Source organism: Lithobates pipiens, unplaced genomic scaffold (assembly GCF_037356315.1).
Source record: "Lithobates pipiens isolate NorthernLeopardFrog02 unplaced genomic scaffold, aLitPip1_a1.2 Scaffold_18, whole genome shotgun sequence".
NCBI classification, from domain to species: Eukaryota; Metazoa; Chordata; class Amphibia; order Anura; family Ranidae; genus Lithobates; species Lithobates pipiens.
In genome coordinates, this window is record NW_027507758.1 from 40,795,452 (window position 1) to 40,848,443 (window position 52,992).

Sequence of the window (52,992 nt, forward strand, 5' to 3'; positions counted from 1 at the left end):
GTGAATACGGTAAAAACTGACAGACAGCGGGAGAAGCTGTTAGTAGGCCAGCAAGGTCAGCCTGTTATGGTGAATACGGTAAAAACTGACAGACAGCGGGAGCTGTTATTATGCCAGCAAGGTCAGCCTGTTATGGTGAATACGGTAAAAACAGACAGACAGCGGGAGGAGCTGTTATTAGGCCAGCAAGGTCAGCCTGTTATGGTGAATACGGTAAAAACTGACAGACAGCGGGAGCTGTTATTAGGCCAACAAGGTCAGCCTGTTATGGTGAATACGGTAAAAACTGACAGACAGCGGGAGGAGCTGTTATTATGCCAACAAAGTCAGCCTGTTATGGTGAATACAGTAAAAACTGACAGTGGGAGGAGCTGTTATTAGGCCATCAAGGTCAGCCTGTTATGGTGAACACGGTAAAAAGTGCCGGACAGCGGGAGGAGCTGTTATTATGGCAGCAAGGTCAGCCTGTTATGGTGAATACGGTAAAAACTGACAGACAGCGGGAGGAGCTGTTATTATGCCAACAAGGTCAGCCTGTTATGGTGAATACGGTAAAAACTGACAGACAGCAGGAGGAGCTGTTATTAGGCCAGCAAGGTCAGCCTGTTGAATACGGTAAAAACTGACAGACAGCGGGAGGAGCTGTTAGTAGGCCAGCAAGGTCAGCCTGTTATGGTGAATACGGTAAAAACTGACAGACAGCGGGAGCTGTTATTATGCCAGCAAGGTTAGCCTGTTATGGTGAATACGGTAAAAACTGACAGACAGCGGGAGGAGCTGTTATTAGGCCAGCAAGCTCAGCCTGTTATGGTGAATACGGTAAAAACTGACAGACAGCGGGAGGAGCTGTTATTAGGCCAGCAAGGTCAGCCTGTTATGGTGAATATGGTAAAAACCGACAGACAGCGGGAGGAGCTGTTATTAGGCCAACAAGGTCAGCCTGTTATGGTGAATACGGTAAAAACTGACAGACAGCGGGAGGAGCTGTTATTAGGCCAGCAAGGTCAGCCTGTTATGGTGAATACGGTAAAAACTGACAGACAGCGGGAGGAGCTGTTATTAGGCCAGTAAGGTCAGCCTGTTATGGTGATTACGGTAAAAACTGACAGACAGCGAGATGAGCTGTGATTAGGCCAGCAAGGTCAGGCTGGTATGGTGAATACCGTAAAAACAGACAGACAGGGGGAGGAGCTGTTATTAGGCCAACAATGTCAGCCTGTTATGGTGAATACGGTAAAAACAGACAGACAGCGGGAGGAGCTGATATTACGCCAACAAGGTCAGCCTGTTATGGTGAATACGGTAAAAACTGACAGACAGCGGGAGCTGTTATTTTTCCAACAAGGTCAGCCTGTTATGGTGAATACGGTAAAAACTGACAGACAGCGGGAGCTGTTATCATGCCAACAAGGTCAGCCTGTTATGATGAATACGGTAAAAACTGACAGACAGCGGGGGGAGCTGTTACTAGGCCAGGAAGATCGGCCTGTCATGGTGAATACGGTTAAAAAACTGACAGACTGCGGGGGGAGCTGTTATTATGCCAGCAAGGTCGGCCTGTTATGGTGAATACGGCAAAAACTGACAGACAGCGGGAGGAGCTGTTATTATGCCAACAAGGTCAGCCTGTTATGGTGAATACGGTAAAAACTGACAGACAGCGGGAGGAGCTGTTATTAGGCCAGCAAGGTCAGCCTGGTGAATACGGTAAAAACTGACAGACAGCGGGAGGAGCTGTTAGTAGGCCAGCAAGGTCAGCCTGTTATGGTGAATACGGTAAAAACTGACAGACAGCGGGAGCTGTTATTATGCCAGCAAGGTCAGCCTGTTATGGTGAATACGGTAAAAACAGACAGACAGCGGGAGGAGCTGTTATTAGGCCAGCAAGGTCAGCCTGTTATGGTGAATACGGTAAAATCTAACAGACAGCGGGAGGAGCTGTTATTAGGCCAGCAAGGTCAGCCTGTTATGGTGAATATGGTAAAAACCGACAGACAGCGGGAGCTGTAATTAGGCCAACAAGGTCAGCCTGTTATGGTGAATACGGTAAAAACTGACAGACAGCGGGAGGAGCTATTATGCCAACAAGGTCAGCCTGTTATGGTGAATACAGTAAAAACTGACAGTGGGAGGAGCTGTTATTAGGCCATCAAGGTCAGCCTGTTATGGTGAATACGGTAAAAACTGACAGACAGCGGGAGGAGCTGTTATTAGGCCAGCAAGGTCAGCCTGTTATGGTGAATACGGTAAAAACTGACAGACAGCGGGAGGAGCTGTTATTAGGCCAGCAAGGTCAGCCTGTTATGGTGAATACGGTAAAAACTGACAGACAGCGGGAGGAGCTGTTATTAGGCCAGCAAGGTCAGCCTGTCATGGTGAATACGGTAAAAACTGACAGACGGCGGGAGGAGCTGTTATTATGGCAACAAGGTCAGCCTGTTATGGTGAATACGGTAAAAAGTGCCGGACAGCGGGAAGAGCTGTTATTATGCCAGCAAGGTCAGCCTGTTATGGTGAACACGGTAAAAAGTGCCGGACAGCGGGAGGAGCTGTTATTATGGCAGCAAGGTCAGCCTGTTATGGTGAATACGGTAAAAACTGACAGACAGCGGGAGGAGCTGTTATTATGCCAACAAGGTCAGCCTGTTATGGTGAATACGGTAAAAACTGACAGACAGCAGGAGGAGCTGTTATTAGGCCAGCAAGGTCAGCCTGTTGAATACGGTAAAAACTGACAGACAGCGGGAGGAGCTGTTAGTAGGCCAGCAAGGTCAGCCTGTTATGGTGAATACGGTAAAAACTGACAGACAGCGGGAGCTGTTATTATGCCAGCAAGGTTAGCCTGTTATGGTGAATACGGTAAAAACTGACAGACAGCGGGAGGAGCTATTATTAGGCCAGCAAGCTCAGCCTGTTATGGTGAATACGGTAAAAACTGACAGACAGCGGGAGGAGCTGTTATTAGGCCAGCAAGGTCAGCCTGTTATGGAGAATATGGTAAAAACCGACAAACAGCGGGAGGAGCTGTTATTAGGCCAACAAGGTCAGCCTGTTATGGTGAATACGGTAAAAACTGACAGACAGCGGGAGCTGTTATTATTCCAACAAGGTCAGCCTGTTATGGTGAATACGGTAAAAACTGACACACAGCGGGAGGAGCTGTTATTAGGCCAGCAAGGTCGGCCTGTCATGGTGAATACAGTAAAAACTGACAGACAGCCGGGGGAGCTGTTATTATGCCAGCAAGGTCAGCCTGTCATGGTGAATACGGTAAAAACTGACAGACAGCAGGAGGAGCTGTTATTAGGCCAGCAAGGTCAGCCTGGTGAATACGGTAAAAACTGACAGACAGCGGGAGGAGCTGTTAGTAGGCCAGCCTGTTATGGTGAATACGGTAAAAACTGACAGACGGCGGGAGGAGCTGTTATTATGGCAGCAAGGTCAGCCTGTTATGGTGAATACGGTAAAAACTGACAGACAGCGGGGGGAGCTGTTATTATGCCAGCAAGGTCAGCCTGTCATGGTGAATACGGTAAAAACTGACAGACAGCGGGAGGAGCTGTTATTAGGCCAGCAAGGTCAGCCTGGTGAATACGGTAAAAACTGACAGACAGCGGGAGGAGCTGTTAGTAGGCCAGCCTGTTATGGTGAATACGGTAAAAAATTGACAGACGGCGGGAGGAGCTGTTATTATGGCAGCAAGGTCAGCCTGTTATGGTGAATACGGTAAAAACTGACAGACAGCGGGAGGAGCTGTTATTATGCCAACAAGGTCAGCCTGTTATGGTGAATACGGTAAAAACTGACAGACAGCGGGAGGAGCTGTTATTAGGCCAGCAAGGTCAGCCTGTTATGGTGAATACGGTAAAAAATGACAGACAGCGGGAGGAGCTGTTATTAGGCCAACAAGGTCAGCCTGTTATGGTGAATACGGTAAAAACTGACAGACAGCGGGAGCTGTTATTATTCCAACAAGGTCAGCCTGTTATGGTGAATACGGTAAAAACTGACACACAGCGGGAGGAGCTGTTATTAGGCCAGCAAGGTCAGGTTGGTATGGTGAATACGGTAAAAACTGACAGACAGCGGGGGGAGCTGTTATTAGGCCAGCAAGGTCGGCCTGTCATGGTGAATATGGTAAAAACTGACAGACAGCGGGAGGAGCTGTTATTAGGCCAGCAAGGTCGGCCTGTCATGGTGAATACGGTAAAAACTGACAGACAGCGGGAGGAGCTGTTATTAGGCCAACAAGGTCAGCCTGTTATGGTGAATACGGTAAAAACTGACAGACAGCGGGAGCTGTTATTATTCCAACAAGGTCAGCCTGTTATGGTGAATACGGTAAAAACTGACACACAGCGGGAGGAGCTGTTATTAGGCCAGCAAGGTCAGGTTGGTATGGTGAATACGGTAAAAACTGACAGACAGCGGGGGGAGCTGTTATTAGGCCAGCAAGGTCGGCCTGTCATGGTGAATACGGTAAAAACTGACAGGCAGCGGGGGAGCTCTTATTAGGCCAGCAAGGTCGGCCTGTCATGGTGAATACGGTAAAAACTGACAGACAGCGGGGGGAGCTGTTATTAGGCCAGCAAGGTCAGCCTGTTATGGTGAATACGGTAAAAACTGACAGACAGCGAGAGCTGTTATTAGGCCAACAAGGTCATCCGGTTATGGTGAATACGGTAAAAACTGACAGACAGCGGGAGCTGGTATTATGCCAACAAGGTCAGCCTGTTATGGTGAATACGGTAAAAACTGACACACAGCGGGAGGAGCTGTTATTAGGCCAGCAAGGTCAGGTTGGTATGGTGAATACGGTAAAAACTGACAGACAGCGGGGGAGCTGTTATTAGGCCAGCAAGGTCGGCCTGTCATGGTGAATACGGTAAAAACTGAAAGACAGCGGGGGGAGCTGTTATTAGGCCAGCAAGGTCAGCCTGTTATGGTGAATACGGTAAAAACTGAAAGACAGCGGGAGGAGCTGATATTAGGCCAACAAGGTCAGCCTGTTATGGTGAATACGGTAAAAACTGACAGACAGCGGGAGGAGCTGTTATTAGGCCAGCAAGGTCAGCCTGTTATGGTGAATACGGTAAAAACTGACAGACAGCGGGAGGAGCTGTTATTAGGCCAGCAAGGTCAGCCTGTTATGGTGATTACGGTAAAAACTGACAGACAGCGAGATGAGCTGTGATTAGGCCAGCAAGGTCAGGCTGGTATGGTGAATACCGTAAAAACAGACAGACAGTGGGAGGAGCTGTTATTAGGCCAACAATGTCAGCCTGTTATGGTGACTACGGTAAAAACTGACAGACAGCGGGAGGAGCTGATATTACGCCAACAAGGTCAGCCTGTTATGGTGAATACGGTAAAAACTGGCAGTCAGCGGGAGCTGTTATTAGGCCAACAAGGTCAGCCTGTTATGGTGAATACGGTAAAAACTGACAGACAGCGGGAGCTGTTATCATGCCAACAAGGTCAGCCTGTTATGGTGAATACGGTAAAAACTGACAGACAGCGGGGGGAGCTGTTACTAGGCCAGGAAGGTCGGCCTGTCATGGTGAATACGGTAAAAACTGACAGACTGCGGGGGGAGCTGTTATTATGCCAGCAAGGTCGGCCTGTTATGGTGAATACGGCAAAAACTGACAGACAGCGGGAGGAGCTGTAATTATGCCAACAAGGTCAGCCTGTTATGGTGAATACGGTAAAAACTGACAGACAGCGGGAGGAGCTGTTATTAGGCCAGCAAGGTCAGCCTGGTGAATACGGTAAAAACTGACAGACAGCGGGAGGAGCTGTTAGTAGGCCAGCAAGGTCAGCCTGTTATGGTGAATACGGTAAAAACTGACAGACAGCGGGAGCTGTTATAATGCCAGCAAGGTCAGCCTGTTATGGTGAATACGGTAAAAACAGACAGACAGCGGGAGGAGCTGTTATTAGGCCAGCAAGGTCAGCCTGTTATGGTGAATACGGTAAAAACTGACAGACAGCGGGAGCTGTTATTAGGCCAACAAGGTCAGCCTGTTATGGTGAATACAGTAAAAACTGACAGACAGCGGGAGGAGCTGTTATTATGCCAACAAGGTCAGCCTGTTATGGTGAATACAGTAAAAACTGACAGTGGGAGGAGCTGTTATTAGGCCAGCAAGGTCAGCCTGTTATGGTGAATACGGTAAAAACTGACAGACAGCGGGAGGAGCTGTTATTAGGCCAGCAAGGTCAGCCTGTTATGGTGAATACGGTAAAAACTTACAGACAGCGGGAGGAGCTGTTATTAGGCCAGCAAGGTCAGCCTGTCATGGTGAATACGGTAAAAACTGACAGACGGCGGGAGGAGCTGTTATTATGGCAGCAAGGTCAGCCTGTTATGGTGAATACGGTAAAAAGTGCCGGACAGCGGGAAGAGCTGTTATTATGCCAGCAAGGTCAGCCTGTTATGGTGAACACGGTAAAAAGTGCCGGACAGCGGGAGGAGCTGTTATTATGGCAGCAAGGTCAGCCTGTTATGGTGAATACGGTAAAAACTGACAGACAGCGGGAGGAGCTGTTAGTAGGCCAGCAAGGTCAGCCTGTTATGGTGAATACGGTAAAAACTGACAGACAGCGGGAGGAGCTGTTATTATGCCAACAAGGTCAGCCTGTTATGGTGAATACGGTAAAAACTGACAGACAGCAGGAGGAGCTGTTGGCATCGGGGCAGTCCACATGGCTAGAACCATAGACTGTTCAATGCAAGGAGAACGTGTATTCCACTCAAATGGAAACAATCCTAAACACCCTCGATGGCCTATTGGTTCTCATAAATCCAAAATCTTTAGTCCATGGAAAATCTTATTCCTTCTCGTAATTATAAAGGTGCATAGCTCCCAACTGTCCCTGACTTTGAGGGACTGTCCCTCTGTCCTCCTCACGTGTCCCTCATTTTGGTCTGATCTGTATAGTTGTATATAAAATGCACTGTTTATCTTTCAAAAAGTGTTTCCCAGTGATAAAACTTTCATCCAATTTCTAAATTGCTGCATTTGTACATTTTAAAAGCCAATATAAAAGGAATAGTAGTGGTGAAAAAAAAAAGTACTTGTGGATTTAATTAACCTTTTTTTGGGTTAATTCTCCTTTAGGCTCGATTCACATCTATGCATGTTGCTTTTGAGCGTTTCTGCAGTGCCTTCTGCGGTGCTTGCCACTTTTTTGGACACATTTTTACCATGATTTGCATTTTTTTTACACTGTATGTAGCTGGTTGCTAAGGAGGGGGCCAGGAAGCTGGCCGCCGCATCCCTAACAGCCAATGAGTCATCAGCTGTCAGCGGCTTCCAGCGCTGAATGTAAAAAAAAATTGTGAAAAAAACAGTGTGAGCCGCCCCCCCCCCCCCCTCCCCCCATACCGGGCCCTTGTGGATTCGGACGGGACTCCCTCACACCAAATTTTGTTTCAAAATGGCGGGTGGGGTCCCCCCCAAAATCCATACCAGACCTTTATCCGAGCATGCAGCCCGGCAGGTCAGGAAAGGGAGGGGACGAGCGAGCGCCCCCCCCACCATACTAGGCTGCATGCCCTCAACATGAGGGGATGGGTGCTTTGGGGCAAGGAGGGGCCCACGTGGGGCTCTTGCTTCCATGTTGATGGGGACAAGGGCCTCTTCCCAACAAACCTTGCCAGTGGTTTTCGGGGTCTGCGAGCAGGGGGGGCATATCGGAATCTGTAAGCCCCCTTTAACAAGGAGGCCCCCAGATCACAGGCTCCCCCCCTATGTGAATGAGTATGGGGTATAGTTGTACCCCTACCCATTCACCAAAAAAGTAATGTAGTGTTAAAAAATACAGTAGACAGTTTTTGACAAGTCTTTTATTAAAATTGTCTTCTTCTCCGCTTCTTCCTCCGGTCTTCCTCCATGTTCTCCTGCATCTTCCTCCCCCGGGCTTCTCATTCTCCTGCTGCTTCTTTTTCTGCTCTTCTTCTTTCTTCTGTCTTCTTTGTCTGGTGTTCTTCTTCCTCTGCTGCTGCTCCCAGCAGTGCAGTTGCTGTAGATCTGAGGGGGACATGCAAGGAAAATAAAAAACAGCATTTTAGCTTCACATGATTGGATGATAAAATCAGCAGAGTTTCCTCTCATTTCAGATCTTCCCCTTAGATCTAAAGCTAATGCACTTGAAAGTGCACTTGTAGTGCAAAGTGGATTTGCCTTTAGTAAATAACCCCCACAGCAGTTGATCTCAGCAATATGTGTTGTGAGAATTTGATGGGAGTTCAATGTAAAATTAGATTCGAATTTCAGTCCAAATTTCCAAAATTCTGAAGCATTTTGTTACGTTATTCGGAGCGTTCGGTAAAATTTTTTATATTGTAGTTCAAATTAGGGTATTTGGATACAAAAAAATGTATCCGAATATTAATTCGGAAACAAAACGAACTGCACATTGAGAATATTGGCTGATGCTATCTTTGACCTTTAGCCCCCGTTCACACCAAATCCAACTTTTAAATTTGTGAGACCTCATTTGAAGTCGCATGATTTTAAAGCTGCAGATCAGTGCGACTTCAGGTGCGACTTGGCTGTCAATCTGTGCAACTTCATGCACAGGTCTATGCAAGTTGCATCTGAAATCGCAAAAAAGAGTGCAGGATCCTTTTTTTTTCAAATCGGTGCAGCGTCAAATTGATTTGAACTGTTCCATTTCTGACAATAGGGTGTGATTATCATGGGATTTGGACCAGTCAAATCGCATGATAAGTCACACCGGGGTGAACGGTACTTAATGCCAGATGGCTACTATCTGCTCCATCTGTATGAATACGTCCAACTCCTCTTGTATAACTTATATGTCCAGTCATAATGATCTATGGTCTGTCTTTATTCATTATAGCGAAGCTCCATCCAAAAGGGGAAACTCCGCTTGTTGGCTACCCCCCCCCCCCCCCCCCCGCTGCCACATTTGCCACCTTTCAGGGGGCAGCGGATACCTGGCAAAACTCCCACTTCTGGGTAAGATTTCCACAATTATTGTGTGGCGATCTACGAAATTTTCAACCCCTCCTCCTTCCCTTCCACTGCCTTCTGGGAGGCACACAGGTCCCAGAAAATAACGGGACAAGTCTGAAAGTGCAGCGTGACTCACGCATGCGCAGTAGGAGACAGGCTGTGAAGCTGCAAAGGCTTCACTAACTGTTTCCCTTGGTGAAGATGCTGGCGCCTTCACCAGGAGCTGATGGATGGATTGGCTTGGGGTACCGACATTGCATGATCCCTGGGCAGGTAAGTGTCCTTATATTATAAGTCAACAGCAGTGGCGGCCCATGCACTGTGGGCACATGGTCGCCGCCCCCCCCCCCCCCCCCCCATCCATGTCCCATTCAGGATGCCGGACGTATGGATTCCTATGGTGGCGGTGGTATATTTTGAAGAACCTGATTAGAGCCAGAGACTCTTAATAGACTTCAAAATGGGGTGGACTCGGGCCGCAGAGAGTGGGCCCTGATCCCACCCAATTGTGTGACAATAGCAAATAAATTTTCACTATTCTCACACTAACCTTCCTCCCGGCCAATCAGGAGGCAGGACATCAGACCTGCTTCCTGATTGGCCAAAGTACCAGGTCACCCTATTGGATGCCTTGCGCTTAGGAAGAGAAGCGAGGAGACTCGCAATGGAGCGGAGGTCGCCGCATCTCTGAAAGGTATGTCCACCTGGCTGAGTCAGCTGCACCCCCCCTGCGTCCGGATGGCGCCTCTGGCACCCCCCTCTCGGGTGTTAGAGCCGCAATCCGTGCTTGTGGGGGGGGCTTGCCAGTGCTGTGATCCACGCGTGCGTGGGGGGAAGGAAGCAGAGCCGCAAAACTCTGCGAGTGGGGGGGGGGGGGGGGGGTCAGTGGGCACAGTGGCTGCATTTGGTGGGGACAGGTGGCTGCGTGTGGTGGGCACAGGTGGCTGCATTTGATGGGCACAAATGGCTGCAATTAGTGGGGGGAGGGGTTTCAGTATTTTTCAGTTTGTTTACGCACCCCCCCCCCCCCCCCCCCCCAAAAAAAAATTTGGAGCACCAGCTGCCACTGGTCAGCAGTTACAGTATTTGTAGCTGCTGACTTTCAATTTTTTTCCCCCAGGCTAAAACTCCACTTCACGCAGCCTTAATCCTGTTTTGGTTTCTGGTATTAAATAATAATAGTTAAAAAAAGAAAAAATTACACCACCACACATCTGTAATACACAGCTGTGTAAAGTCTAAGTAGGGTATTCCCATCCCTTTTGAGAGATTAGATGGAAATTTCATAGTCAGAGTGAAGTCAGAGGATGTGACTGTATAGTTATTCCAGGTAAATGAAAATATTGAAGCATTTAGATCTGTATGACAGCCAGGCAACTAACATTCTCGAAAGGTCAGCAATAGGTGTACCATTAATAGGTTTTTATACACGTGCATGTTTTTCTCCCATATTTCCAGTAGGTGGCGCTGGTAAGCTGCAGGCTGTTTGCTTCCACTCCTCTCTTCCCTATGAGAAGCAGTATAGAAGAACTTGTGTGCATTCATTGTAATCCTCCAAATCCGCTAAAATACATCCAGCTACTGAGAGTATGCTAACCAGCTTCAGAAATCATTACCAACTATCTTGTGGCAAAGAGGGCTGAGCGCTTCCTCTGCAGACCAGGCTGTTCGATTTCCCCCTTTGTCGCAGTATTTACCAGTAATTCAGACATGAAGAAAGCCGTCCTGCACAATTTTCTAGAAGAAAACATCCGATCACGTATTTTTTTTATTTTCTTTCCCTGGTGCCAACATGGCAACATACTAAACCACATGTATGCTGCCATGGATTAGTGCCAGGAAAGGAAAATTACGGTAAGAATTTAATGATGCCAAAATGGCAGCATACATGTTAGTATACTACCAATGATTGGTGCCAGGAAAGGAAAATTGTGGTAAGTATTCAATCCAATGTCCCTTTTTTTTTTGTTTAGGCCTTTTTCACAGGGCAGCCAGATGGCGGTAAAAACAGGCAGTCGAGCCCCTGACCACCTAAAACCTAACATACAGGGGGCAGTATTCATGTTGTGGCCGTCTTGCTTTGCATAGCAGCAAATTGTCAAGTTGAACAGGACTGCATCGCTACTGCACGGCAAACACTTGGCTTATGGTTGTGGCTCATTAGTTCCATTTTAGTTCACTGTTCATCAAAAGGAAAAGAAAAGAGAACAAAAAAAAACTAACACAAGCATTCAGGAGGTGGGAAGATTGCATGTACATGGCAAGATGTTCTCTGCTGTAAATGAAAGGCATGTTACTAGGCTATTTTCTCTCCAAGTCAAATGTCATTCCTTCATAAAGAATTGAGTGAATCAGTAATACACTGCTTTATAAGCTAACAATCATAGGAAATAAATACTATGATCAGCTCCATCTAGGGTTGTCAACTGTCTGGTTTTGACCTGGACAGTACGGGTTTAGGAGGCTGTGCCCAGGTTTCCCTCTGCCTCACACCCGGACACCATTTCCAGCTGACAGGGGTACCATGGGGCCTCCTTTTACGAGCCCCAGCACACAGGGGGACCTGGACAGCAGGGGAATAGGAGCGGCGGGCGGGGGGAGCAATTACAGGGCAATCAAAACATATGAGAGAGAGAGCGGGCGACAGGTTTTAATAAAATAAATGATAATTGATAGTGATAAGAGCAGCGTGGATCGGAGGGGAGAATGGGACAGCCAACTTCACAGACTGACATATACAGCTCTGACATGGAGAGTGAGTGGAGTGGGTGGATTGCTTTTAAGCATTTATTTTTATTAAAAACTTTATTAAAAACTTCTGCACCAGCAGCTGCCTGTCGCCGCTCTCTCCCTTATGTTTTGACCCTTCTGTGTAATTGCCCCCCCTCTGTATTTGCACAGGCCCCTCCTGCCACACTCTGCCCCCCCCCCTCCTGCCACGCTCTGCATCCACCTCCTGCCACGCTCTGCCCCCTACTTTCACACCGGGGTACTGATGTAAAGAAGACTACTAATGTAAATTGAGATTTGAAAAGAGGGTCTCTTGATTTAAGGAGGGCTCCTAATGTAAAGGGGCCCTTGATATGTGGAGTTACTGATATAACGGGCCTCTGCTGTTGTGAGGGAGGACTCTGATGTGAAGGGGGGGAGGGACTCTGATCTCATAGGGGGACCATTGATGCTCAGTACAGTGCTCCTAATGTAAAGGGTGACTCCTGGTGTAAAGGGGGACTCCTGAAACCTGATGAAGGGGGACTCCTGATCTAAAGAGGACTTTAATGTGAAAGGGGGATTCCTGAACTAGTGGAAGTCTTTAGGGGGCACTGATATAAAGGGACTCTCATATAATGGGGGTCTTTATTCTAATAGGGCACTGATATAAGGGCACTCTGTTCTAATGGGGGGTCTCTAAGGAGAGGTAAAAATTAGCTGTGCACTGTTAAGTGTTCGGGTTTAGCTTGAAGAAAAGGTGGCAACTCTAGCTCCATCCAAAGGCAATTTTTTTTTTATTCGCTCTATTCAAAAAACAGTGGAACTAGACTTTATCTTAGGGCTATAAACCGAAATCGCTATTGAATAAGTTTTTAATATTTAAAATTATTTCACTCATCCATCCATGTCTCCATGCTTTAATTGTTCAGAAAGCACTTTGAAAAACACCCCCCTTGCATTTCTAGATGCGGCCAACTTGGGTAAGGGCTGATGATTCATGGAGCATTTATTTCCTGTAATTCATCTGCCCATACAGTGCATCCAGAAAGTATTCACAGCACTTTACTTTTTCCACATTTTGTTTTGTTACAGTCTTATTCCAAAAATGAACTAAATTCATTTTTTCCGCTCAAAATTCTACAAACAATACCCCAAAATGACAACGAGAAAGACGTTGGTTTGAAATCTTTATACATTTTTGGAAAACCTTCCTGAGTCTCTCAGGGCATGCAAGGCAGGAGGGTGTGCTTAGCTGAGAACGCCCCTCCCCTCTCATGAAGACTCCTGGGATGTATGACATCATTTTGGTCTAGGCCAGAAACCAGGAAGTAGCAGAGAAATAAAAAAAAAAGTAAATAATATACCTTCCTATCTATTTACTATGTTAGCAGCATAGGGATTAAAAATAGTTCATTCTGATTGAGAGAGTTTAGTTTCACTTTAATAACATTTGACCTGGAAAGAAAATAGTCCAACAACAGTCGATTTAAAATCTGCACCACATTTATTTTATTTTTTTTAATGGAGGCCATAGTTCTATTTGATCTTAGCTATTTAACCACTTGCCACAAAATCACATAACTGTACGCCATTCTGCTTCAAGTGTTTGCACTGGGGTAAGGTGACCAGATTTTTAAAATTAAATCCGGGGACATACTTTTGTTTTTTGTTTTTACTAGTAATGGCAGCAATCAGCGACTGATGGCGGGACTGCGATATTGTGGTGGACAAATGAGACACGAATGCCGCGTACACACGACCGGTTTTCCTGTCGGAATAAACTCCGAAGGTTTTTCCGGCAGAGTTCCACTGAAACTGTCTTGCCTACACATGATCACAACAAAGTCCAACCGTCTAGAGCGCGGTGACCTACAACAGGTATGACGGGACTAGAAAAGGGAAGTTCAATAGCCAGTAGCCAATAGCCTCCGTCTCGTACTTGCTTCAGAACATGCTTCGTTTTTGGTACATTGGAGCAACATACAGACGAGCGGTTTTCCTGATAGGAAATGGTTCAGTCAGAAATATTTAGAACATGTTCTATTTCAAGGTCCGTCAGAATTCTCAAAAAAAAAAAAAAGTCAGATGAAAATATTCTGTTGGACTTTTTCTGTTTGGCATTCCGCTCGTGTGTACGTAACATTAGTGACACTTTTGACATTTTGTGGTAACCAGTGACACCAATACAGTGATCAGTGCTAAAAATACATACTGTCACTGTACTAATGAAACTGGCTGGGAAGGGGATAACATCTAGGGCAATCAGTGGGTTAAATGTGTGCCTAACAAATGTTCTCTCACTGTGGGGGAGGTGCTTTTACTAAGGGAAGACATAGATCTCTGCACGTGCTTTGCAGGAACACAGGATCAATGTCTTCCACACTGACAGAATGGCGCACTGCCTTGTTTACATAGGCAGACCACTAGGCAAGTCCGTCGGATCCGCTGATTGGCTGTGATCACGTATATAAGTGATCCTGTGCAGGTCGACCACCCTGTAGCAGTAAATCTGCTATCAGGTGATCGGCAACTAGTTAAGATCATCAGCATTATGATAACTCACAGGCAGGGGGCACTCTATCATGGCTCTGTAATATTGTGTCACATAACATGGCTGCTGGGTGCTGATTTTGTTAACTTTTGACCAATAAGTGCCCCCCACTGCCTGTGAGTTCTGATACCACCCATTATGCCAGAGAGACAAACAGTGCAATGTAGTCTATTCACAGACACCCCAAAGCACACCTGTGTTGAAGCCTTGAAGGCACTGGCAGCCCCACCATTGGATCCCCTCCCCCTCTATTCCTGCTGCTGGACATCATCAGCTGAGCTCAGCTGCCTCTCTCTGCCCGTTGCCGCCTCCGCGGGCCTCACAGCCTCTCAGGTCTCACTCTCCGGGCCCCGGCTACTACTGGATGGGGAGCGGAGGAAAATGACTGGAATGGGCATGTGCCGGAAACTGAAGAAATAATCCATCCGCTCTGACCAGCACATCATCATCAGAAAGGGACACAGATAATGGAAAAAATACACCCCCCTAAGCTAGTAGGAGGGGGGGGTTGTAATTCAATTTTTTTATTCTGCACTGACTGTCTTTGAAAATTGCCCCATCTCCTGTTGAAGACAAAACCGGGGCAGACTTGGTCCGGGGTCAGTGTCCTCAATCCGGGGACTGTCCCCTGGAACCGGGGACATCTGGTCAGCCTATACTGGGGTGATATGCAGCTGCAGGCATCATGACGGTACCATTTTTTTTTTTTTTAGAGCCGAGCAGGCCTGGACTGGGACAAAAAAAAAAAAAAAAATAGGCCCGGGCATTTTGGATTGAGCAGCCCTTAACATGTTAACTGGCCCGTTCCCCACCCTGATGGATCCCCCGGGTGAGGGAACCCAACAAAGGTGTCGGGGGGAGGGTGGACCAGGAAACAGCATGGGAGGGTGGAGAGCACAGGGGGGCAGCAGAGAGCATGGAGGGATGTGGAAAGCATGGGGGGGGGCAAAGAGCATGGGGGGATGTGGAGAGCACAGGGGGGCTGGCGGAGAGCATGTGGGGAGTTTGGGAGCATGGGGGGGGCAGCAGAGAGCATGAGGGAAGCAGAGAGCATGGGGGAATGTGGAGAGCACGGGGGGGGGGGGGGTTGCGGAAAGCATGGGGAGCTGGAGAGCACAGGGAAGGCAGTAGAGAGCCGGGGGGTGGTGAGCACAAGGAAGGCAGTAGAGAGCCGGGGGGAGGTGGAGAGCATGGGGAAATGTGGAGAGCACAGGGTGGGGGGGGGGGGGGGGGGCGGCAGCAGAGAACATGGTGGAATGTGGTGGAGAGCACAGGTGGGCAGTAAAGAGCATGGGGGAATGTGGAGAGCACAGGGGTAGCGGAGAGCATGGGGGAATGTGGAGAGCACAGGGGTAGCGGAGAGCATGGGGGAATGTGGAGAGCACAGGGGTAGCGGAGAGCATGGGGGAATGTGGAGAGCACAGGGGTAGCGGAGAGCATGGGGGAATGTGGAGAGCACAGGGGTAGCGGAGAGCATGGGGGAATGTGGAGAGCACAGGGGGGGGCGGCAGCAGAGAACATGGTGGAATGTGGTGGAGAGCACAGGTGGGCAGTAAAGAGCATGGGGGAATGTGGAGAGCACAGGGGACATGTCAGGAAGCATGGGGTGAGGTGGAGAGCACAGGGGGGGGCAGCAGAGAACATGGAGGAATGTGAAGAGCGCAGGGGGGGTGGCATCAGAGAGAACCGGGATAGGAGGAGTGGTAGGGGTGGCTGCATATAGAAGAATCATTCCACTCCATCTTCCTCCTGCAGTCTCGGAATGCCTGCTTCTCTACCTCTCGCAGGTATTCAGAGACTGCAGGAGGAAGATGAAAAGATTGTTCTATATGCAGCCCCCCCTACACTGCTTATCCTATCCAGGTTACGGGGTGGGGGGGATGGGGGGGGGACTGCACTCACATTTTCTCTTATCGCTCACTCCATGGTGTCTGCACCAGCCTCTTCCCCACTTCGCAGTCCATGCCCCCGGCACCGACAGCTGACCAATACGGGCGAGGCCGTAGGTGTCTCATCTAGGATCTTGGAGCCGAGGGATGGCTTTCTTGTGATAATAACATGGCGAGGCCCCCCTTTCACTGCCTTCCTCTGCTCCACCCGGGCTCTCCCGTCCCAATGGGAGGCCCGAGCAACAAACATCCAGTTTACCGCAGCCTTAAAGGCTCCAGATTTTAAAAAAAAATTCAGTACTCAAAACAGCCAAACTTGGCATTTTGAATGCTTTTAAGTGCAAAGGAGAGATTTGGGGTCTTAAAGACCCCAGATCTCTCCATAAAGAGTATATATAAAAAAAACATGTTGCACTGTCATATAAATAGTGCAACAATTATCACACCTAATATATTTTGGGATGCATTCAAAAGTCCAAAAGAATAATGTCCTGAAAACACCATAAAGTCCATAGAGTGATGAAAAGAAGGTGCAATGTCCTCCAGTTCTTATTCGGTGCAATACTTAGTGCTCCCCATAGGAAAAGAGCAAAATATCTGCTTAGCAGATCAATAGACCTAGCAAGGTCTGTACTCGCATCTGTGAGCTTTATCCCTCACACTAGGTGTAGGCTACATTAGCTTATCCATCCGCCTTATGGAAAGCGATCATGGAAACCACCAAAGATATATGCCCTTAAGGTATCCCCAGGAATCAGTCATGCGATATAACAATGAAAAAAGTGAAAACTCATTGCACAGCATCCAGATAAAAATTAGGAGTTTAACCACTTGTCTACCAGGCATTAACACCCCTTCCTGCCCAAGCCATTTTTCATCTTTCAGTGCTATTGTACTTTGAATGACAATTGCGTGGTCATGCTACACTATACCCAAACAATTTTTTTTTATAATTTTCTTCACACAAATAGAGCTTGCACTGATGGGCACTGATAGGCTAAACTGGTGGGCATTGATAAGGTGGCACTTATGGGCACTGATGAGGAGGCACTAATATGCCACACTTGTGGGCACCGATAGGTGGCACTGATGAGCACTGATAGGAGGCATTAATGGGCACTGTTAGGTGGCACTGATGGGCACTAATAGGCGGCACTGATGGGCACTAATAGGCGGCACTGGTGGGCACTAATAAGCAGTAGTGGCGGGCAATGGTAGGCGGCACTGGTGGGCATGGATAGGTGGTACAGGTGGGCACTGATGGGCATTAACCTCCCTGGCGGTAATCCCAAATCTGGCTCGGGTTAGGATTTTACTATCATAAGTGGTAACCCCAAGCCAGCTCGGGATCGCATCGCTGGATACAGGGAGAAGTTACTTACCTTGTCCCCTGGATCCAGCGATGTCCTCCGCTCGCTTCACACAATGCCCGAATGCCTCTGAGCTCCGTTGCCTGCGACGTTACGGCGCACGGGAGCGGAGATCAGCACCAAATTCAAAAAAGTTAAAATACACAAAACACACACAGTACTGTAATCTTACAGATTACAGTACTGTATAAAATAAATTACACACCCCTTTGTCCCTAGTGGTCTGTGTAGTGCCCTGCATGCACTTTTATATTATACTGTTTTTTCTGCCTGGAATTTGGAGATTGCCCATAGCAACCAAAAAGTGTCCCTTTATGTCAAAAGTGGTTATAGACCAGCTAGAAAACAGTGATAATAAATTATAATCATATGCAGAATTGAGCGATAGTGATTTGTGGAGAAATTCGTCAAACACTAAATCTAATGACAGTGACAATTCTGCAAATGAGCAAATTTCAGTGTTTTTGGATTTGATTACATTATTGAATAATTTTTATTATTATTTATTATATTATGAACTTTATCATACCCGGGATGTCTGCTAGACTCTGGTTGAACAGATTAAGGCTCTGTTCACACAGGGGCGACACGACTTCAGGACGACTTTGAGAGGCAAATTGGAGACGACTTGAACACGACCTGGGGCGACTTACAAGTCGCCCCAGGCCAGGCGACTTTTGCCGTGACCAATCAGGGAATGAGCTCTGAAGGGGGGAACGCCACGCCAAATTTCTGAAAAAAATTTGGCGTGGGTTCCCCCTCTGAGAGCATACCAGGCCCTTAGGTCTGGTATGGATTACAAGGGGAACCCCCTACGCCGAAAAAATGGTGTGGGGGTCCCCCCCAGATCCACACCAGACCCTTATCCGAGCACGCTACCCGGCCAGCCAGGAAAGGGGATGGGGACGAGCGGGCGGCTCTCCCCCCCTCCTGAGCCATACCATGCCGCGTGCCCTCAACATGGGGGGTGCCTTGGGGGAGTGGGGGCGTGCAGCCCCCACACCCCAAAGCACCTTGTCCCCATGTTGATGAGGACAAGGGCCTCTTCCCAACAACCCTGGCCGTTGGTTGTCAGGGTCTGCGGGGGGCTTATGGGAATCTGGGAGCCCCCTTTAATAAGGGGGCCCCCCACCCTATGTGAATGAGTATGGGGTACAATGTACCCCTACCCATTCACCTGTAAAATAAAGTACAAAAAAAACACACACAAGATAAAATAGTTTATTGCACAGCTCCGGGGGTCTTCCATCTTCGGGGGTCTTCTCGCCGGACTCCTCTGCTATCTTCTTTTAGCTCTTTTGCTAGCGAAGGAGCCCGGCTTTCTTCCTCGCCGCCGCCCTCTTCTTCCGACTTCGGGGGTCTTGTCCCCCTCTTCGGTTCTTCTGCCGGGCCACCGCACCTTCTTATAGCTCTTTTACAGGCGGTGGTCCGGTCTTCTGTAGCCGCCGCCGCCTTCCGTTCCTCCTCCTCTTCTTCTCCTGGAGATGTTGACTCGACGCTCTCTCCGGCCGCAATGCCAGGGACGCGCTGCGCGGCGACTTATATAAGGAGAAGGGGCGGGGTCATCGGTTGATGTCACATGGTGACCCCGCCCCCTTACAATGTCACAGTCTTGGAGGATGCTGGGACTGTCGCCATGTGAAATCAACCGATGACCCCACCCTTGTCCTTATATAAGTCGCCGCGCGTCCCGAAGGAGGAGACCGGGCCACCGCCTGTAAAAGAGCTATAAGAAGGCGCGGTGGCCCGGCAGAAGAACCGAAGAGGGGGACAAGACCCCCGAAGTCGGAAGAAGAGGGCGGCGGCGAGGAAGAAAGCCGGGCTCCTCCGCTAGCAAAAGAGCTAAAAGAAGATAGCGGAGGAGTCCGGCGAGAAGACCCCCGAAGACGGAAGACCCCCGGAGCTGTGCAATAAACTATTTTATCTTGTGTGTTGTGTTTTTTTTTGTACTTTATTTTACAGGTGAATGGGTAGGGGTACATTGTACCCCATACTCATTCACATAGGGTGGGGGGCCGGTATCTGGGGGCTCTCGGATTCCAATAATCCCCCCGCCCGCAGACCCCGACAACCAACGGCCAGGGTTGTCGGGAAGAGGCCCTTGTACTCATCAACATGGGGACAAGGTGCTTTGGGGTGGGGGGAAAGCCGCACGCTTGTCCCCACCCCCTTTCCTGGCCAGCCGGGTAGCGTGCTCGGATGAGGGTCTGGTGTGGATCTGGGGGGGGGGAACCCCATGCCCTTTTCTTGGCGTAGGGGCTTCCCCTTGGAATCCATACCAGACCTAAGGGCCTGGTATGCTCTAGGAGGGAGAACCCACGCCAAATTTTTTCAGAAATTTGGCGTGGAGTTCCCCCTTCAGAGCTAATAATTCTGTCAAAGTCGCCTCTGTATAGACAGAGATCCGACTTGGAGGCGACCACCATTGAAATCAATGGGTACAAGTCGCCTACAAGTCGGATTGAAGTAGTACAGGAACTTCTTCTGAAGTCGGAGGCGACGTCAGTAGCGTGCATTAAGACGGCTCTCATTCACTTACATTGATTTTTAAATGTTGTCCAACCTGAGGCTACTGGGGCGACCTCAAGTCGGATCTGAGTCGCCCCTGTGTGAACCGAGCCTTAAGAGAGTTATTCCTAAGAATTACAGGACTACAATATAAAAAACGCCAAATTTCCATGCAAAATAATTGTACCGCTTTCAGCACCTAAAACCAGAATGAATCATACCGCCAGGGAGGTTAATGGGTGGCACTGATGGGCATTGATGGATAGCAGTGATGTGCATTGATGAGCAGTACTGATAGGCGTCACTGAATGCCAGCACTGACTGGCATGGCTAATGGGCACTGATTTATGGCACTTGTGGGCATTGGTGGGCACTGTATGCTGGCATTGGTGGGCACTGTATTGTTACACTTTATTTCTTTATTGTAATCAAGGCACTGATGAACAGTGCCCTGATTACATCCCTAGATGTCCCCCTGTGAGGAGATACTAAACAGCTCTCCTCTCCTTACACTGTCAGAGTGAGGTGAGGAGAGCCGATTACTGGCATCTCCATGTTTACATGTGACTGGCTGTGACTGGACACAGCCAATCACATGTTTAAAGAGCTGCGGCTCTTTACACAGATCGGGGTCACGCCGTGTCCTAGCAACACGGCGCAGCCGCGATCACCACCCTGCGTGACCCCATTGTCGTGCGAGAGCGGCCGTTCTGGGCCGCTGTCGTATGACGGTGTCCCAGAACAAGTGCTCCACCACCCTGCCGTCATTTCACAGTGGGCAGGCGACAAGTTAATAAAGGTTCTACTTACAGCAGCAAAGTAAAAACAGGCATTTGGAAATCAAACAAACCATCCCACACCATCCATGGGCGTCACAACCTCACCTCTATTTCCTTGCCTGACATAGGTTTTGTCTGAATAGACGTCTTCTGCCTCACATATTTATGTGAGGCAGTACATGGAGATATATTTATATATATATATATATATATATATATATATATATATATATACAAAATAACGCAACACACAGCCATTAATGTCTAAACCACTGGAAACAAAAGCGAGTACACCCCTAAGTGAAAATTTCCATTTTTCACTCCCCGGTGTCATGTGACTCATTAGTGGTACAAGGTCTCAGGTGTGAATGGGGAGCAGATGTGTTAAATTTGGTGTTATTGCTCTCACTCTGTCATACTGGTCATTGGAAGTTCAACATGGCAAAGAACTCTGAGGATCTGAAAAAACAAAACAAAAAAGAATTGTTTCTCTACATAAAGATGGCCTAGGCTAGAACCATGTCCTTTGCTCTGATGAGACCAAGATAAACTTTTTTGGTTCAGATGGTGTCAAGCGTGTGTGGCGGCAACCACCAGGAGTACAAAGACAAGTGTGTCTTGCCTACAGTCAAGCATGGTGATGGGAGTGTCATGGTCTGGGGGTGCGTGAGTGCTGCCGCCACTGGGGAGCTACAGTTCATTGAGGAAACTATGAATGCCAACATGTACTGTGGCATACTGAAGCAGAGAATGATCCCTTCTCTGACACTGGGACACAGAGCAGTATTCCAACATGATAATGGATCCAAACACACCTCCAAGATGACCGCTGCCTTGCTGAAGAAGCTGAGGGTAAAGGTGATGGACTGGCCAAGCATGTCTCCAGACCTAAACTTTGAGCATCTGTGGGGCATCCTCAACAGAAGGCGGAGGAGCGCAAGGTCCCCAACATCCACCAGCTCTGTGATGTCATCATGGAGGAGTGGAAGAGGACTCCAGTGGAAACCTGTGAAGCTCTGATGAACTCCATGCTTAAGAAGGTTAAAGCGGAGGTCCACCCTAAAGTGGACCTTCCGCTCATTGGAATCCTCCCCCCTCCGGTGCCACAATTGGCACCTTTCAGGGGGGAGGGGGGGGGGTGCAGGTACCTGTACAGTACAGGTATCTGCACCCACTTCCGGCGTAGATTCTGCAGAAGGTACGCCCCTTTCCGAAAGTCCCCCCGCTGCCTGCTGGGAAACACACGGATCCCAGAGACAGCGGGGACCATCCTTATTGCGCAGCGTGACTCACGCATGCGCAGTAGGGAACCGGGAAATTAAGCCAAAAGGCTCCACTTCTTGATTCCCATACCCAAGATGGCGGCGGCAGCACCCGAGAGAGGATCGAGAGATCGGCTTTGGGTGCCGACATCACGGGCGCGCTGGGCGGGCAAGTGTCACTATTTTAAAAGTCAGCAGCTGCAGTATTTGTAGCTGCTGGCTTTAAAAAAAAAAAAAAAAAAAAAAAAAAAAAAAATGGCGGACTCCCGCTTTAAGGCAGTGCTGGAAATTAATGGTGGCCACACAAAATATTGACACTTTGGGCCCAATTTGGACACTCAGGAGTGTACTCTTTTGTTGTCAGCGGTTTAGACATCAATGTGTTGAGTTATTTTGAGGGGGACAGGAAATTTACACTTATACAAGCTGTACACTCACTACTTTACATTGTAGCAAAGTGTCATTTCTTTAGCGTTGTCACATGAAAAGATATAATAAACTATTTATAAAAATGTAAGGGGTGTACTCACTTTTGTGAGGTACTGTATATGTAGTATATATCGCCAAGAAAGAATCAGTGTATTTGCTGTGATGGATCGTTCATGGCAGCGACAGAGGTTTGCTGGTATAACTGAACATTTACACAGCAATTTAGTTTGAAAAAGAAAATATGTCTATGGAGATCAAGCCCTGGTAAATGAAAAGCTGAGAGCCCTGGGCCTTGTCTTTGTATTTCTAGTGAATCAGAGGAAAGCTGCTGCATTTACAGGACCCGACCTGCAAACACCTCATTTACCAAAGGGATTGCTACAAAAAAAAAAACCATTAAGATGTATTGCACACGGATGGGAACTCCCCGCTATGCTTCCCTCCTAAGACCAAGGACTCCCTATTTATATGGATTTACATACATTTCATCCTGTTATAGAATAAATAGCATTATAGTGATTCGTTTTGTTTAGATAATAAAAAATGAAATATCAGCACCTTTTCCCCATTGGATCTTGGCACCGATAGATGGAGACTTTGGGCATCTGGCATGTTTATGGCTGGGTTCACACTATCTTTGCATTCAGCTCACAGCAGGGGTCCGGTGTGTCCCCGTTCACCGCTTCAGCTCCAATTTCAGCCCAAATTTTTGGCCGAATTTGGACCTGAAACTGACCAAAAGACACACCGAAGCCACAGCGGAGATATGTTACCCGGCTCAATAGAGAGCCGGTCAAAATGATCCTGCTATTGCGAATTGGATGTGGGGAAACCGCATCCAATTCACAATAGTGTGAACCAAGCCTAAAGGGTAAGTTTGCCTTTACAGAAGAATCTGTAAGGTGAACTTGCACAGGGCCCCCTCCTCCCCCGAGGGCCGCTAGCCTGTTGTGCGGTGATCTCCCTCGTTCTGAGCCCCGGTATAGCTGCATCACTGGTCCAGGGCTTAGAAATCCCCACAGCCCAATCTCCAAAACGTACCCCGTCAGAAGGGATGTTTAGGAGCATTTTAATTGGTCAACGCCGTCACATGGGTGGCGCCGACCAATCAGAGCCCGTGTAGCCGGTCCTATCAGCGGGGAAGAAGATGTGTGAATGCCGAGCTCCGGACTCGTGATGCAGCTATACGGGAGGCTCAGAACAAGAGATCGCTGCACAACAGATCAGCGGGACTGGGGGTGAGAAGGGGGTCCTGTGTAAGTTCACCTTATAGATTTTTCTGTAAAGGTGAACGTACACTTTAAGTTTAAAGTTATATTAAACTCTGTTTTTAAAGGGGAGGGCCAGCCAGCTGCTGACTTTTAATAAGCGCACTTACCTGTCCAGGGTGCCCGCGATGTCAGGCTCCCGAGGCCGACCCATCCCTCGGCTCTTGGGTCCCGGCGCTGCCATTCTATCTAAGGGAAACAGGCAGTGGAGGCTTGCGGCTTCACTGCCCATTTCCTACTGCGCATGCCCGAGTCGCGCAGCGCTTTGTGAATGGGGCGCGCTGTGTTCTGGGGCACACACAGTTCCCAGAACATGCCGGAGGAGAAGAACGAAGACCAGCGAAGATCACCGGAGTAGGAAGAGGCAGTTTAGGACGATCTGCCTAGCAACAGGTATTTCTAGTAAGATAATAAAAATTAATTTTTTTTGGAACATTTTAATGTAGTTTTGTTTTTTAGGGTGGCCCTCCACTTTAAGCAGTTAAGCATCTGAGTACTTCTTTATCATTTAATCCTGTGTCAGGGTGGCTCCTTTCTCTTGCAGCGTCCTACAGAGCCACCCTTGCATGCAGGGACTAGAGTTGTGTCTTCTTACACTGTGTACATCAATCGAAAACGCACAGCCCCAAAACCTAGGAGGCATTGGTTCACAGCCTATTGCATTAGGGTGTGCACCCCAGAGCATAAACACACATGCATGTAAATCAGCAGAGCAATGTACGGTGTCAGTAGAGAACAAATTGGTGCCAGTAGGGCAGTGGACAGCGTCAGTAGTTTTTGATTTTTATTTTTTATTTTTTTATTATTTTCTACAATAAATTTTTTTTATCTTTTAATTACTTTTTTACAATTATTTTTAGAAGCCCTGTTATGGGGCTTTGGTGAAATGTCAAGGGTCTAAACAGACCCCTTATGTCTCACTTTTGAGACAGAGAAAGAAACTGAGAACCAGTGTTAATTTTAGTCTTAGGACTAAAATGGCATTTTAGTTTTAGTCCCATTTTAGTCTTCTGCAACTGTTTTAGTTGTATTTAGTCGACTAATTCTCCAGTACATTTTAGTCGACTAAAATGTCCTAAGTTTTAGTTGACTAAAATCTCCAGTTCATTTCAGTAATTCAAATTTAGTTGCAGTCATAGTCTTTTGACTAAAATTATATTTTAGTTTTAGTCTTATTTTAGTCTTTTGACTTAAATGGCTTTTAGTTTTAGTTGTATTTAAGTCATCCCAATTGTTTTAGTTTTAATCGTATTTTAGTCGACTAAAATAGTATTCATTTAGTCAACTAAATTAACATTGCTGAGGACAGAGATTCCCTAGTCCCTTTCTCTGCAGCTTGCGCTAAACATAGTTTAATATGCTTCAGTTAATACTGAAGACAGAAGAGATCGGCACAAATCACTCACCAACTGCTGTTGCTCAACATTTTTTTTTTTTGGGGGGGGGGGGGGGGGGAGCGGAAGACCAACGGGAAGGCAGCGAAAAAAGGAGGAATAGTGCCCCATCATTGGTATCAGTGGGAGGAATAGTCCATCCTCGATGTCAGTGGGAGGAATGGTACCTCATCCTTGATGTCAGTGGGAGGAATAGTGCCCCATCATTGGTATCAGTCGGAGGAATAGTGCCCCATCATTGTCAGTGGGAAGAATATTTGCCTTTTGTAAATCAAGCCCTTTAGTTCAGCTTTTATGGAGCTAAAAAAGAGGACGCATCATGTCACCTCCCCACCGCCTGTCAAATGCCTCTGAAAAACAATCCAAAAGCAGATCACTTTTCAGAGGAGCAGCAATTTCTCCACGTCTGAATCTAGCGTTAGGAAGGTTCACTCAACCTACTTGTCCTGGTTACCATTGTCACCGGGACCAAAATTGGGGAAAAATCCAAATTTATGATCTGTCATCAGAAAAGGAATAGAGTGGATAGCTTATGAGGGGTCTTGTTCCAGTGACCACTGACTAAGGTGGCATTGCCCTCATTTTGGGGAGATTTCTTCTGTTGTGTCTACAGGTCAGGGACTGAAAATAAATCTCCCCAGTGGGATACAAATGGCAAAACAAAATCTCACAGGGGGTTTAACCCTTTGTAACTTTATTTAAAAAAAACATGCAAAAACCAAAACAAAAACATTGCTTCAGATTTACTTTAATATTATTCCATTGTGTGGTAAATTGAGCGTTAAAGTTTTCAGTGTTAAAGTCGTTCATTCATTCAAAATGAGCCGCCAACACACAGCAGCAAACAAAAAAATATCCCTGCAGTATTATTTAGTGCGGCTAATGTGAGTCATGTTTATTGAGGTGTAATACTAAAGGAATAGGACTGCAACGCATGGCATGAATCGTCATTACCGCGCTTCCCCTCGGCTTCAGTGAATGGGTTCCTTGTTTACCAACAAAGCCATGCAGTTTATAGACAAGATCCTCATTTACAGTAGGTGTTTTCCATAAGGAATTACTTTTTATTTATTCATGGTACGTTAACCACCTGACCTCCGGACGGTTTTACCCCCTTCATGACCAGGGCATTTTTTTGCTATTTAGCACCGCGCTATTTTAACTGACAATTGCGCGGTCATGCAATGCTGTACCCAAATGAAATTTACATAATTTTATTCACACAAATACCGGTTTCTTTAGGCGATATTTGATCACTGCTGGATTTTTTATTTTATTATACGAGTAAAAAAAGACCGAAAAAAAACAAAAAAAAAAAAAAACAATGTTCTACTTTCTATTATAAAACATATATAATAAAAAAAAAAATCTAATGTCTTTTTAAAATGTAGGCCAAAATGTATTCCTCTACATGTCTTTGGTAAGAAAAAAAAAAAACACAAGTGTATTAATTGGTTTGTGAAAAAGCTATAGCATCCACAAACTATGGTGTATATATACTGGAGTTTACGCAGTTAAAGGCGCTATGCTGTAATGGCGGTGATCAGTGACTTATAGTGTGACTGTAATAGGGTGGCGGGCAAACTGGCGCTAAAAGACGCCATCACGGAGGGTCACTAACTGACACTGACGTCATTAAGGACACTAATACATTGCTCAGGAATAGTTGTGTACACAGGGCTGGTGCAAGGACTTGAGATCCTAGGTGAAATCTCCTTTTGCCGCCTCCCTCATTTGGCTCCACTCCTGACTCCACCCCCTTCGCCCTGTCCATGTATACCCCACCTTTTTAATGAAGCGCACATCAAATGCAGCCTCGCCCGCGCCCATCAAATGCAGCCTCGCCCATCAAATGCAGCCTCGCCCATCAAATGCAGCCTCGCCCGCGCCCATCAAATACAGCCTCGCCCATCAAATGTAGCCTCGCCCGCGCCCATCAAATGTAGCCTCGCCCACGCCCATCATTGCAGCCTACCAGCGCCCATCATTGCATGTTTACTTGCTTCTATTCATTTGGGAGTCAGGACACAGACATAGTCCTCTGCCACCACTGCGCCTCTGACACTATGAGCGAATGGAACGGCGACTGCTTTCTGATGCTGAGACTTTGTTGCTTGCTGCGGAGAGAAGAGAGTAGAAGCACCAGTGGTCGGGCGCCCCCTAGGCAGCAGTGCACACTAGGTGGCTGCCTAGTTTGCCTAGTGGTAGCCCCGGCCCTGACTGTACATAACACTGTACTAACCCTGCTGGTAATCAGGGTTTTAACTGTAGGCTTAACAATGTGTAATGTTTACGGCTTTTACTTTTTGATCTGTCTAGTTTTCCCCCCTGTTTTTCAGGGAGAAGAAACAGCTAGATTGTTATTCCTGTTGCACAGAACTGTGTGTGGTTGGACACAGCCCCTCAGCTGACTTCAGGCAAAATCAATGGTTGAAATCAGCTGGCAAATTCTCAATTCACAGCACAGTTCGGCAGGTGGCGCCACTGAACCCAAAAGAATGTGCTGACATACAAGTACAAGATTGTGCCTGTACCTGCCACCTACTCACAGTTAGTGGCGGCTGGCGCTCAAATTTCTTGGGGACGGCCCCCATCCAGCCAACACCCCACAACCAGCCATCCAACCGCCACCAAATCAACCCACCCCCCATCGCTTGATCGATCGCGATACCCTCCCAACACCCACCCCCCGTCGATTGCTGCTTTGCTCGCTCATCGCTCGCCAACCCCACATTTACCTTTATCCTTGCGTTTCTCTCTCCAAGTCCCAGCAGTCTCCTCCTGGCCAATCAGGAGTCCTGCAATCCGGCCAAAGGGGGCTTAGGAATCCCGGCCAGTCGGGTCTCAGGATTTGCTGATTGGCCAGGAGGAGAAACATGTGGGTGGGCTCAGGGCGCTGTGCTCCCCGAGCCCACCCATTTTTGAAGCCAATTAGAGCCTCAGGCTCTAGTCACGTGCTTCCAAAAAGAAAACAAACAAAAAAACATTGAAATCCATGTGTCCAGCGCCCTGCATGTAGATTAGGGGGCTGGACGCATGGATGGGGGGGGGGGGGGGGGTGCATGAGCAGCTGTCACTGCTCACAGTGTATTTACTATGAGTGGTCAGCAGGTTGTTAAAATGTAAAATAACACTCAAACACCAAAAAATAAATAAAGGAAAAGCAAAAAAGCAACTGTGCACGGTCTTTCAACCTTTTTTACTCGAAGAGGATTTACCGACTCCTACCTACGCTCTCCATTCTGAGAGAGCAGCATGGAGGGGGGACAGCAGCAGCATGGAGGGGGGACAGGAGGAGGATACGGGGACAGTCAGCGGTGATCATGTGGGAGAGTTACAAGCACCGAACACTGCCAATTTCACTCTCACTAAAGTAGCTGAAAGCCGGGGGGGGGGGGGGGGGGGGGGGGTTGGAGTGCTAGAGAGAGGAAGAGAAACGTGCCAGCTGTCAGGCTTTGAAGTCTTTACAGGGTGATCAGTGCTTCTAACTCTCCCACTGCCCAGGTATTGGAGCATTTGTAGAGTAGAGTGGGAGAATTATCGTTTTATGTCTGGAGTTGATCCCCCTTTTAATGCATGCCAACATTGTTTGCTTTGTTAGCAGCAGCTTGGCATTGCATGTCATAGCGGACTCCATCTACTAGGACCCCCAGGTCCTTTTCCATTCTAGAATTGGCCAAGGTGACTTTGCAGACTGAATTTTTGGTTTATGGTCTACATCCTGTATACAGCACTGTGTTCTGGCAGTAGGACTGAACTTCCTGTCCCACTCCTAAAGCAACATAGGAGTTGGGCTGAGTGCTGCCCAGCCATTCACAGGGAGCTTTGTATATTTTTGTGAATAAATACAAAGCTTCTTCTGATTGGATGAGGTGGGTAGAGGATGTCATGATCTCCCCCTCAGCCAGAGGAATTTTTGTATTCATTCCTAAAAAATACAAAGCTCCCTGTGAATGGCTGAGCAACACTAGATTCAATGTTGTCCTGGAAGCGGGTCAGGAAGTCCCTGTCCTATTGCAGGAATACAGCGCTGTATATAGCTGAAGCTTTATAAACACAACTGCTGAATCCGCTCGCAAAGGCAATAGTTTGTTTAGAATTGACTTGGTTCAAACTATTGCAAGTTCAGTAAATCTGAAGATCAGCTTTAAAAAGAAAACCAGCCACCTTTATCTGGGGGACCCGATTTTGAATCCCGATGTTCACAGGAAGCAGCCTCTGCTTATGTATTTTTCTTCACGATAAGCACAATTTGACTTGTTTAGGTTTTGGACATGTTTACATGAGACAATTGAGAAGCAATAAACTCACCGAGCACAGCAAAGCATTCCACGGCTGTCTGCCACTCTTTGCAGTTTTTATCAAAGTTGTAAAACAACCTCCTCATGCAATCTTTAAGTGCTGCGTCCCTGCGCTCTTCTGCATTGACCAGCTCACCAAAAAGGTTCTCAATGGTCTTTGTCCAGTAACGTTTGTAGCCCTTTGTGGATTTGAGCTCGTACTCCTGTGGCGCTCCGTTACACTCTCTGGCATTTCCATTTGGTAGCGATTCTTCGCCGTTCCCCAATACACTATATTTTTACAACCAAGCCTCTTGCATTGTTTCTCCAGATAGTCTAAGATTCTGCTCGGCAGTCTTGATATCTCTCAGTGCTTCGTCATAGTCAGGGTCAAAGCCAGCTTTAGGGGTAATCACCCGTTTTTTTTAGCCTTCTCGTGATCAAATGAAGTGTCCCACCTCGTTCAGACGTTAAGTCTGGGAATCGACCTTTAGGATGTTTATCTTTAACTAGATACTGACCACCGGCCGTCAAATGACGGCTAGGCGGCGCACCTATTGTGGCGGGAGGCTGTCATATGACGTCCTCCCGTTTAAACAGGGAATGCGCGCGATCGTGCGCGTGCATCCCTGTTTCTTCGGTGGCGGCGTGTCACGGAGACACTGCTCGCCACTGAAGGGGATGAACAGCCATTGGTTATGGCTGTTTACCATGTGATCGGCCGTGATGAAGTCACGGCAGATCACAGATGGTCACACCCCGACTGTGCACTGGGAACACTGCTCGTCACCGACGCTGGTAAACAGCCATTGGCCGGCTGTTTACCCACGTGATCGGCTGTGATCCTTTCACAGCCGATCACTAAAATGTAAACAAACCGCGGTAACGAGATGTTACCGGGTTGTTCTCCTCCTCACACACCGATCGTGTGTGAGGAGGAGATTGCGGTAACATCTCGTTACCGCCTAGTGTACACCAATCACACTGATTGCCTGCCTGCCCCCCCCAATAAAGAGGACCTGTCACCACCCCTCATAGCACCTGTCACCAGGCCCATCAAGGTACCCGAGCACCTGTCACCAGGCCCATCAGGGTACCCGAGCACCTGTCACCAGGCCCATCAGGGTACCCGAGCACCTGTCACCAGGCCCATCAGGGTACCCGAGCACCTGTCACCAGGCCCATCAGGGTACCCGAGCACCTGTCACCAGGCCCATCAGGGTACCCGAGCACCTGTCACCAGGCCCATCAGGGTACCCGAGCACCTGTCACCAGGCCCATCAGGGTACCCGAGCACCTGTCACCAGGCCCATCAGGGTACCCGAGCACCTGTCACCAGGCCATCAGGGTACCCGAGCACCTGTCACCAGGCCCATCAGGGTACCCGAGCACCTGTCACCAGGCCCATCAGGGTACCCGAGCACCTGTCACCAGGCCATCAGGGTACCCGAGCACCTGTCACCAGGCCATCAGGGTACCCGAGCACCTGTCACCAGGCCATCAGAGTACCCGAGCACCTGTCACCAGGCCATCAGAGTACCCGAGCACCTGTCACCAGGCCATCAGAGTACCCGAGCACCTGTCACCAGGCCATCAGAGTACCCGAGCACCTGTCACCAGGCCATCAGAGTACCCGAGCACTTATTTGCAGCCCATGTCTCATAATATACGTTGGGGTGTTTGCTTTCCAAAATGGGGTCATTTTGTGGGTAATTTCTCCAGGACCTTCAAAAGTGTGATGGGTAGGAATGAAATGAGATGTGTCATTTATGCTCCTAGAACGCCTGAACGTACTACTTCAATGTTCGGCCTCTCTATGTGGCCAGGCTGTGTAAGTCCTACACATGCAGTATCGTCATACTTGGGAGGAGTAGCAGAATGTATTTTGGGGTGTAATTTTTGCTATATACATGCTATGTGTTAGAAATATCTTATAAATTGACAATTTTGTGTAAAAAAAAAAAAAAAAAAAAATGCGTTTTAATTTTTTTCCACATATTTCAAAAACTTCTGGAAAAAAAATTAGCCATTCAAAAGACTCATTATGCCTCACAGATTATACGTTGGGGTGTTTGCTTTCCAAAATGGGGTAATTTTATGGGAAATTCCATTGTCCTGGTACTCCAGGGCCTTCAAAAGTGTAATAGGTGGTTGAGAAATGAGATGCATCATTTTTGCTCGTAGAACGTCTGAAGGTACTACATCAATGTTGGTGTTCTGTATGTGGCCAGGCTGTGTAAAAGTCTCACACATGTGGTATCGCTGTACTTGGGAAGAGTAGCAGAATGTATTTTGGGGTGTAATTTGTTGTATGCATATGCTGTGTGTGAGAAATAACCCGATATGACAATTTTGTAAAAAAAAAAAAAAAAAAATTCTTCATTTTGCAAAGAATTGTGGGAAAAAATTACAACTTAAAAAAAACTCATTATGCTACTTACTTAATACCTTGGAATGTCTACTTTGTAAAAAGGGGTCATTTGGGGGGTATTTGTACTTTCCTGACTTGTTAGTGTCTCAAGAAATGAGATACACCTGATGTACTGAAGGCCTGATCAGATGTGATCAATTTTCAGTGATTGGCACCATAATTTGTAGACTCTAACTTTCACAAAGACCAAATAATATATACTAATGTGGGTTATTTTTACCAAAGATATGTAGCAGTATAAATTTTGGCCAAAATTTATGAAGAAAAATTACTAAATTAGCAAAAATGTATGACAGAAACAAAGAAAAATGCATTTTTTTTTTTCACAAAATGTACGAATTTATAAATTCGGGACACTGAAGATCGGCGACCTGATTATTAGTGTAGATGTTCCCTGTGTGGATTTGTCGGTTATCGGGTCTCCTCATGCACTGTTAGCGCAAGGAGAGCTGATAACTGGCAAATCCTGTTTACGCTGTTATGGGACACAGCTGGTCACATGGTAACGAGCACGCTGCAATTGGCTCTTAACTCCGATCATCTGTGTCCTAAGGACACAGCGATCACAGATCCCTGCTTATGCATGTCGCAGGGGGGGACGCAGGCTGCAAGGTCATGGGAGGACATCAATAGACGTCCTCCCAGCAAAGTGAGCCTGCAGCTGTATCCTTCTTTCGGCTATACCACAGGTGGCGAAGGGATTATGTTTAACCACGTTAACCTTAGCCCTAGTTCACACCAGTGCAACTTGCACCTCAGATTTATTTGCTACTTCATTTAACAGAAAATCATGCAAGTTGCAATGATTTCAGAAACAAAACAAACAAAAAATTAAAAATGTGCATACTAGCCCATGAATCAAAAGGGTCTGCGTTACCATGAGAGTTGGTAGTGCTCAGAAGAGGCACACATTTGTAAGTTCTAATAAAGCCTCATGAGTGCAGATAAACAATAACAATAATTCAATTTTTGTGCAGTTTCTCAGATAGTATGGCTGAATTTGCATTGCATTCAGACCAAACTTTCACAGGCCCCTTTTTTGGTCCGCACCAGAATCGGATCGCATGGGTGTTCACACTCACCCTTTAAAAAATAAAATAAATAAATAACTTTTATTCCTATTAGAAGGAATGTAAACATCCCTTGCAATAGGAATAGTGCAAGGCGGGTCCTCTTTACAGAGAGATGTGGAGTCTGCAAGCCTGAGATTAATAATAAAAGAAAAAAAAAAAAAAAAAACCCCACGCACCATGATCTCAGCCTTTCCAGCTGAATCTACAGCGGTTTACAAATGCCGGGCCTAATGTAAAGTCATAACATAGCGCCCGGCCTCCGAAGGTCATAGAGACTGCCATGGACCATCTGGCGGCTCCCATCAAAATCCAGGATGTCATATGATGTACACTAGGTTGGAAGTGGTTAAAGTGGAACTTTTCCCATATCTCACATCAGCATGGATATCTGCACGCCGATAATCTGAATATAGGTTTCTGCTGGCTACATTCATAATACATATTTGTATTTAAAGTGGTTGTAAACCCTTACAACCCACTTTGACCTACAGGTAAGCCTAGATTAAGGCTTACCTGTAGGTCCAAGAAATATCTCCTAAATCTATACGGTTTAGGAGATATTTGCCCGAAGACAGGCACCGCTGTGTACGGCGCGTGCGCCGTAGACAGCGGCGCGCAGGCGCACTGAGCGTGGCATTTCCAATAATGGACCTGCCGCGCATGTCGGCTCCCTGCGCATGCGCGGGAGTGACGTTATCGCGGCTCCGCCGAATGACAGTGGTGGAGCTGCGAGACCCCACCGAGAAGATGGATGCGTCGGACTACAGGGGACAGCGGCGACTTCGCTGGCTCCTGTGTCAGGTAAGTGATACATAATGGGCTACTATGCAATGCATAGTAGTCCATTATGCTTTGCCTTTGCAGGGAATGAAAGAGGAAGTAAACCCATCAGGGTTTACTTGCTCTTTAACAGCAGCTACAAACCCCTTCTGTCAAACAAAATTTTGTAGTGTTTAACCACTTTCAGACCGGACCATTTTGCTGGTAAATGACCAGAGGTCTTTTTACACTTTGGCACTGCACTGCTTTAACTGGTAATTGCGCAGTCATGCAATGTTGTACCCAAACAAAATTTGCGTCCTTTTCTTCCCACAAATAGAGCTTTCTTTTGATGGTATTTGATTGCCTCTGCGATTTTTATTTTTTGCGATATAAACGTAAAAAGACCGCAAATTTTGAAAAAAAATGATATTTTCTACTTTTTGTTATTAGAAAAATCCAATAAACTCAATTTTAGTCATACATTTAGGCCAAAATGTATTCAGCCACATGTCTTTGGTAAAAAAAAAGTCAATAATTGTATATTTATTGGTTTGCGCAAAAGTTGTCACATCTACAAACTAAGGTACGTTTTCTGGAATTTACGCAGCTTTTAGTTTACGACTGCCTATCTCATTTCTTGAGGTGCTAAATTGGCAGGGCAGTACAAAACCCCCCCAAATTACCCCATTTTGGAAAGTAGACCCCCTAAGGAAATTGATAAGAGGCATGTTGAGCCCATTGAATATTTTATTTTTTTGCCTCAAGCGATTGAATAATGACAAAAAAAAATTTTTTTTTTTTTTTTTTTTACACAAAGTTGTCACTAAATGATATATTGCTCACACATGCTATGGGCATATGTGAAATGACACCCCAAAATAAATTCTGCTGCTTCTCCTGAGTACGGGGATACCACATATGTGGGACTTTTTGGGAGCCTAGCCGCGTACGGGGCCCCGAAAACCAAGCACCGCCTTCAGGCTTTCTAAGGGCGTAAATTTTTGAGTTCACTTCTCACTACCTATTACAGTTTTGAAGGCCATAAAATGCCAAGATGGCACAAAACCCCCACAAATGACCCCATTTTAGAAAGTAGACACCCCAAGCTATTTGCTGAGAGGCATGTTGAGTCCATGGAATATTTTATATTTTGCCACAAGTTGCGGGAAAATTACAAACTTTTTTTTTTTTTTTCACAAAGTTGTCACTAAATGATATATTGCTCACGCATGCCATGGGCATATGTGAAATGACACCCCAAAATAAATTCTGCTGCTTCTCCTGAGTACAGGGATACCACATATGTGGGACTTTTTGGGAGCCTAGCCGCGTACGGGGCCCCGAAAACCAAGCACCGCCTTCAGGCTTTCTAAGGGCGTTACAGTTTTGAAGGCCATAAAATGCCAAGATGGCACAAACCCCCCCCAAATGACCCCATTTTGGAAAGTAGACACCCCTAAATTTAGGGGTACACTAGTGAGACTAGGTAATAAATGGCGGGTGCCCTGAAACTATAAAAAAATAACTAACCAACCAGCGTCACCTGTAACAGTTACCGTATATACTCGAGTATAGGCCGACCCGAATATAAGCCGAGGCACCTACTTTTACCACAAAAAACTGGAAAAAGTTATTGACTCGAGTATAAGCCTAGGGTGGGAAATGCAGCAGCTACCGGTAAATTTCAAAAATAAAAATAGATACCAATAATGTTTTTGAATATTTATTTCAAAGAAAAACAGTAAACTATCTCTGTAAAAAAATATAAAAGTGTAAAGAGGGTCAATAAAACAATATGGTATCAACAATAACTTTAAAAGTACAAAAACCTTAGCTCATTCAGCAACCAAGCTAAAACACAAGAGTTAAAATCCTTCAAAACTGGATTCCTCATCATCTGTATGTCCAAACAGAGCTTCAGCATTAGCTGGTGTGAGATTATCAGCGTAGACATTGTCATCATCACTGAGTTCGCAGTCATCACTATCACTGCTGTCGTTCTCATACAAAGCGCTGTCTTCACTGCCATCCATAGCATTACTAATGCCACATTTCTTGAAGGCGCGTTGCACCATGTCCTCCGGAATCTCTTCCCATGCATCACGAACCCACTTTGCTATCAATTCTATGTCGGGCTTCATCAGATTTCCACCTTTTGTCAGTCGGGCTTGACCAGATGACATCCATTCATGCCACATCTTTCTCACACGGTCTTTAAAAGGTTTATTTAAACACACATCTAGCGGTTGCAATACAGATGTAAGCCCACCTGGAATAACGGCCAAAGTAACTTGAGAAGATTTTGCCATTTCTTTTATGCCATCAGATGTGTGGGCTCTGAACATATCCCAAACTAGCAATGATGGTTTTTTCTTTAAGGCTGCTCCTGGTCGTTCTTTCCAAATTTCTTCCAGCCATTTTTTTGTTCCGTCTTCATCCATCCAGCCTTTCACATGTGCGCGCACTGTAATTCGTGGTGGGAATTTGACCTTTTTAGGCAAGGTCTTTCTTTTAAAAATAATGACAGGCCGCAGCTTTGTTCCATTAGCCAAACATGACAGAACAACTGTGAAATGATTTTTTTCATTTCCTGTGGTTCTGAGAAAAATAGTTTTGTCTCCCAAACTTGCCACAGTTCTGTTGCTTGGAAGATCAAAGGTCATCGGTGTTTCATCCATATTTCCAATATCTCCCAGGTCATAGTTATGGATCCTTCTTTGTTTTATGATGAATGAATGGAATGACATCACTTTTTCATCAAGGTCTTTTGGCAACTTCTGTGAAATCTTTGTTCTTTGCCGCAAACATAGGCCAAACCTATTCATGAAGCGGGTACACCATCCTGCTGACGCAACAAATTTTTCAATGCCTGGTGCTTTTAATTTGTCATCTTTAGCCATCTGAAGGGCACGTAAGCGAATTCCCATGCGTGTTACGCAGTAACCATTTTGACGACACTCCATAACCCATTTATGCAATTCAGTCTCTAGAGCCCCATATGAAGTTGTTAAACCACGTTGAGCTTTTTTTGCCTTTGGAATCTTTTCCAAGTCAGCTTTCTTTTTCCGCCATTCCCTCACTTGTTTTTCATCAACACAAAATTCCCTACTTGCAATACTGTTATTGCTTTCTTCTGCTCTTGACACAACCTTAAGTTTGAAACCAGCTTCGAATGACCTGCGTTTTTCTTTTGGTCCAGGATTACCGGTAGAAGTGTTGGGATCCATTTCTAACAGGATAAAAAAAAAAAAAGACTTGTTTGGGTACCTTTTGAGGCCTAATGCAGGCTGATATTACAGAAAGTGATGACATGACTGTTTGCATAGAGCAGCCTGTGTTAGGGCTCATAATATACGGTACCGTACATTCTACCAGTGTCCTGCCTGTGCCCATTAAATATACAGCCTGCCTGTGTCCATTAAATATACCGTCCAGCCTGCCTGTGTCCATTAAATATACCGTCCAGCCTGCCTGTGTCCATTAAATATACCGTCCAGCCTGCCTGTGTCCATTAAATATACCATACAGCCTGCCTGTGTCCATTAAATATACAGTAGCCATTGTAATAATGCTCTGGATAACACATTAGACACATACCGGTATACAGCCTGCCCAATAAATATACAGTAGCCATTGTAATAATGCTCTGGATAACACATTAGACACATACCGGTATACAGCCTGCCCAATAAATATACAGTAGCCATTGTAATAATGCTCTGGATAACACATTAGACACATACCGGTATACAGCCTGCCCAATAAATATACAGTAGCCATTGTAATAATGCTCTGGATAACACATTAGACACATACCGGTATACAGCCTGCCCAATAAATATACAGTAGCCATTGTAATAATGCTCTGGATAACACATTAGACACATACCGGTATACAGCCTGCCCAATAAATATACAGTAGCCATTGTAATAATGCTCTGGATAACACATTAGACACATACCGGTATACAGCCTGCCCAATAAATATACAGTAGCCATTGTAATAATGCTCTGGATAACACATTAGACACATACCGGTATACAGCCTGCCCAATAAATATACAGTAGCCATTGTAATAATGCTCTGGATAACACATTAGACACATTTTTTTTGCGGCGCCTCGCCACGATTTCTTCAGATGTGGTCCACTGCAGTGCAAATCACATGCGGTCTCTGTGCGATGCGAGTTCATCCATACAGATAGTATGGCTGAATTGGCATCGCACGTGGCCCAAACTCACACAGGACCCTTTTTGGTCCGCAGCAGAATCGGATCGCATGGGTGTTCACACCATGCGATCCGATTCCTGTCCGAGTTTGCAGATCGCACTGCGATATGCGAACTGATCTGGGGGTGTCATTAACATTTCATTGACACTCCCAGCAGTTCGCATAGTGCAGTGTGAAGTGCCGCTGGGAGGTATGCGATGCGGGAAAACACTGCGGATTCACGGCGTTCCCGCTGCAGTGTGAACCCAGCCTAAAGTGCAATTATTAAAATTATGTTTAAAAAGGCTGGGTTCACACTGCAGCGATGCGGGAACACCGCAAATCCACGGCGGGTTCCCGCATCGCATACCTCCCAGCGGCACTTCACACTGCCCTATGCGAACTGCTGGGAGTGTCAATGAAATGTTAATGACACCCCCAGATCAGTTCGCATATCGCAGTGCGATCTGCAAACTCGGACAGGAATCGGATCGCATGGTGTGAACACCCATGCGATCCGATTCTGCTGCGGACCAAAAAAAGGGTCCTGTGTGAGTTTGGGCCACGTGCGATGCCAATTCAGCCATACTATCTGTATGGCTGAACTCGCATCGCACAGAGACCGCATGTGATTTGCACTGCAGTGCAGTGCGAATCACATGCGGTTCTCGTAACCTCTGCAGTGTGAACCCAGCCTTTAAGTACCGTACAAAATTGCTTAAGATTTTAAATTTTTTTTTAAAGATTTTAAAAAAACAATTACGGTACAAAAAAATTACAGGATTCTAATCTACAGTATCTACAGTATGACAGTATGACACAGTATGAGACAAAAGCAGGTTTTTTTTTTTTCCATAATTTACCGTATGCCTCGTGAATTCACCTCACTTTACTTCCATACACTGGATTGCCCGGCCCCTGCTCTCTCTGCTTCTTTCTATGGTAGTCCTGTGTAGAGAGAGAGAGAGGGGATTGGGCATATCACTCCGCAGCACACAGTATCCTATGCTAATACTGTGTGGTGTGCGGAGCGCGTGCAGAGATTCCTCCGCGCCCGAAATAAAAGAAAGAGTCCCCCCACTGCAGTAACGATGTGCGGTCTGCGGAGCGGGTGCAGAGGCTGTATTCCTCCGCGCCCGAAACAGAGGAAAGAGTCCCCTCCCCGCTGCAGACATAGAGCACATCGAAGGAAAAAAAAAAACTATAACGAAGGGAATCGAAAGATGAGGGGATTGTGCTGACCGGCAAACTGACAGGCCATTCACCAGCGTCAGCCAGCGACATGGCCCCGCCCCTTTTTCTCCTCCAGCTCGGGCAAATTTTCAGTGACTCGAGTATAAGCCGAGGTGGCTTTTTTCAGCCCAAAAAGTGGACTGAAAAACTCGGCTTATACTCGAGTATATACGGTATATGGTGATCACTGGTGAAAGGGTTAACTAGGGGGCAATCAGGGGGCTTTATGCGGTAGTATATGGGGGTCCCTGGCGCTATAAAAAGCTGCGGCGAACCTAAATACCTACCTAACTAGCGTCACCTGTGACACTAATACAGCGATCAGAAAAACGATCGCTTATTAGGCTGGGTTCACACTGGAGCGATGCGGGAACGCCACGAATGCGCGGCGGGTTCCCGCATCGCATGCCTCCTGGCGGCAGTTCACACTGCCCTATGCGAACTGCTGGGAGTGTCAGTGAAATGTTAATGACACCCCCAGATCAGTTCGCATATCGCAGTGCGATCTGCAAACTTGGATCGCATGGTGTGAACACCCATGCGATCCGATTCTGCTGCGGACCAAAAAAAGGGTCCCGTGCGAGTTTGCGGCGGGTGCGGCGGGTGCGACACGAATTCAGCCATACTATCTGTATAGCTGAACTCGAATCGCACAGAGATCGGATGTGATTTGCACTGCAGTGCGGTGCGAATCACATCCGTTCTCATAAACCGCTGCAATGTGAACCCAGCCTTAGTGACACTGGCGACGGGGGGTGATCACGGGGTTAAACCTTTATTGGGGGGGTTAGGGGGGTACCTTAGAACTAAAGGGGGCTAACCCTAACTGCCCTAACAGTTATTAGTCACAAATGACACCCGCCGGGTGATCAGGGGGTTAAACCTTTATTAGGTAATAAATGGCGGGTGCCCTGAAACTATAAAAAAATAACTAACCAACCAGCGTCACCTGTAACAGTTATATGGTGATCACTGGTGAAAGGGTTAACTAGGGGGCAATCAGGGGGCTTTATGCGGTAGTATATGGGGGTCCCTGGCGCTATAAAAAGCTGCGGCGAACCTAAATACCTACCTGCCTAACTAGCGTCACCTGTGACACTAATACGGCGATCAGAAAAATGATCGCTTATTAGGCTGGGTTCACACTGGAGCGATGCGGAAACGCCGCGAATCCGCGGCGGGTTCCCGCATCGCATGCCTCCCGGCGGCAGTTCACACTGCCCTATGCGAACTGCTGGGAGTGTCAGTGAAATGTTACTGACACCCCCAGATCAGTTCGCATATCGCAGTGCGATCTGCAAACTCGGATCGCATGGTGTGAACACCCATGCGATCCGATTCTGCTGCGGGCCAAAAAAAAGGGTCCCGTGCGAATTTGCGGCGGGTGCGGCGAATGGCTGAACTCGAATCGCACAGAGATCGGATGTGATTTGCACTGCAGTGCGGTGCGAATCACATTCGTTCTCATAAACCGCTGCAATGTGAACCCAGCCTTAGTGACACTGGCGACGGGGGGTGATCACGGGGTTAAACCTTTATTGGGGGGGTTAGGGGGGTACATTAGAACTAAATGGGGCTAACCCTAACTGCCCTAACAGTTATTACAGTCACAAATGACACCAATGCAAAAAAAAAAAAATGACATTGGTGTCACTGTGACTGGGGGGCAGGGGTAATTGGGGGGGGTGATCGGGGGGGTGTGAGTGTGCCTGGCATGTTCTACTGTGTGTGTAGAGTGTTGGTGCAACTCACCGATCCGCTCTCCTCCGTGTCGGAACGAAAAATACCGACACGGAGGAGAGAATACATCACTTCCTCTCCTGTGTTTACATTACAGGAGAGGAAGTGATGTCACGGGGGATTCCTATTCGTCGGGAGCGATCGCGTGGGGGTGGCCATGAATGAATGGCCGCCCCCTCGTCCCGGATCGCTCCCGGACGAAAACCGACCGCCGCAGGCACCGGGCGGGGGCCCGATCGGGCCCCCGACCCGCGGGAGGCAAGGGACGTACATGTACGCCAATATGCCTGCCCGTGCCATGCTGTCGACGTACATCGTCGTGCGGCGGTCGGCAACTGGTTAACCGAATAAAAAAGCAGCACACATCTATGCAACAGTTGGTGGGAGGAAATACACATCTTGATAATTGTTGTCTTGTCAGGTTTTTTTTTTTTTTTTTTTTTTTTTTTACCTCCATTTCCTCCTCAGTATCAGAAGGTTCTGTGCAAACAGCCAGTGCCAGCCTCTTGTCCTTTTCGGTTTTCAGTGCATCATCTGCCATTTTCATTGCTTTAGTTATTTCAGGCCTGGTACTGAAAAACATGCCCCTTTTTGGGCTTCTGCGGCAGAGGAACCTAAAAAGTACAAATAAATATGACATTTAAAAAAAGAAAATGATCCACATATACACACACAAAGATTTTTAACTAAACTAACTTTGGAAAGGCTTGGCATGGTTTTTACAGTCTGCTCTCAGTCATCTGGCAATAAGTAAACTGTTTATGTGCAAAGATATCGATTTAGGTCACCTCCTGAATGGCATGAGGTGGTGGTGGGGGGGGGGGGGGGGGCGGGGGGTATTGCACATACAGCTACGGCGATTCACGCAGCAGTGCCAACCTGCCGCCGTAGAACGACAGCAGCTGGTCGGCAAGCAGCTAACCTGTTGCCAGCGTAACTAATGTGCGACGGCAAAAGGGTGGGCTTCAACTCCCACACAGGCACCTTTGGGCTGCCAAGGTTTTTGAGAACGCACGCACTGAGTGATGTGTCAATGACCAGGGTGGCTTTGATTTAAATCTCCTCGATTTAACCACTTCGGCCACGGAAGATTTGGCTACTCAATGATCAGCCCATTTGAGATATGGCACTGCATTGCTTTAAGTGACAATCGCCCAGTTGTGACAAGCTGTACCCAAACAAAAATTGATGTCCTTTTTTCTCCCCACAAAAAAAAAAAAAAAACCCAACGCAATATTTTGTATACAACAAAAGGGAGGAAAGAAATGGGACTTGAGGCAAGTCACTGAATGCATACCTTATTCGATTCATTTATAAAATAATTATTAACAAATCATATTATAGAGGGTGTCAATCTGAAATACAGGACACAAAATAATGTAATACATTTGCATAAATATGTAATAGTTATACAGAGCAAGATAAGACGTAAGCATTATAGTTACGAGAGAACACTCATCCATTCATAAAAGTTCAATGAACATAATCTATTTTTCATGGTGAGCCAAAATTGTCTAAGCATCAGTTCGATGCAACTCATGGCTCATGCCAATCATCAGGAGTAAAATGCTCTGAAATTAAATCAGCGATATCTACAAGTATAGAATATCCTTTAACCACTTGGAATCCGCGCTATTGCCAAATGACGGCATTAGCGCGGACCTACTTTTCCGGGACTACGTCTATTGACGTCGTCCCGTGTACGAGCGGCCTGCGCGCCCCCTGAGGGGCGCGCGCGGCGCGCTCTGTGATCGGGGAATCCATGAGACTCGCCTGATCACCGATCCGTGAAAGGGGTCGATCCCGACCCCTTATCACGTGATCAGCTGTCAGCCAATGACAGCTGATCATGTGATAGAACGGAGCCGGTAATCGGCTATTATTCCTCCTCGCGCTGACAGCGCGAGGAGAAAAAAAAAAAAGCCGATCACCGGCGGCCGTGATCGGGACATCAGTCCCGATCACGGCCTACAATACAAGCGACCACCTGCCCCCTGCCAGTGCCCACCTGCCCCCTGCAGTGCCATCCTGAATGAAAGTAAGTGCCCCCGTCAGTGCCACCCAGCAGTGCCCATAGTGCCCACAGTGCCACCCACAGTGCCCACAATCTGCCTCAAAGGTGCTGCACCCCAGTGCCGCCCATCAGTGCCCAGCAGTGCCACCCATCAGTGCCCAGCAGTCCCATCTATCAGTGGTACCCATCAGTGCCCATCCGTGCCACTTATCCGTGCCACCCATCCGTGCCATCTTATCTGTGCCGATCGGTAACCGCCTTATCTGTGCCTATTAGTGCCGCCTTATCTGTGCCTATTAGTGCCCACCAATGCAGCCCATCAGTGCCCACCAATGCAGCCCATCAGTGCCCACCAATGCAGCCCATCAGTGACCACCAATGCAGCCCATCAGTGACCACCAATGCAGCCCATCAGTGACCACCAATGCAGCCCATCAGTGCCGCCTAATCAGCGCACTTCAATGAAGGAGAAAAATGACCCATTTGCAAAATTTTATAACAAACTATTAAAACATGATTTTTTTTTTTTTTGCATCTTTTTTTGTTTGTTTAGCAAAAAATAAAACTCCGAGCTGTAACTAAATACCACCAAAAGAAAGCTCTATTTGTGGGAAAAAAATGATAAAAATTTCATTTGGGTACAGTGTTGTATGACCGCGCAATTGTCATTCAAAGTACATCAGCGCTGAAAGCTGAAAATTGGTCTGGGACTGAGGGGGGTTTAAGTGCCCAGTAAGCAAGTGGTTAAAAACGGAGAACAATCTCTCAAAATAAAAAAAAAGGTGTGTAACTTACAGTACGGCCAAATGGTGACGGCGTAACACCCAACCTTAAATCCAGGGGAAGAAGAGGGACAAGGATGATCATCTCCCCCCCGGGGCTGAGGTGAGGTGTCCCACCTCACCTCAGACCAGACAACAGCCAGGAGAAGACCAGGTGAATTACTTCAACACATTCATTTCACATGGTTTCATTTTCCTTCCCTTGCAGAGCAGTGTGGACTGTTAAATATACACCAGATTCACATGGACGTGACATGGTCACCACCTGGCTGTTGTCTCTGGTCTGGATGGGACTCCTCACCTCAGGCCCGGGGGAGATGATCATCCTTGTCCCTCTTCTTCCCTTGGATTTAAAGGGTGGGCGTCACCATTTGGCCGTACTGTAAAGCCCCATACACACTATCAGTTTAATTGATTTTTCATTGTGAGCCAAAATTGTCTAAGCATCAGTTCGATGTAATTCGACGCATGTTTCATGGCTCATATCCCTAGGATATAGGTGTGACTTAAGCCCCATACACACTATCGTTTTTTCTGCTGAGTTTTTCCTTCAGATTTACCAAAACCATATAATATGAGGTCAAACATTAGAAGTTTCAATTTGTATTGAATCAGGCAGGCCCTTCCACTACATGGTTTTGGTAAACCTGAAGGAAAAACTCAGCAGAAAAACCCATAGTGTGTATGGGGCTTAAGTCACACCTATATCCTAGGGCAGTGATGGCGAACCTTGGCACCCCAGATGTTTTGGAACTACATTTCCTATGATGCTCAACTACACTGCAGAGTGCAAGAGCATCATGGGAAATGTAGTTCCAAAACATCTGGGGTGCCAAGGTTCGCCATCACTGTCCTAGGGGATATCCTATACTTACACTGATTTAATTTCAGAGCATTTTACTGCATGAGCCATGAAACATGCGTCGAATTACATCGAACTGATGCTTAGACAATTTTGGCTCACAATGAAAAATCAATTATGTTCATTGAACTTTTATGAATGGATGAGTGTCCTTTTTTAACTATAGTGCTTATTAAGTTTTATATTGCTCTGTATAACTATTACATTATATTGTGTCCTGTATTTCAGATTGACACCCTCTATAAATGTGATTTAATAATTTTATAAACGAATTGAATAAAGGTATGCATTCAGTGACTTGCCTCATACAAAGTCCCATTTCTTTCCTCCTTTTGTTGTATACATATCAGGGATGGAGGCTTGTCATTGTTACAATTAGACCCCTTTCACACCGAGGGCGTTTTGAAGGCTCTATAGTGTTAGAAATAGCGCCTGCAATGCGCCCTCAAACTGCTGCACCATTGTCTCCAGTGTGAAAGCCCGAGGGCTTTCACACTGGAGCGGTGCGCTGGCAGGACGTTCAGAAAAGTCCTGCCAGCAGCTTCTTTGGAGCGGTGCGTTTACCGCTCCTCCACCACTGCTCCCCATTGAAATCAATGGGGCAGAGCTGTATTACTGCTGGCAGAATCCCGCTATTGCGGGCGGGTTTAACCCTTTCTTGCCCGCTAGCGGGGGCGGCCGAAATGCGCTGCAAATCCGACAGTAAGACGCAGCTAAAAATAGCGGCGTTTTACCGCCGATGCTATGAGCACGGCAGTGTGAAAACCCTCTTAGGTTGAAGGCGAGGGAGGTGGCAGCAGCAGTTGACTGGATGCCCGCTAACAGGCGCTGCCATGATGGATCTGAAATGACAGGTGCCCTTTAAAAATTGAAGGACTCCTTCTTGCAGGTAGTTAGAATCTTTAACTTCATTTTTACTGCTTGCCCTTCCGCCTCACACTTACAGCCTAGTACAGATGCATTTCTCTTCAAACAATCACAGTCTGTCGTGTACATAGATTTTCAAAACAATGGGATAAAATAATATTCCTCAACTTTGTTTCATCTCGTGATTACTTTGAAATATGTGAATGCATCAATGCAGTGCGTGTTCTCTCAGTTAGGATTCATTGAATGAGTTTACCAAAAATGTAACATTTTGCAGAATATACAGCCTCATGCTACAAAACTAAGCTCCATTTCATGCTAAATAGAAAACTCTTTAGATTTTTACTCCAAAAGCATCCATTTTTATTATATATATCAATATAGAGAGATATATATAATAATATATATATGCATAGCTAGAGAACTAACATGGATTTTTGCGGTACCAGAGAGGGGTTTTATACACAAGTTAAGAATACATTTTAACAAAAATTTACACGTAGAAAACACGAAAAAAAACATCTATAATAGTTACAAAAAATATCAGATGGTTGACACGTTTCACTTAACCACTTAAGGACCGCCTCATGTAAATACACGTCGTTTTTTTGAAGAGGGATATCTCGGTAACAGCAGATACTGCTGCCACAAGCGAGATAACCCTCTTTACAGGAGGCGGTCCTGTGTACGATAACGGTGGTCTCTGCGGTGGGTTCACCGCAAGATCACCGTTATCGGTGGCGGGAGGTGCCACCCCCCTTCTGCAGAGCCGTCGGGTCCTTTCTTCTGCTGGGTATAGAGACGAGAGAGGCTAAGATGGCCCCCACCCATCTCTATACCATAGGAGGGCGGAAGCGACGTCAAAACGTCACTTCCGCCCACGCCTATTAAAAAGGTATAGTCCGAATATGAGATCTGAGGACTTTTTGACCCCAGATGTCATATTTAAGAGGACCTGTCATGTTTATTACAAGGGATGTTTACATTCCTTGTAATAGGAATAAAAGTGATCCATGTATTTTTTTTTTTTTTTTAAGTGTAAAAATAAAATCAAGTAAAATAAATAAGAAAAAAAAAATAAAATAAATTTAACCCCCCCCCATCCCGACGAGCTCGCACACAGAAGCGAACGCATATGAAAACGGCAGTCAAACCACACATATGAGGTATTGCCCCGATCGGTAGAGCGAGATCAATAATACTGCAACTTGTAGAATTTTTTAAATATCGCTTATGGAGATTTTTGAGGGTAAAAGTTTGACGCCATTCCATGAGCGGCGCAATTTTGAAGCATGACATGTCTGGTATCAATTTACTCGGCTTAACATTATCTTTCTCAAAAAAAAAAAAAAAAAAAACTTGGGCTAATTTTACTGGTGTCTTTTTTAATTCAAAAAGGTGAATTTTTTCTCAAAAAAGTACGCTCGTAAGACCACTGAGAAAATACGGTGTAAAAAAAAGCTGTTGCAATGACCACCATTTTATTCTCTAGGGCGGTGTGTGTGTGTGTGTGTGTGTGTGTGTGTGTGTGTGTGTGTGTGTGTGTGTGTGTGTGTGTGTGTGTGTGTATTTATATTATGTTTGGGGGCTCTAAGTAATTTTCTAGCAAAAAAAAAAAAAAAAAAAAAAAAAAAAAAAAGTTTTAAACCTGTAAATGCCAAATCTGAAAAAAGAGGCCCGGTCCTTAAGTGGTTAATAACTTCTTCAGAATCGGTTAAGTGAATATCGTCGACCATCTCTGATATTTTCAGTAACTATTGTATTGAACCTTACAATGAGTCGGATGTTTTTATTGTGTGTTTTCTATGTGTAAATTTTGTTACAATAAATGTATTCTTTATTAACTTGTGTATAAAATCCCTCTCTGGTACCACAATAATCCATCATGTTGGCCCTCTATGCAAAGTTGGATGAGGTACCCTCATAGCCGTAATGTTCTTTAATCTATATTTTATCCACCCTGTCAATGACACATCTAGATCCCAACAATCAGTAGCTGGCAGGACCAGCTCCCCATCAAATGACCACTATGCAAGCCAGTCACATTGGTCATATGATTGTGGATCCTCCCCACCCCCTGGGCGCTCAGAACTTTTCAAAGTGACACTGAAATGCTGGATAGGGATTAACATGCTCTTCTCACACCACTGTCCTCTGGTCTGCTCATTGACCAAGTCCAGCATAACTGGTTTACACATAAAAAAAAGTGTTTATAAATAAAACTTCAACATTTAAAGAGCTTACTTACCTGAATAATTCTTCACATATTTTATGCCTATCCATCCTCTAGTTGGTGGGTCATCAAAGAACTGCACGTGAACATGAAGAGACTTGCCCTTTCCTCTGAAATGTGTGTCTTCGTTGGGGTGGTTGTAAACTAATGACGGCCACCAGGGGTGACCTGGCATCTTGGCCCAAACAAGGTCACCAGGTGAGAAATCGCAAACACTGCAGACAGAAAAATACATTTCTTATATTAATAATATCCCAGGAAGTGTCCAACGTTTTATAGCAGAACTCCAAGCATAGAAGAGAGAGAGAACATAAGCTAAATACAGTTAGCTAATCACTAAGGTGGTTGTAAACCCTTACATATACCCAGTGAAGGGACAATCCTTATGCAATATACACAGATTAAACAAATCTCCTATATAAAAGTTGTACCTGTGTATCTGCGGTCTCCTCTTCAGGCAAAGTCCTGAATTTACTAAGCTTGTCTATATTAAAAAAAAAAAAAAAAAAAAAAAAGGGGGGGGGGGTGGGGGCAGAGCTGAAGTAACATTCTGCAGAGCTCCTGAAAGCTGATTGGAGGGAAGGTACACCCCCCCCCCCTTCACACAGCAACAGAGCTGAGGTTGTCAGTCAGCTGGAGCTCCCTCCTGTATCACCATTTTTCTCTTGGTGTCAGGAAATCTTGTCAGAAGCGATTCATGCTAAAAGAAGCAGCAGACAAAAAAGTAACACTTAGTGCTCTTAACTGAGACAAGTACACACTATAGAGGGATATGTTTTGTTCATATTTCATGTCTGAGGTTTACAACCACTTTAAACTAGTTGCATTAACCACTTAAGCCCCGGACCATTTTGCTGACCAAAGACCAGAGCACTTTTTGAGATTCGGCACTGTGTCACTTTAACGGACAATTGCACGCTCATGCGACATGGTTCCCAAACAAAAATGGATGTCTTCCCCCCCCCCCAACAAATAGCTTTCTTTTGGTGGTATTTGATCATCCACGCGGTTTTTATCTTTTGCGCTATAAACAAAAGAGCGACAATTTTGAAAAAAAAATAAAAAAAATTTACACTTTGCTATAATAAATATCCCCCAAAAATATATTTAAAAAGATTTGATAAAAATGCCATAAAACTATCCCCTATTTTGTAAACGCTATAACTTTTGCACAGGGCATTGCATCCATGTAATCTGTCAGCGGACACAGCCGTCAACTGATCAGTGCACCGGCCCGCTGCCAGTGTCATGTGATCGATGTGACCAATCACAGCAGATCACGTCAATTGTAAACAATGGATGACTTTCTTTCATGCCATCCATTGTATACAACTGTGCTGTTAGCTGCGATTGGTCAGTGATCACATGGTAGAGGCCAATCACAACAAATCTGAATGAATCAATTTCATTCAGTAAATTAGTACTACAGATCCCCCTTTGCCCATTTGCATGCTTTCCATCCCCCTCACATGGCTGTGGAAGGTATTACAGATCTACCTCCCTTTCTCATATTGTTGCTCCACATCCCCCCCACGTCGGTGAATAGTCTGTCGGACTTTCAGCCGAGAATCCCCCGTGCGCATTGTGAGGGGAATATCTCCTAAACCTGTTCTGTTTAGGAGATTTATTTTTACCTACAGGTAAGCCTTATTATAGGCTTTCCTGTAGGTAAAAGTTGTAAAAAGGATTATACAACCGCTTTCAGTGCCACAGCCCCCCCCCCCCCCCCCCCCACATGGCAGTAAACGGTACTGGAGATCCCTTCCTCTCCCTTATTTCTGCTTCACACCCCCCTCACGTGGCAGTAGATGGTACTACAGATCCCTCCTTCCCCACACCTCCCTCATGTGGCAATGAATGATACTACAGATCCTCTCCAATATTTCTTCTCCACACCCCCCTCACATGGCAATGAATAGTATTACAGGTCCCCCTCCCTTTCTCATTGTTGCTCCACAACCCCTCGCCTGGCAGTAGATGGTATTACAGTACAAATCACTCATTTCTGCTCCACACCCCCTCACCTGGCGGTGAATGGTACTACAGGTCCCTCATATTTCTTCCCTCCGTGTTTCGGGGCCCCTGCTGACTCCTTCGGAGGGGAGTTCTTCTCCCCTGGCTGCAGCTGAACACCGACAGGGGTTCAAACCCTCCCCTAAATCGATAAACTGTATATATGGTGAATGGTGTTGCGCTCCACTAATAGTACAGATAAATAGATAAATATGGGTATAACTGTCAATATACAATGTGATATAGAATATAATTCAATCCATAGTGCATATAGTGTAAAAACTCTAAAATATAGTGGTAAAAAAAAAAAAAAAAAAACTGAAAATAACCAAACAATGAATAGTAGTGATATGGATTGAGAACTTTTCTTCTTTTATAGAGAAATAGACACTTTTACTATTAATTACTCCTTGCACCTTATTGGACATTGAACTATTCATTGTTTGGTTATTTTCAGATTTTTTTACACTATATACACTATGGATTGAAAAAAAAAAAAAAAAAAAAAAAATTTATATATATATTTTTTTTTTTTCAATCCATAGTGCACATAGTGTAAAAAATCTGAAAATAACCAAACAATGAATAGTTCAATGTCCAATAAGGTGCAACGGAGTAATAGTGAAAGTGTCTATTTCTATATAAAAGAAGAAAAGTTCTTAATATTCCCATATTTATCTATTTTATTTATCTGTACTATTAGTGGAGCGCAACACCATTAACCATATATACAGATGTAAAATATGGCAACCTCTGAGGTTCATGCTTTCAGAAAATATATCATATTTGGCTATTATAAGTAATTTTTCTAGCTAAAAAACATGTTTATTGTAGCAAGTGTGCGAGACATGTCAAAACCATATCTATTTTTAGATTGTCAGTTAGAAAATGTCAGTTAGAAGAAAAAAAAAAGAAAGTGGTCTTGCGACATGCCCATTGGTCAACCCACCTGATGATGTCATAGCGGGCCAGTCCCCGATATAAAAGGAGCTCTGGCAGGAGCTGGGCTCACTTGCAGAATTTCTCTTCTTGGGAAAGGACGTGAGCTCTGTTGCTCTGAGACACGTTGCTGATTATTTTATAACTGGCGCGTTTTCATAGTGATAGAAGTGCGATTAAGTCAGGGGATCTTTTGTTTATCAACTTAGGAGACCCGAATATGCAATCAAACATGGTTGCAGACTTACCAGCAGAAAACCAGCCCCCCGCACAGCCCAAAGCCCCTCGTAGAGGAGTGCGTAAGGGTATCAGGCGGGGGTTTAGGGCAGTTCTTAACACCATCTGCCCCTGTATTCACCTAAAACCCCGACAGAGACACAGAGAAGGTATGTAGGATTTCAATTATAATGTAGGAAACTGGAGGGAATTCTATACTGGATATATTTTTATTATTCAAATATAATCTCAGCTCACTCCTTCAGATGGCAGTTGGCCAGCAGGAGTATGGATTAGGTGTGGGAGGAATGACCACATCTCATTGTCTGCCCAATATGGAGAACACACAACAGACCCATCACAATTTTGAATTGTAAAAGCAAAGTGCATATTATATATATATTTTTTTCCCATGCGATGGTATTACAGTGCAGGTCCCTCATTTCTGATCCACACCCCCCCTCACCTGGCGGTGAATGGTACTACAGGTCCCTCTCATATTTCCGCTACATACATACACACCCCCCGCCCCCCGCTCGGTACCTGGGGTGCTGGCCCGGGGGTCTTCCCTCCATGTTTCGGGGCCCCGCTGACTCCTTCGGAGGGGAGTTGTTCTTCTTCCCCCCCAGGGAGGGTAGGTCGGCCTCGGTGGGTGAGGAGGACGGGCCGCTCTTGGTCCGGCTCCTGGACAGAGTAGGGGACTTGGCGAAGAAGCTGAACCGAGTGCTCTGCTTGGCCATGGCAACGGCTCCCCTCAGCTCCGGGCTGCCTCACACAGATGGCGGGAAAACTCCGATACGAGGGAGGAACGTCACCGACGGATGCGTGACTAGTGTGATCAGCCAATCACAGGATGGAAGGGGGGCGGAGCGCGGCATGCTGGGGGAGCACGGGGCGGGTCAGGGTGGTTGCTATGGTGGCGGTGTAGTGTCACAGTTTGATGCCTATCACAGGATGGTGCGGAAGTGACGTTGTTGCGTACTGCGCATGCGCGATGCGCTCCAAACGCTCGCGCCGTGCGTTCCAACATAGTTTCGGCAATACAGTTCAGCGAAACCATCACATAATGTTACGGAAGTGATGTTACACACAACACAAACACGGGCCACGTTGTTGCGTACTGCGCATGCGCGATGCGTTCCAAACACTTGCGCCGTGCGTTCCAACATAGTTTCGGCAATACAGTTCAGCGAAACCATCACATAATGTTACGGAAGTGAAGTTACACACAACACAAACACTGGGCCGTTCGTTACAACACTAATACTTCCCTTGTTACCTAGTAGGTTTTGCATTGCTGGGACTTGTAGTGCCTATCCTGAGCTACATGCTTCAATGTTCAGTGTCCTCATCCCTATCCCCATGCTTCAATGTTCAGTGTCCATCCTTATCCCCGTGCTTCAATGTTCAGTGTCCTCATCCTTATCCCCGAGCTTCAATGTTCAGTGTCCATCCTTATCCCCGTGCTTCAATGTTCAGTGTCCTCATCCCTATCCGCGAGCTTCAATGTTCAGTGTCCTCATCCTTATCCCTGTGCTTCAATGTTCAGTGTCCTCATCCCTATCCCCATGCTTCAATGTTCAGTGTCCTCATCCCTATCCACGAGCTTCAATGTTCAGTGTCCTCATCCTTATCCCTGTGCTTCAATGTTCAGTGTCCTCATCCCTATCCCCATGCTTCAATGTTCAGTGTCCTCATCCCTATCCGCGAGCTTCAATGTTCAGTGTCCTCATCCTTATCCCTGTGCTTCAATGTTCAGTGTCCTCATCCCTATCCCCATGCTTCAATGTTCAGTGTCCTCATCCCGATCCGCAAGCTTCAATGTTCAGTGTCCTCATCCTTATCCCTGTGCTTCAATGTTCAGTGTCCTCATCCCTATCCGCAAGCTTTAAATGTTCAGTGTCCTCATCCTTATCCCTGTGCTTCAATGTTCAGTGTCCTCATCCTTATCCCTGAGCTTCAATGTTCAGTGTCCTCATCCCTATCCCCCTGCTTCAATGTTCAGTGTCCTCATCCCTATCCGCAAGCTTCAATGTTCAGTGTCCTCATCCTTATCCCCCTGCTTCAATGTTCAGGGTCCTCATCCTTATCCCCGAGCTTCAATGTTCAGTGTCCTCATCCCTATCCCCCTGCTTCAATGTTCAGTGTCCTCATCCCTATCCGCGAGCTTCAATGTTCAGTGTCCTCA

The 52,992-nt window shown here is 46.3% G+C and overlaps 1 protein-coding gene across 2 annotated transcripts; it reads right to left on the minus strand.

The window, feature by feature from the left end:
- Positions 1-7,755: 7,755 nt before the first annotated feature.
- LOC143987088 (uncharacterized) lies at positions 7,756-51,719 on the minus strand. 2 transcript variants are annotated; one of them, XM_077485614.1, is made up of 4 exons: positions 51,348-51,702; positions 47,652-47,851; positions 41,330-41,492; positions 7,778-8,036 (listed from the first exon to the last, which is right to left on the minus strand). In XM_077485614.1, the coding sequence occupies exons 2-4, from the start codon at positions 47,684-47,686 to the stop codon at positions 7,818-7,820; spliced, it is 417 nt and encodes a 138-aa protein (XP_077341740.1). In that variant the 5' UTR covers positions 47,687-47,851; positions 51,348-51,702; the 3' UTR covers positions 7,778-7,817. The 2 variants fall into 2 exon arrangements, with proteins under 2 accessions (XP_077341739.1, XP_077341740.1); XM_077485613.1 differs by lacking the exon at positions 47,652-47,851 and having other exon boundaries at positions 7,756-8,036; positions 51,348-51,719.
- Between the last annotated feature and the right edge of the window lie 1,273 nt (positions 51,720-52,992).

Excerpts from the sequence above, each read along its gene's own strand:
- LOC143987088 (XM_077485613.1), bottom strand. The coding sequence starts at position 51,544 with ATGGCCAAGCAGAGCACTCGGTTCAGCTTCTTCGCCAAGTCCCCTACT. Across the intron at positions 41,493-51,347 it reads CCCCCGGGCCAGCACCCCAG|GTTCCTCTGCCGCAGAAGCC; the intron begins GTACCGAGCGGG and ends TGTACTTTTTAG. Across the intron at positions 8,037-41,329 it reads ATACTGAGGAGGAAATGGAG|ATCTACAGCAACTGCACTGC; the intron begins GTAAAAAAAAAA and ends TGTCCCCCTCAG.